This window comes from Diceros bicornis, chromosome 14 (genome assembly GCF_020826845.1).
Source record: "Diceros bicornis minor isolate mBicDic1 chromosome 14, mDicBic1.mat.cur, whole genome shotgun sequence".
NCBI lineage: Eukaryota > Metazoa > Chordata > Mammalia > Perissodactyla > Rhinocerotidae > Diceros > Diceros bicornis.
This window is the reverse complement of record NC_080753.1, coordinates 38,843,268-38,915,356: the sequence shown is the minus strand read 5'-3', so window position 1 is coordinate 38,915,356 and position 72,089 is coordinate 38,843,268. Positions and strand designations below refer to the sequence as shown.

The 72,089-nt window shown below is 38.6% G+C and overlaps 3 protein-coding genes and 1 pseudogene across 6 annotated transcripts in view; all 4 read left to right on the top strand.

Moving 5' to 3' along the window:
• The first annotated feature begins 24,238 nt into the window (after window positions 1-24,238).
• Window positions 24,239-25,211, top strand: LOC131413341 (putative olfactory receptor 1F12P). The gene has a single exon (XM_058553896.1). It carries the CDS (start codon window positions 24,273-24,275, stop codon window positions 25,209-25,211), a length of 939 nt encoding a protein of 312 aa, XP_058409879.1. The 5' UTR covers window positions 24,239-24,272.
• A 3,910-nt stretch (window positions 25,212-29,121) lies between these two features.
• LOC131413340 (UPF0729 protein C18orf32-like) lies at window positions 29,122-31,853 on the top strand (annotated as a pseudogene).
• An 11,035-nt stretch (window positions 31,854-42,888) lies between these two features.
• On the top strand, window positions 42,889-50,541 carry ZNF165 (zinc finger protein 165). Of its 4 annotated transcripts, none has more exons than XM_058554985.1 (4): window positions 42,889-42,960; window positions 46,657-47,140; window positions 47,431-47,569; window positions 49,536-50,541. In XM_058554985.1, exons 2-4 carry the CDS (start codon window positions 46,730-46,732, stop codon window positions 50,444-50,446), a joined length of 1,461 nt encoding a protein of 486 aa, XP_058410968.1. In that variant the 5' UTR covers window positions 42,889-42,960; window positions 46,657-46,729; the 3' UTR covers window positions 50,447-50,541. The 4 variants fall into 4 exon arrangements, with proteins under 4 accessions (XP_058410968.1, XP_058410967.1, XP_058410970.1 ...); XM_058554984.1 differs by lacking the exon at window positions 42,889-42,960 and adding an exon at window positions 43,003-43,096; XM_058554987.1 differs by lacking the exon at window positions 42,889-42,960 and adding an exon at window positions 43,122-43,149.
• Window positions 50,542-71,742: 21,201 nt separating this feature from the next.
• LOC131413339 (zinc finger and SCAN domain-containing protein 31-like) overlaps window positions 71,743-72,089 on the top strand; it is a 12,034-nt gene continuing 11,687 nt past the window's right edge. Inside the window, exon 1 of the mRNA XM_058553895.1 lies at window positions 71,743-72,089. This exon is cut by the window's right edge and continues 352 nt beyond it. The gene's annotated coding sequence lies outside the window, so the exon portion shown is untranslated.

The window sequence follows — 72,089 nt, the reverse complement described above, 5'->3', positions numbered from 1 at the left end:
GAAGAAAAAGAAATAAAAGGGATCCAAATTGGAAAGGAAGAAGTGAAACTTTCAGTATTTGCAGATGACATGGTTTTCTATTTAGAAAACTCTAAAGAGCCCACCAAAAAACATTTAGAAATAAATGAATACGGAAAAGTTGCAGGATACAAAATCAGCATACAAAAATCAGGTGCATTTCTATGCCCCAACAATGAAGCACCCAGAAGAGAAATTAAGAATACAATCACACTTACAACTGCAACAAAAATAATAAAATACTTAGGAATAAACTTAACCAAAGAGGTGAAAGATCTGTACACTGAAAAACATAAAGCATTGTTGAAAGAAATTGAAGAAGACACAAAGAAATGGAAAGATATTCTGTGCTCTTGGGTTGGAAGAATTAACATACTTAAAATGTCCATACTTACTAAAGCAATCTATAGATTCAATGTAATCTCTATCAAAGTTCCCACAAGATTTTTCACAGAAATAAAACAAAGAATCCTAAAATTTATATGGAACAACAAAAGACCCCGAATAGCCAAAGGAACCTGAAACAAAAGAACAAGCTGGAGGTATCACACTCCCTGATTTCAAAATATACTGCAAACTATAGTAACCAAAACAGCAGGAATACTGGCACAAAAACAGACACACAGATCAATGGAACAGAATTGAGAGCCCAGAAATGAAACTACGTATCTACGGACAGCTAATTTTCAACAAGGGAGCCAAGAAGATACAATGGAGAAAAGAAAGTCTCTCCAATAAATGGTGTTGGGAAAACTGGTCAGCCACATGCAAAACAATAAAAGTAGACCACCTTGCATCATACGCAAAAAATAAAGACTTGAATGTAAGACCTGAAACCATGAAACTTCTAGAAGAAAACATAGACAGTATACTCTTCGACATCAGTCTTAGCAACATATTTTCAAGTATCATTTCTGACTGGGCAAGGGAAGCAATAGAAAAAAATAAACAAATGGGACTACATCAAACTAAAAAGCTTCTGCACAGCAAAGGAAACCATTAACAAAATGAAAAGACAACCTAACAATTGGGAAAAGATATTTGCAAATCATATATCTGACGAGGGGTTAATATGCAAAATATATAAAGAATTCATACATCTCAACAACAAAAAAACTAACAACCCAATTTAAAAATGGGCAAAAGATGTGAACAGATATTTCTCCCAAGAACGTATACAGATGGCCAACAAGCACATGAAAAGATGTTCAACATCATTAATTATTAGGGAAATGCAAATCAAAACTACAATGAGATATCACCTCAATCCCATCAGAATTGCTATAATTAACAAGACAGGAAACAAGAAGTGTTGGAGAGGATGTGGAGAGAAGGGAACACTCATACACTGCTGGTGGGAATGCAAACTGATACAGCCACTATGGAAAACAGTACGGAGATTCCTCAAAAAATTAAGACTAGAACTACTATGTGATCCAGCTATTCCACTGCTGGGTATTTATCCAAAGAACACGAAAACACCAATGCATAAAAATACATGCACCCCTGTATTCATTGCAGCGTTATTCACAATAGCCAATACTTGGAAGCAACCTAGGTGCCCATCAAGGGATGAATGGATAAAGATGATGTGGTATACATACATAATGGAATACTACTCAGCCATAAGAAATGATGAAATCCAGCCATTTGTGACCACATGGATGGACCTTTAGGGTATTATGCTAAGCGAAATAAGTCAGAGGTAAATAGTCAAATATCGTACGATCTCACTCATAAGTAGAAGATAAAAACAACAACAAAAAATCACATAGAGATAGAGATTGGATTGGTGGTGATCAGAGGGGAAACAGGGAGGGAGGAGGTTGAAAGAGATGACTAGGCACACGTGCGTGGTGATGGATTGAATTAGTCTCTGGGTGGGGAACGTGATGTAATATATACAGAAATTGAAATATAATGATGTACACCTGAAATAAATAAATAAGTAAAAAGTTTTTAAAAAGATACGGTGTATATATATATATATGCAATGGAATACTACTCCGCCTTAAAAAAAGACAAAATTCTCCCATTTGCAACAACATGGATGGACCTTGAGGGTATGATGTTAAGTGAATAAGCCAGAAAGAGAAAGACAAATACTACATGATTTCACTTATGTGGAAGATATCAAATACATGGATAAAGAGAACAGATTAGTGATTATCAGAGGGAAGGGAGTTAGGGGGTGGGTGAAAGGGGTAAGGGACACATATGTATGGTGATGGACCATAATTAGACTACTGAGGGTGAACACTATGAAGTCTATTGAGAAATTGATAAATAATAATGTAACCTGAAATTACTCAATGTTATAAACCATAAAGATCTCAATAAAGTTACTGTAAAAAAATTACCTGGAGACAGAAGAAAATGAAAATACAACATACCAACTCTTATGGGATGCAGCAAATGTGGTCATAAGAGGGAAATTGATAGCAATACAGGCCCACCTCAACTAACGAGAAAAATCTTAAATAAATAATCTTAAACTACACCTAACAGAACTAGAAAAAGAAGAACAAACAAATCCCAAAGTCACTAGAAGGAGGGAAATAATAAAAATCAGAGCAGAGATAAGTGAAATAGAGACTAAAAAAACAGTAGAAAGGACCAACAAAACTTAGAGCTGGTTCTTTGAGAAGATAAACAAAATTGACATACCCTTAGCCAGACTCACTAAGAAAAAAAGAGAGAAGGTTTAAATAAATAAAATCAGAAATGAAAGAGGAGAAGTTACAATGGATACCACAGAAATGCAAAGGATTTTAAGAGAATATATTGAAAAACTAAATGTAAACAAATTGAATAACCTAGAAGAAAGGGATAAATTCTTAGACTCATACAACCTCCCAAAACTGAATCAAGGAGAAATAGACATTCTGAATAGACCAATCACAAGTAAAGAGATTGAATCAGTGATCAAAAACCTTCCAAAAAACAGAAGTCCAGGACAAGATGGTTTCTCTGGAGAGTTCTACCAATTCAAAGAAGATTTAATACCTATCCTTCTCAAACTATTCCAAAAAATTGAAGACAGAACACTGCATAACTCATTCTATGAGGCCAACATTACCCTGATATCAAAACAATGCAAGGACAACACAAAAAGGAAAATTATAGGCCAATATCAGTGATTAACAGGGATGCAAAAATCCTCAACAAAATATTGACAAACTGAATACAGCAATACTTTAAAAGGATTATAAACCATGATCAAGTGGGATTTATACCAGGGATGCAGGGATGGTTCAACATCCACTAATCAATCGTTGTGATACACCACATTAACAAAATGAGAAATAAAAATCACATGATCATCTCAATAGATGCAGAGAAAACGTTTGACAAGATCCAACATCCATTCATGCTAAAAACTCTCAATAAAATGGGTATAGAAGGAAAGTTCCTCAACATAAAAAAGGCCATATATGACAAACCCACAGCAAACATCATAATTAATGGTGAAAAACTGAAAGCCATCCCTCTGAGAACAGGAATAAGACAAGGGTGCCCACTCTCACCACTCTTATTCAACATAGTACTGGAGGTTTGGGCCAGAGCAATTAGGCAAGAAAAAGAAATACAATGTTTCCAGATTGGAAAGGAAGAAGTGAAACTCTCACTGTTTGCAGATGACATGACTCTTTATATAGAAAACCCTAAAGAATCCATCAGAAAACTATTAGAAATAAGCCACAACTACAGCAAATTTGCAGGTACAGCATGAACTTACAAAAAATCTAGTTGCACTTCAATACACTAATAATGAACTAGCAGAAAGAGAATTCAAGAATACAACCCCATTTATAATTGCAATAAAAAGAGGAAAATATCTAGGAATAAATTCAACCAAAGAGGTGAAATACCTATATGCTGAAAACTGTAAGACATTATTGAAAGAAATCAAAGAAAGCACAAAGAAATGGAAAGATATCCCATGCTCATGGATTGGAAGAATAAATATAGCTAAAATGTCCATATTACCTAAAGAAATCTGCAGATTCAATGCAATCTCAATCAGAATGCCAATGACATTCTCCATGGAAATAAAACAAAGAATCCTAAAATTTATGTGGAACAACAAAAAACCTCAAATAGCCAAAGCAATCCTGAGAAAAAAGAACAAAGCTGAAGGCATCACAAATCCTGGATTCAAAATATACTACAAAGCTATAGTAATAAAAACAGCATGGTACTGGCACAAAAACAGGCATACAGATCAGTGGAACAAAATTGAGAGCCCAGAAATAAAATCGCACATCTATGGACAGCTAATCTTTGACAAAGGAGCCAAAAACATACAATGGAGAAAGGAAAGTCTCTCCAATAAAGTGATGTTGGGAAAACTGGACAGCCACACACAAAAGAATGAAAGTAGACCATTATCTTACACCATACACAAAAATTAACTCAAAATGAATTAAAGATTTGAATGAAACCATAAACTCCTAGAAGAAAATATAGGCAATACACTCTTTGACATCAGTCTTACCAGCATCTTTTCGAATACCATGTCTACTCAGGCAAGGGAAACAAATAATAAACAAGTCAGACTACATCAGACTAAAAAGCTTCTGCAAAGCAAAGGAAACCATGAACAGAATGAAAAGACAACCCACCAACTGCAAGAAAATATTTACAAATCATATATCCAACAAGGGGTTAATTTCCAAAATATATAAAGAACTCATACAACTCAACACCAAAAAAACAAACAAACCAATAAAAAATGGGCAGAGGATAGAAACAGACATTTTTCTAAAGAAGATATACAGATGGCTAACAGGCACATCAGAAGATGTTCAACATCACTAATTACTGGGGAAATGCAAATCAAAAGTACAATTAGATACAACCTTACACCTGTCAGAATGGCTATAATTACCAAAACAAAAAAATAAGAAATGTTGGAGAGGATAGTGGAGAAAAGGGAACCCTTATCGTGGGAATGTAAACTGGTGCAGCCACTATGGAAAACAGTATGGAGATTTCTCAAAAAATTAAAAATAAAAATACCATATGATCCAGCTATCCCACTACTGGATGTTTATCCAAAAAACTTGAAATCAGCAATTTAAAGAGATTTTTGCACCCGCTATGTTCACTGCAGCATTATTCACAATAGCTAAGATGTAGAAGCAACACAGGTGCCCATCAACTAATGAACGGATAAAGAAGATGTGGTCTATATATACAATGGAATACTACTCAGCCATAAAAAAACAAAAATCATCCCACTTGCAACAATATGGGTTGACCTTGAGGGTCCATTTATTATGTTAAGCGAAATAAGCTGACAGAGAATGACAAAGACTGTATGATTTCACTCATATGTGGAAGATAAACAAACACACGGACAAAAAGAACTGTTACCAGGTGGGAAGGGGGTGGGGGGGTGGGTGAAAGTGGTAAAGAGGCACATATGTATGGTGATTGATAAAAATTAGACTACTGGTGGTGAGCACGATGCAGTTTATACAGAAACTGATAAATAATAATGTACCCCTGAAATTATACAATGTCATAAACCATTATGACCTCAATAAAATAACTGAAAAGAAATTCTTTTAATTTTAGCCATTTTGGGACCACTCTATACTTCTTAAGTAATTAAATTACGAAAATTAATAACATCTTGAAATTAAAAACTATAAACACAAAACTTACAATTACACTGAGGAAATCTTTGAACAGCAAGCTGATTAAAACATTAAGAAAAGTTGATTACCACCTTTTAGTAATCATTAGTCTCTACCTAGTAAGAGTGAGAGCTTATTAAAAGAAATAAAAAGATATTCCATTATTACATAGAAAAAGCATAACTTTGGGCTCTGATAATCTAGGTTCACATCTTGGTCTCATCACTTAGAATCTGTGTCACTTCAAGTAAGAATTTAACCTCCCTGTTCTGGAGTGGGCTCAGCTGTATAATAAGTATAATATTGTCCCTTGGTGTTGTGGTAAATAAATAAGAAAAAGAATGTAAAAATGCATTATAAATTGTAAAGCATTGTGTAAATGCAAAGAACTACTAGCATTTCTGGCTAAAGTCATACCTTTTCTTCAGTCCATTTATTCAGATCAACTTCAGTCATGCCATGCTATTGGCTACTTCTATCTTGAAATGGTCCTCGTGTAGCTTTTATAAACTGTTTAGCCTTGATATTCTCATGTCAGTGACCATTACTTTTCTGATTTTTCTGAAACCCAAAGTCTTTTGCTTTTAATTCTCTTTTTACACATTTTCTCTTTAAAATCAACTGCAACTGAACCACCAAATAGATAATTGCCAAAGGATATCAAGCTCTGAACCCTCTCTCCAAGTATAATCCTACACGTCCATTGCTGCTCCTAATTCATATATATTTACAAATAATATGGTTCAATAAATTCACTGTTTCCCTCTCCCTCAAAGGGAGGATTATCCTCTACCCAAGGCAGCTGTACTAGTTTCTTATGATTGCCATAACAAAGCAGCACCAACTGGGAACTTAAAACAACAAAAATTTATTCCTCACTGTTCTAGAGGTGTTGTCAAGGTGTTGTCAAGGCCACGCTCTCTCTGGAGGTTCTAAGGGAGAACATGTGTTCTATGCCTTTCTTTTAGCTTTTGGTTTTGCTAGCAATCATTGGTGTTCCTTGGCTTGTAGACTCATCATTGTTGTTTCAATCGTTGCCTCTGTCATATCATGGTGATCTCCCTGTGTGTCTGTGTCTCTGTTTCTGTTTTGCTTTCTTATAAGGACACCAGCCATATTGGATTAGGGCTCGCCTTAATCAAGAACGGCCTCATCTTAATTTGAATACACCTGCAAAGACTCTATTTTCAAATAAGGTTACATTCATAGATAACAGGTATTAGGACATGAACATACCTTTTGGGGGAGACAATTTAACCCTTAACAGGCATTTTTCCTCTTGGCTTCTCCATTTCTAACAAAGGAATCAACTGATCTCTCAGTCACCAAGACTGGAATCCTTAACGATACTATGGATATCTTTCCCTTAATAATTCCCCTATAGTTACTTATCATATGTCCTGTCATACGCTGCCTTGAATTCCATAAACTGTCTCTTAATCTGATTTTAAATCCAAATTTAAGTCAGAATTCATGATGTAAGACACAGGTTCCCATGTATTAATTGTGTGACTGCAGGAAATCCCTCTACCCTCTCTGGACTGATTTTTCATCCAGAAATTGAGGGGATTTACTAGAGCATCTCTCAAGATTCTTTCCAACTTAAAAAGTTATAACTTCTGCCAAGTGTATTTATTTATTCCTCACCTACCAGGTTGAATTACTTGTGTAATCGATGCAATTAAAAAATTAAAAAGACTTCCAAAAATCGAAACAGAACAAATTCTCATTAAAAGGAACAAATCTGAATCAGTCTTCCTGGCTCCTTCTTATTATTATCCTCCCCACTTTGATGCTATACCTCTTCACAGATCAATCTTTGGAAAACATTTCTCTTACCTTGCCACTCTCCTGGATAAAGATGAGCAATGTTCCCCATTGTCTAAGACACAGATCAGAGAACTATGGCCCATTGGAACTCAACCACGCTCATTTGTTTATGTACTGTCTATGTCCACTTTGTTGCTACAAAGGCAGGGTTGAGGAGTTGTGGCAGAGACTATATGGCCTGCAAAGCCCAAGATATTTACAAAAAGTTTGCTGATCACTGGCCTAAAAGATGAAATCCAAAGTCCTAATCCTGTCTTCTTTAGCCTTTCACAATATGGCTCTTAAGTTTCCTCCCTATATGAATCCTCTACCTCTAGCAACACATACCCTGAGCTCAGACCTTTTCTTCTGCTTGGTAAGATCTCTCCACTATTCTCCACCTAGACAGAGATTCACATCCTTCAAGGTTCAGCTCAAGTCCTACCATTATTTGGAAGCCTTCCCAAACCAATCCATTTGTTATCATGCTCCTCTGAGCTCAAACACTATGGCCTGCAGCATTCATTTGGCAACTAATCATGCATCATCTTTCTTAGTTTCTTATATCCTCATTTAACTCTTTTACAACTTATTTAACCTCCTTTCTTTTTATTTTTCATTTGCCAATTAAATTGTAAAGCTCCTTGAGGTATGGCATATATTTATTTCTTTATATTTCCCATAGTATCCAGCAGACACAGGCTCTCAAACAGTATTTGTTTAATAGCATGTGGTTTAATAATCTCTTGACAAGTATAAGTGGATGTAGAATTGGAGGCCATCTTCATCCTTAATCCTTTATCAGTTCATGCTGCACAAAAAGGAAACCCTTGCCACCTGACATTTTCCAGCTCCAACAATATAGCACTACTTTACAATCTTATGTTGCTTGATTGTTTATGTGGGGTGCATTTGCACTTACTTTTTTTAAATCTAGTGGGAGTGGTCAGCTGAACAGTATATATAAACGCCAGATTCAGGGCCTCCAGCTATACCAATTAAAGATTTAATTTAAACATCTCCTCTTCCATCATTGTGCTCATTAGCCGTGAAAATTCAATTCCCTGACCTTCCACAACAAACTTCAAGCTCCTCCCTCCCACTTGCTGTCTCAGTTAATCAAACTCTCTCTCTAAATCATCCAATAGAACCACCATCTTCTCCCTACTTTCTGGATGCTGCTCTCAAACCCAGTTCAGCAGCTATCCTGGCAGAATTGTCAGCAACTGCTCCAGTATCAGAAGTTCCAAGATCTAATCCTTGGTGTGGGTCTCAGGCCAAAGTCACTGATGGCAAGGCTTCCAGAGGCACTAGCAAAGGGCTCATCAAATTGCCTAAACTATTGTTTTAAGACCTTCTGTCCGGAAAAGCTCCACTTCAAATTACATTCCTGTTTCTAAGTATTATCTTCCTTCGTATTTACTATTAGAAGTCCCTCTTGTTTGGAAGGAAAGTGGAGATCCAGTCTTGCTGTCCTCCTTGATTCTAAAACCACTTACAAAATGGCTCATGGAATATAGAATCTAGATTTCTGGAATATTCCTTCATGCACTATTGTTGGCAAAAAATACCATTGTTAATATCGAAAAACCACAAAAATAGTTATAGAATTTAAAAGCAGCTTAAGCTTATTTACTGTAAATGTAGTGTGGCTATAACAAAGGGGTAAGATGAGAGGGAACATAAAGTTAGAAAAAAACAATTGACTCACCCAAAAAGTGGTACCTGTTACCCAAGTACAATACAAAACTACTCTAGATAGTCTTCCAATTGCAAGAAGGGTAAAAATCACAGATGGAGAGAATGGACTGGAATTGCTGAACCAACATAAAACCCAGCAAGAGTTTTTAAAAAATAAGAAAGAAAAAAAAATACATCATTAATATTTGATAAATTGAATAAGAATATGGGAGAGGGAAAAATACTATTCTAGCAATAAGCAGTAGTTTCTAATAAACAGCAATCACAACACAACCTTACCAGAGTACAAATATACACAGTAAGAATATGACATACTAACTAGACCTGGTTCCAGGACCCTGGCTGCATGGCAAATCATGACCATTACCAGCAAAAACAACTAGAACAAAAGAATATCTGCACCGGGCAAAGGGAAAATGATGGATAAATGTGTGTTGCAGGAGAAATGTGATTATCTGACCCAGAATACCACTTGATGGTACTTTAGCTGAGAAATCTGAAGAAACATGACACTGGACTAGCATTTTCAACCAAATACCACTCAGGGAAATGGAGGCTTCTATAACACTTCTATTTTACTTCCCCACGTCCATCATTGGATATAATGAGCTGAGAAGTTTAGGGATCATTTTCCTTTTTTATTTGCAGGAACTTAGACAGCAAAGGTGCCCACCAACCTCAGGGTTGCCTTTGACTTCTTCAAGCACATCTTGGCCAGAACTGGCCTTGCTAGTGCATGGAGGCAGCCATTAAATGACCCAATAAGACAGCCTTTTAGTTCCTGTTAGGGATCCTCTTTAAAAGGGCAAAATATGTGCTTTGAAGAGAACAGCTAAAAACCTTGGACATTGTATACATAATAAACATAAGAACACCCTGAAAGGTGGAGAAAAGCAGCAGACAGGCTAGAGATCTCAGGACCCAAGGAACAACACTGTGGTGAGTTCCCTGAGTTTTCCTTTTCCCTCTTATATGACAGGACTGGGTGCTGGAGAAGCCAGCATCGTGGAAACACCAATGGGCAGAGACCAAAAAAGGGACCAAGAAAGACCTTCTCTCCCTAGCTAAAGGACGAAGAAGGGAGCAGCTAGAAAAGCAAAAAACTTTTAGACACCAACCACTGTGCCCCAGGAAAATCTTTGGCCCCATTCCCACTCCTGCCAACTCCACGCCTATGTGGAGATTCACAAATTTCACCACCATCCAGCATCATGAGGCCATGTCTCCCCACTTGCCACCCAGTGAAAGCTATATGGGGAGTAGTAAGGAGGCACCCATGCCCTTCCCAGCCAATGTGGTATTAGCAGAGGCCTAGTGGGAATCCAGAACTCCTGCCTTCACCCAGCAGTAATGAGGACTACCTTCCCCCTTTACCCCATCAATGAGATCAAGTGGGGAACCTCGACTTCAACCCTTACCTGGCAGTAACAAGGCAGCACCTCCCTTTCCCATTCCGAAGTGGTATCCAGGAGACCTACTAAAACAGAAGATTTAAATAAGATTCAGAGCCTCATAGTATAACACCCAAAATGTCCAGGTTTTAATTAACAATCATTTATCATGCCAAAAACCAGCAAAATCTCAACTTGAATTTGAAAAGACAATTAACAGACATCAGTGCAGAGATGGCACAGATGTTAGACAAGGATTATCTAACAAGATAATTATCCAGTAAAGATTTTAAAGCAACCCTAATAAAAATGCTTCAACAAGCAATTGCAAACATGTTTAAAACAAATGAAAAAATAGAAAATCTCAGCAAAGAAATAAAATATATAAAGAAGAACCCAATGGAGATTTTAAAGCTGAAAAACACAGTAAGCAAAATTTAGAAAAAATAAATAAAACTCAATGAATGGGCTCAACAGCAGAATGAATGGAACAAAAAAGAATCAATGAACCTGGAGATAGAACAATAGAAATTATCCAATTTGAACAACAGACAAAAAAATAGATTGGGAAGAAAATGAACAGAGCCTCAGGGATCTGTGGAACCATAACAAAAGATCTAACAATGATGGCATCAGAATCCCAGAAAGAAAGGAGAAAGAGGGCAGGAATAAAAAAATTATTGGAACAAATAACAGCTTAAAATTTCCCAAATTTGGGGCCAGCCCCAGTGGCCTAGTGGTTTAGTTCAGCACACTCTGCTTCAGCGGCCTGGGTTTGATCCCTGGGCACGGACCTACACGACTCATCTGTCAGTGGCCATTCCATAGTTATGGCTCACATACAAAAAAGGAAGATTGGCAGTGAATCTTAGCTCAGGGTGAATCTCCCTTGTCAAAAAAAAAAATTTACCAAATTTGGCAAAGGATATAAACTTACAGATTCAAGAAGCTGACAGAATACCAAACATGATCACTACTCAGAAATTCGTACCAGACGCATCAGAGTCAAACTTCTAAAACTAAAGACAAAGAAAAAGTCTTAAAAGCAGCAAGAGAAAAATGACATTTTACCTATAGGGGAAAAACAGCTTGAATGACAACAGATTTCTTATCAGAAACCATGGAGACACAAAGGAAATGGCACATTTTTAAAATGCTTAAAGAAAGGAACTGTCAGCTTAGAATGTTGTATCTAGCAAAAATATCCTTCAGGCAGAAACCAAAACAATGAGAGCATGTCAAAGAGACACTGGAGATTTAAATATAAAATGTAAAACTATAAACTTTTAGAAAACGTAGGAGAAAGTCTTCAGGATCTAAAGCTTAGAGAAGAGCTTAATACACCAAAAGCATGATCCACTAAAAACAAAAACAACTAACAATTAGGATTTATCAAAATAAAAAACATTTGCTCTGTGAAAGACCCTGTTAAGAAGATAATAAGACAAGCTACAAACTTGGAGAAAATATTTTTATGCTACCTATCTTACAAAATACTCAATCTAAAATGTATAAAGAACTCTCAAAACTCAATAACAAGGAAACAAACAACTCAAAAAACATAGGCAAAACATTTGAGCATTCAACTCAACAAAGCAAATATACAGATGGCAAATAAGCACATGAAAAGATGTTCAGCATTACTAACCATCAGGGAAATGCAAATTAAGACCATGAAGAGACATCACCACCCACCTACTAGAACAGCTAAAATGAAAAAATAGGAACAATACCAAGTTGGCAAGATTGTGGAAAAACTGGATAATTCCTATATTGCTAGTGGGAATATAAAATGATATAGCCACTCTGTAAAAGAGTTTTGTTGTTTCTTAAAAAACCAAACATACACCTGCCATACCACCCAGTAAACATACTCTTGGGCATTTATGACAGAGGAATGAAAATTTATTCCACATAATCACCTTTGCACAATTATTCATAGCAGCTTTATTTGTAATAGCCGAAAACTGGAAACCACCAAAACGTTCTAAACAAATGAAGGTACATCCATACTATGGAATATCACTTGGCAACAAAAAAGAACAAACTATCGATACACACAATATCTTAGATGAATCTCAAGGGTATTATGCTGAATGAAAAAAAGCCAATCTTAATAGGTTACATACAATATGATTCTACTTATATAGCACCCATGAATGACAAAATTATAGAAATGGAGAACAAATTAATGGTGGCCAGGAGTTAGGGATGGTGTGGGGGAGGGGAGAGGAGAGAGTAGGTGCAACTGTAAAGAGAGACTTGTGTGGTGATGAGATAATTCCATATCTTGATTGTGATGGCTACAAGAATCTACATATGTGAGAAAATGACATAAAAAATATACATACATTTCACCAATGTCAGTTTCCTAGTTTTGATATTGTATTACAGTTATATAACATGTAGCCATTGGGTGAAAATTGGGGGAAGGTACCCAAGACCACTCTGTACCATCTTTGGACCTTCCTGTTAATCTGTAATGACTTCAAAATGAAAAGAAAAAAAAACCGTACTTGAATACAACAAGAACTAGAGAACGAGAAAGAGAAGAAGAGACAGAGACACAGAGTGAAACAAGAAAGGCCGAGGGAGAGAAAGAGAAAGCTGTCAAAATGGCTACGAGGTTCTCGTTCAAGATCATGGCATAGGAGGCTCCTGAATTCCCCTCCTCCCATGGACACACTGAACATACAGCTACATACAGAAGAATTCCCTCTGAAAGAAATCCGGAAACTAGCTGAGTGACTCCTACACATCAGGTAAACAAGAAAAATCTCGTATCAAAATGAATAGGAGAGGCTTGGACACAATCTCGCCATAAACCCCACCAGTGATGTGGCGACACACAATCAGGAGGGAACTCACAACTCCCAGTTTCTCCCTGAGGAGCAAAGCGTTTGTACCCCACATCTGGTGCCCCAACTTTTAAGACTTTCACCTGAGAGATGGGCCCCCAAAACATATAGCTCTGAGGCTAAGTGTATGTCCAAGAGACCCCCAAGGCTGTAACGAACTAAGAAACAGTTCTCAACAGGGTCACCCGGACTCACTCTGGGTGTCTCTCCAGGGCACAGCACAGGGGCAGCACACTGAAACACCCAGTTTTTTCCTGAAAGAGGCCTATTTGCTTATTTTAAAAGCTAAGGCTTCTAATTTAACACACATCTAGGGGCAGATTGCAATCCTCTCCAGAGATGGGAAGGCGGTAAGCACCATCTTTGTACTCTCCCTCGGCCTCACTCCAAGTCTCCGGTATCTCCCAGAAGGGAGCTTGTGTACATGTCTCGTGCCTTGGTTTTTTCAGCTGCCACCAGGGTACACCTCTTGATCACCCATTTCAGGTAGCCAGCAAGATTTACCTACATGGGACACACAAGACTGTAACAAACAGAGAAACAGTACTTCACTGGCTATCCCCACAGGACACAGCACATAGGTAGCAGACTGAAACACTCAGTTATCCTGTGAAAGAAGCCTATTTGCAGATCTTAAAAGCTGCATCCCGAGGGGCAGGATTCTAATTTAGCACACAGGTAAGGGCCAACCGTAATCTTCTCCAGAGACCCGGGAAGCTGTTGGGCCCCATTTTCCTGCTTTCCCTCTGCCCCACCACAGGTCACCGGTGTCTCTGTGAAAGGAGATTGTGCACGCGTCTGGCACCCACCTTTTGCGACTGCTGGCCAGGGAACACATTCTTTGATAGCCTGGCTCTGGTTACCAGTAGGGCTTGTGTTCATGGGTTCAATGGGATGGCAGCAAACAAAGAGACAGTTCTTAACTGGCTATTCCTCCAGGACTCAATGCAGAGGAAGCAGACAGAAACACTCATCTCCAGTCTTCCTCTGAAAGAGGTATGTTTACATACTTTAAAAGCTGCTGCCTGTTGGTCCAGGTTCCAATCAGCCTACATCTAGGTGTTAACTGAGATCTTCCCCTTTGGGACACTGATAGGTCTTGGCAAACCCTCAAATACCAGGAGACACTAAGAACAAAGTAGAGTATAAATGTCCCACAATTCTTTTTTTTTTTTATAATTTTATTTATTTTTCCCCCCCAAAGCCCCAGTAAATAGTTGTATGTCATAGCTGCACATCCTTCTAGTTGCTGTATGTGGGACACAGCCTCAGCATGGCTGGAGAAGCGGTGCATCGGTGCGCGCCCGAGATCCGAACCCGGGCCGCCAGCAGCGGAGCGCGTGCACTTAACCACTAAGCCACGGGGTCGGCCCTGTCCCACAATTCTTGACAAGTTACACCACTGCCTGAGAGAGAGAGAGGTTGAAAGACAGAGAGACAGGCAGAGAGATGGAGACAGAAAAAAGATCTCCTGTAAGCTACTATATTTTCAGGGTATTTTTGTTATAGCAGCTTAGCCTTTAATTTAACTAAAAGAATTTTTCTCTCACCTCTCTGGATTTTCCTCCCAATCTCATTTAGAGTCTTATCATCCTCTACTACCAATCATTAAATGTTCAAGTGCCTCAAACCTTGGTCTTAAGTCCTCTTCTTTCCTTAAAATCTCGCCCCATGTGATTTCCTCCATTCTTATGGCTACAAATGTCTTTGATGTTTAATAACTCCAAAGTTCATAGTTATGATCAAGATTATTTGTATAGCCCCCCGGATTTTTTGTCTTAGCCCAGGTTTCCCATAAAACAGAGCTTGAAACAAAGGCTTATATACAAGTACCTAATGCAGAATGTGATACAGCATCAGGAGTAAAAGAAAGTGAGCAGAACAGGGAAGAAAAGTGGTTTGTCGAGGATACGTTATCAAGTTTGTCACCAGTAGGGAGTAACTGGGTGCTCAGTCACATGTGTCCTCCGAAATGTAACCATGGGCCCTCCAGGACCCGTTCAACTGACCCCACTAAGAGTGGTTTTTCAGGAACTGAGACCCCTTTTCCAGTTCAGCTGGCTAGCACCACCAACCTATCAACTAGGCCTGCACAACTGCTCAACAAGTGACCTTTTTGACATCAAGGAACTAAAAACTCCACCCTGAGATCGTGGTAACAGCCACCATTTTGTGAACGTGCATCCTATGAAGAGTCATGAGGCTTGACTATACTTATGCAGATCATCAATTACCTCACTTCTCCTCATCTCCAATCATCTATTCCCACACTTCAGACCACCCCCTATCCCATAAATATCCCTGAATCCCCATTTTCAAGGAGGCAGATCTGAGATTGACTCTCCCACCTCCTCGCTTGGCTGCCTTGTGATTAAATCCTTTCTCTTTGCAAAGTCATCATCTTGGTGATTGGCATAATCGTGCAGCAGGCAAAACAAACCTGGGTTGGCAACAAGAATATGTGTTAGGAGGCATCTCAACAGATATCTATCCCAGGAAAAGGAAGGAGAAATAATTTACCCATAGGTTCACACTCCCCATTGGTCAACTTTTCACTCCATGGACTATCAACTGCCCCACACTTCCAGATTGTGAATGCGTGACCGCTAAGCGGTTTCCTTATCCCTTACCATGGTGTTGTAGCATTAGAGGAACCTTAGGGCAAGCAGAGGCCCAAGCTGGGGCATTGTCAAGTTGCACCTAAATAAAAATAGAACTCACAGAACTAACCACTGCAGCAGCGGTTGAAATAAGAAAAATATGAGGCCCAATGATCTGAAGTAGTTCTCCAGAGGTTCCTGAAACAGTCAACCCCTGGAAACAAGATCCCTTTTTTGGGCTGGCCCAGTGGCATAGTGGTTAAGTTTGTGCACTCCGCTTTGGCAGCCCAGGGTTCGCAAGTTCAGATCCCAGGCTCGGACCTATATAACACTCATCAAGCCATGCTGTGGTGGTGTCCCACATACAAAATAGAGGAAGATGGGCACAGATATTAGCTCAGCAACAATCTTCCTCAAGCAAAAAGAGGAAGATTGGCAACAGATATTTGCTCAGGGCCAATCTTCCTCGCCAAAAATAAATCCCTTTTTGTCCAAACAAACACAGAGTCCCCTGCAAGGTGGCTGCCAGCATAATCTTTATAAAATCTTAATGGAAGAGATTTAGTGAAAATGCTACAATCTCACTGCTGCAGCTGTTCAGAAGCTGTTTACCAAAAATAGATTTCATTTATTCTCAGCTATCATCTGTGTTGTTTGCCTAGAATGGTGGTCCAGACATTTATCCTCAAGAGAACTGTGTCTTTACTTGCCTTACTCGTGTAGGATCATTGTTGCTGTAATTCCACATTCATACCCAGGGTTCCATATATACTCCTTCTTTTTGTTATGTGTAGCAGCAAACCTAGATCTGCACGATTATCAAGGTCAGTTATCCCCCACCACTATAGTAACACCTTTCTTTGCCTGCTCATCCACTGGCATGAGGATCCCAGAGTGGCCAGGTGGTAGTCAACCCTTCAAATTTGGTGAAACCCTTACTGTGTTCCCTGACGGAAACATTCTCTTCTTTAGAATCAAATCTAGCAGACCTAAAGTTACGGGGGTGGGAAACACAAATTCCAAAAGCAAACCATTTGGAGAAATGGTAAAAGACATCATTCCTATTTCCATCCTTGACTGATTACAAAAACAGCTATAATTTTGCCGTTCTCCCCAAATCCATGTTTTTTGCAATGTAACTTTGAAGCTCCTCCCATCAAGAGGCAGAGTCTTTCCCCACCTTTTGAAACTAGGTTGGTCTTATGACTTGTATTGGACAATAGAATGAAGTAGAAGTGATGTTGTGCCAGTTTTAAGCCTAGACCTCAAGAGTCCTTTCATGTTTCTACTCTTTCTCTCAGAAATCTGCCTCCATGATATAAAGAACCCAGGCCATCCTACTGGAGGGTGAGAGACCACACTGAGCAGACAGGAGCCATTCCAGCTATAAGCCCTAGACCAATAAGCCCCAAAGGGACCCCGTAGCTATCTTCAGGCATTTGAGTGAGTCCAGCCAAGACCAGAAGAGCTACCCAGATGAGCTTAGCCCAAATTGCTGACTCACATAATTGTGAGATAAATAAATGATTGGTGTTTTAAGCCACAGTTTTAGAGTAGGTTGTTATATAGAAAAAGCTAACCAATACATACCCTTTGGCATCTGGACACATACGTTATGGCAGTGGGGACACACTACCATACGTTGGTCATTTTCTCCGTGCATATGCAATATCCCAGAGTATAGCAGTCTTAAATTTCTTGGTGTTATCCCCAAGCTGACACATTAGCTGAGGCTTTAAGAGGCCATTCCACTGTTTATATTAGGCTGAGTCCTTTGTGAGGATGGAGTATATGGTAAGAGCAGTGAATCTTGACCAGATGCCCATTATCTCACCTCCTTTGCCACAAAATGGGTCCTTTTATCTCAGACTTCATTGATAGATCAAGCATTTTTAAGCCCAAGGGTGTGTTGCTGACAAAATGCTGAGGCAGGAAAGACAGATCCTATATTTAGCGAGTAAGTCAGCGCATGCCTGAAAAGGTTATTTGTTATTGGTACAATGTTTGATATTTGTTGTTTTGGGGCCTCTTGAAAGGTGGAGGGAGGGGAATGTGTTACAATCCTTCCTGGAAGCCTCTGAACACCTTCCAGATCTTTTAATTCCTTGAATTTCCCTGGAGAATTGTCTGCCACGTACATTATCTCTAGGGTTGCAATTGGGAAACCCACCAGGGGATGAAGCAATTATTACTGGCATTGAGGGAGCTTGTCAAGATTGGTTTCCCAGGGACTACAAAAACGCTGTAAATGTCATGGTGGGGGAGTCCTGTGGTCACTCCAGTTCTCACTACACCAGGTATACCCTCCCCAAGAATTATCCCATCCCTCATTCTTGTACATCCTTGGAAAAGGGAACATTCTTCCTTTCTTATTTTTCCTATTACCATTGAGTGAGACTTGGAAGCTAAAGTCTCTTCCCAGAAGGTTCCTGATACAAGCATCTGGTAAGTGCAATGAAAAGTGAGCAGGTTTGAGAAAAAAGGAGAAAGCATGTCTTTACTTAGATTTGTGAAACAAGTTCAGGTTCTACTTAAGGTCACCAGGCATTGTCTAACATATAGTAGATGCCTAATAACCGTTTGTGGAATGAATGGATGAATTGATTAATTAATGGGAGCATACCCTGGGAATATGTGAAATCCTAGACGGAGTAGTGGCTTAGTGAAAAGTGGGCTGGATTTCAAATCAAGAAATCTTAATTCAGATTCTGGCTCTGATAAACTCAGTGTCTATATAATGAGAATATGTTACCTATATTATAGAGTTGTTATGAGGATTAATAAACTATGAAAACATTTAGTGTGGTATAGAGTACTTGATACTGGTAAGTCTTCTCTTTATATTTTTTCTATCTTGATGAAAAATTTATTATTTTGACATAGTTATAGAATTTACTTAGCTGATTTCATATACTTTTCATTGTTTTATCATGTTTACAAGAGTGAAAACATTTTATCTAATGGCAATTGAGAGGGAGATATAATGTCTTTATTGTTATCACCACTGCCACCACACACATGCACTGATGAAATCAATAAATGTCTGTGATTATGCATCCAAAGTATTTTCACATGTCTATAACCCCTTCGTTATGTCTCCTACAAATTATTGAAAAGCCCTTTCTCCTCCCTCCAGGGTATTTGTTTTCTGAAATAGTCTCTTTATACATTTTTTGTAAATAAATGTTTCAATAGATCAGTTCTTTAACAGAATCATACAAAGAGCTTAGGATAACAGTTAATAATAGGTTTGGGTGAAAAATGAAAGAATACTAGAAAAAAAATATAGCGGCAGTTGAAAATATACCTGCAGGCAAATAAGGCCTGAAAGGCCAATGGGTATGAACTTGGCCCAAGCTATGAACAAAAAAGAAGGAACCTGTGTCTTCAAAACTGAGTTTAGGAAGAATCCAGTTTGGTAGGGCAGGAAAATCAAAGGTGCAAAGGTAGAAGGGAAAATAAATATGAGAAAATGCCTTTAGATAGTCAAAGCAATGAAGAAATGAGTCCCAGTTGAAGGAGAACACTATGTGACTCTCTACTTTTTTCCGCAAATCAACTTTATTCTTCCTTCTCTGCAGGCGGGTTTCCTCTGTTACTCATTCCACACAGCATAAAGTGGTAAGTGTTCAAATTCTAAATTTTCATATCTCCTCTGTCCAAGAATTAACCCCACTTCACCTGGCCATTCCCCACCCCTAAAGATCCCTGAGTGAAAGGGCAGAGACTTTGATGTAAGAAGAAAGAAGACTATAGGAGGTTTCTCTTGGAGGTTTCTCTTTAAGCAGAAGTTAAGGATCTACACACTAGACGTAATTATTGTCAAGGTAGAGAGGCGTTCTACAGCTTATGTGCAAAGTGGAGAAAGGCACTGGCGCTTTTGATTCCAGAGAACCCATGGCCACCTTGGCATTAGCAGCATTAGCAGCTCTGAGAGCATCAGTGCCCTGATAAGGCATCACTTTGGTAAAAGCGGGCACTGGCAGAACAGTAGTGATGAGCAACCTAGATCAGAAGGGAAAGAAAGTGAAAGATTCCAACCACCAGGGAGAGAGCAGAGAGCCCATGTGAGGATTTCCTGGGAACTCTAAATAGAAATTATGGCAAATGATAAAAGCAGAGATTTCTAGTATGCCAATGTGAGATGCAGAGGTGGGGGAGAGTGCAGCAAGAAGAAATGTCCCATACAGGACTTTTAATATTTTTATTTCTTCTGCTTCCTGCAAAGTGCATAGCCTGCCCTCCCCTCCATATGTGTCTGCTTTATATTCCATAGTGAAAATACTGTCTCTTGCAGTCTCCATAGCTGTTCCAGAACATTTATTCAACTAACATTTTTGAGTGCAGAATCTGGGCGGAGTAACATGATGCAATTCTAACCTGTGTTTCCTGAAACCACATCTGTCTGTTGGCCCCAGAGTGGTAATAAATAGCAGGCTGTTATTTTATTTACTATTACAATCCCTGCAGTCTGTGGAAAGTTGCTTTAATTATTTCTGAGAATTCCCAGGAAGTTCTCACATGAGATGTGTATTCTCTGGAGTCCAAAGTGCCAATGCCTTTCTCCACTTTGCATGTACATGTATAGAATGCCTCTCCCTTCCATTCAGTTTCACATTTTTATTATTCAATCATGGAAAAAGCAGTCCAACAGAGTCCTCCATTTCCTTTAGTTTCTGTCACCAGACTCTCCATCCCTTTGGCTAAGACACAGAACAATGGGGCTGGGTGGAGAACCAATAATAGAATCAGAGATAGTGTTGTCTTGCATGCCCTGGCATGCAGCTCATTCCACCCAAAAACTCAGTCTGTCTTCATAGGCAAATATAAATCATTGTTTATAAAACTGGGTTTTCCTACACAAAGATGGATAAGATTCAGTCCATGTGCTCTTCAAAGTATCCTACAAGCAAGGAAGAGTCATGAAAACACATATACAATTATTGATATATAGATGCAGATATAGATCATCTCAAATTCTATATAGCCTAGGATAAAAGTCACTATAAAATATACATTGAAGGCACATATTTCTATCTGATATTAAAAAAAATCTTCCTGAGTCTTTAATAAGTATGTTCATTTATTCATTTATTCAACAAATACATATTGATTACCTCCTGTATGTCAGACACCATTCTACACATATAGTGGCTTTAAAAAAAAGATAAATTTCCTGCTCTTATGGCCCTTATATTTTATTGATGTAGATTAGAAAATAAATGTTATTTTTTAAGAAACAAGAAAATTCCAGATAGTGGTGAGTGATATGAAGACAAAAAGCAGGGCAATGCAATAGAGAATGTCTTGAGGGAAGCTTTAGATGAGGTGGTCAGAGAACTTCAAAATGAGAAAAGGTACATAGACATAAAGTTCCAGTGTGTGTCAGGAAATTCTAAAGGTGGGAAATTGATCATAGGAAAAGATGAGACAAGAGAGGTAAGAAAGGGATGATGAAGAACCTTGCACACCATGATAAGGAATTTGGAATTTGAGTTGAAGGCAATTGAAAACCATTGAAAGTTTTTAAGAAAGGAAGTGGAGAAATTCTTATTTTAGAAGGATAATTCTTTAGGAAATATGAAAGAAGGATTGAAAGGGGGAAGACTATTGGAAGCAAGACCAATTTGAAGTTTATTGTAAGTATCCAGATGAGAGATGGTGATAGTCTGACATAGACAGTATAATTAGGAATGAAGAAAAGCAGCATGGGTGTGAGAAAAGTCAGAATCAACAGGGCTCAGTCATGAAGTGGATGAGTCAAGGATAACTCTGAAGTTTATGGCTTTGATTTAAAAGTCTTTGAGGGTAGAGACCACGTATCTCTTATTCACCACTATTTCCCAATGCCTAAAACAGTGCCTTGGTTGTGGTAGATATTAAAAATATATCTGTTTAATAATAGTATTCTAACTCCCTTAGGGGCTTAGTGATTGATTGGATGTATAGGTAAAGGAGAGGGAAAATCCTGGGCTCACTCCCAAGTTTTCTCTTCTTGAACAATTGGATAAATTATGGTGCTGTGGGTACGTGAAGGGAGGAATAGTCTTTGAGCAGTGACGAGAATATGATGGATTCAGTTTGGGAAGTATTAGATATAAGGTGTCTATGACATCCAAGTAGAGATATCCAGAGAGCATTAGGAATATGAGTCTGAAGATGAGACAGAATTGCACTAGAGAAATAAATTTGGGAGAGATTGGCATACAGATAGTATTAAAGCCATGGGAGTGAATAGAATCATACAGGAATATGTGTAGGATGAAAAAAAAAGAAGGCTTAAGAAAAAAACCAGAGAAATGCCAACATTTAAGGGGCAGTCAAAGGAAGGGGATTCTGCCAAGGCAACCGAAAAGGAAGGGCCAGACAGATAGGAGGAAATATGAAAAAAAATCCAAGGATAAAAAGAGTTTCTCAGGGGGAGAATTCTAGGAGATCTAAAAACATAAGAAGAAAGAAGTGCCCACTAGGTTTTGCAAGAAATTTTGAAAGAGAAATTCAATGGGGTGGTTGGAGCAGTAGATAGATTGGCCTAAGATGAGAAATAAGTAGGATGTGAGGAAGTCAGTTCTGTGAGGGCTTGTGCAGGGGAGGAGAGAGTCAGGGAAGTAGCCAGAGGTAGACATGGATCTGGAAAGGGAAGCCAAAAGTGAAAGAGACTTAAGCTGAAAGTATGGGTCTAATAGAGCAAGAAAACATTCAAGTTATAGAAAAGAGCAGGTGAGGTTCCAGAGAAGTGGGAAAGTGTAGGACCATATGCAGAGGTTAACCTTTTCAGGGAACGATATTTCTTCTGTTGTAACAAAAGGGAAGGAAGGATGAGTGGAGATGCAGATAAGTTTTCTGCATTGATGACAGGAATTTAGCCACATATCCACCTGATAGTGGTTTCTATTTTCTCTGTGAAAATACAAAAAGTGATGAGAAGGGGCATGCTGGAGTGAGAGCTTTGAGAAGAGAAGAAAAGATTTAAAACAGCCACTGGAGACTGGGAAAGAAATCTGACTTATCCCTTTCTGGCTTTGTCAACAATAGCTTGCATTTATTGAGTAATCATTACTTGCTAAGAGTTTTGTATACATTAACTCATTTCATTTTCACAACAATCTTTAAGGTAGGTACTATTATTATATATGAGGAAACTAAGATTTAGAGAAGTTAAGTGACTTGGTCACCCAGCGTGCACGTAATGGGGTCTGGTTTCAACGTGGGCCAACTCCAGAGCCCACACTCTCCAGGATCTTTTCTATCTCTTATAGAGTCCTCTATTCTTCTAAAACTATCTCATCTGTGTATACGAAACTTTGTCTTTTTAATTATTTTCCATGATAATATTTTCCCTCCACAACCTGATTCCAAGTTTCAAGAACTCTGTCTTCTATCATTTTGTGTTTTCTACAACTCTAAGAAATGCACAACCCAAAGTAATAATGATACCTTATAAACCTGAACCCCTTTTTTGTAGTTATGGTTAAAATACTACAAAGCAATTGAGAGGAAACCTTCTAAATTTGCCCCCCTATTTTGACATAACTTTTTCTCTGTGTTATTCTTTACTCTTAACTACTTGTATTATATAACTACATGTATTCTAGAACTTTTTAACTTAATTGTAAGTATTTTCCTATGTTATTCACAATCTTCATATAAACTATTTTTTTGGAGGCTTAACCTCATACTTTTCAAGCACGTTAATATGTTTTTCTTTTGAGTCTTAAAAAGATAAGATAGTTTATCTTATGAATCCTAAATGGTAGATGTCTGACTGGTTTCAAAGCAGGATGATTCACACCATGTTGGACAAGCATTTGGAAAAAATTTCCTCATTTAAATCTCAATGTTTGGCATAGAGTCATTTAGTTTGTCAAACTCATGGATGTGTTCCAGCACACAGCTGACAGTCAGGTAGTCACACACAATGCAGAATGTGCAAAAGTTGATATCAACATCACAAGTACGAAAAGAATCTCTACCTATTGTGGGGAGATGTATAGAGATCCCTTGGATATCCTGGATGAGGCGAGGTTCCAGCAAGGGAGGATAAATGAAAAGACAGTTGATGAAATGGAAAGACATACCCAAGGTCCAGTGCGGCTTGGGAGAGAGTATGAGAGAGGAGGTAGGATGGTCTAAAGAGAAAATATTTAGTAAATGGGACTAGATTAGGTGAGTATATTAAAAATACTAAGGAAAAATTTTTCTGTTAAAAATATTTCATCCTTTGGGTCTTCATGCAGATATATCCAAGCAATGGAAAAAGAAAACCAAACCAGTGTCTCTGAATTTCTCCTCCTGGGCTTCTCGAGTTGGCCAGGGCAGCAAGCACTCCTTTTTGCGCTTTTCCTGTGTCTTTACTTAACAGGTCTGTTTGGAAACTTACTCATCTTGCTGGCCATCAGCTCAGACCATCATCTCCACACACCTATGTATTTCTTTCTTGCCAATCTTTCCTTTGTAGACCTCTGCCTTCCTTCAGCTACAGTTCCCAAGATACTACTGGACATCCAAACACAGACTCAGTCCATCTCTTATCCTGGCTGCCTGGCTCAGATGTATTTCTGTATGATGTTTGCCAACATGGACAATTTCCTTCTCACAGTGATGGCATATGACCGTTATGTGGCCATCTGTCACCCTTTGCATTACTCCACCATTATGACCCAGTGCCTCTGTGCCTCTCTGGTGGCTGTACCTTGGGTCATTGCCGTTTTGAACCCCCTCTTGCACACCCTTATGATGTCGCGTCTGCACTTCTGCTCTAACAATGTCATCCACCATTTCTTCTGTGATATCAACTCTCTCCTCCCTCTATCTTGTTCTGACACTAGTCTTAATCAGTTCTTGGTTCTGGCTGTGGTAGGGCTGATCTTTGTGGTACCTTCAGGGTGTATCCTGGTGTCCTACAGCCTCATCATCTCTGCTGTGATGAAAATCCCTTCTGCCCAAGGAAAACTCAAGGCTTTCTCCACCTGCGGATTTCACCTTGCCCTGGTCATTCTTTTCTATGGAGCAATCACAGGGGTCTATATGAGCCCCTCATCCAACCATTCAACTGAAAAAGACTCGGCTGCATCAGTGATTTTCATGGTGGCAGCCCCTGTGTTGAATCCCTTCATTTACAGTCTAAGGAACAATGAGCTACAGGGGGCTTTAAAGAAGGCTCTAGGCCATAGCAAAATCTCCCAGTGATTCGTACTGGTGGAAAGGAGTTCAACAGGAGGCAAATTCTAGTGAGATCATCATTTTCATTCTCATCAGCAGTTATTAAATACCTAATTAAACTTGAAAATGACCTAAGTATGCTACAAACTCTAAGAATGACATAGTCACAGGTCTTATTCATTCTGGCTCCCTAAAATATTATTGATGTGGGCAAATATTTACTTATGAAGTCCTTGAAAATCACAATAAAAATATGAAACCAACATTCAAATGCATCATTAAGACCTCATATATGGCTCAGATTAATAAAAGAATATACTATGGGGAGTGCAGAATAGAGCATTTCCCCAGGACTGTCCTCCTAGAATAGACAGGAGTAGATAACCACATTGTCATGCATGAAAAACAGTAGAGAACAAAATTACAATGTAACAAAAGGTTCAAGTCAGAACTGCAATGTGAGGTCAAAGAGAGAAGATATTCATGAGGGTTTAAGAAGTCAAGTAAAGCTTCAAGGAAAAGACTGCACTTAATCTGGGCCTTAGACATGGATGAGTTTTACATAGGAATGATGAGAACATTCAAAACTCGTTAGAAAGCCTTGTAAGTAAGAAGGAGCATGGTGTTTATGAGTAAATGTATTGAGTAAATTAATCTGAATGGAGTGAAGGGTCCATATTAGAAATTGATGAGAATGAGAGATGGATTATTACTTCTCACCCTTATGTTTTATTTTTATTCATGTTTTATGATTATATTATATGAATTTCCTATAACCTATCTTTATTCCATCATGTAAAAAGCAGGATTTATACCTATGTCTATGTGTATATCTATATAAATCTTCATAGTGGTCTGCAAAGAATTGCCTGGGAGGCTATTAATTATCATTGTAAAATTTAAAAATTTGTGTTGTTGTTTACTCTGGAACATACATAGAGTTGCCTATATGAGAAGCAGACCACATTAGCAATGGAAAGCATATATATGCCTTTGTAACTTTTGATTTGGAACATATATCTGATTTAACAGACTGTTTTCTGTGTCCACAGTGTCTCCCAGAGTCCTGCAAAGTGCATTTTTTCCATATGCCATATGTCCCATATTTTAAGTCATACCATCCAAAATATCTCTTCAAAGTTAGTTTAAAAAATTGTTCAATCATTTTCATGTGATGTGATAACTGACAGGCAGAAATAAAGATAAGATAGAGATGGTTTAAAAAAATGTTCAATCATTTTCATGTGATGTGATAACTGACAGGCAGAAATAAAGAAAAGATAGAGATGAGATAAAGATAGAGATTTTTAAAAAGACATCCTGCTATAAATATTTTTTATTTGTTTTTTGTTTATTTATGATGAGAAGATCTTCTACAAATTACCTGTGTGGTTTTTCCTCTTCTCTGATGAGAGAGAGATCAGAAAAATTTGCTGGAGCACGTAAGGACGAGTATAAATAACATTGGGTGGAAGAGAGAAGCAATGGCAAAAATGGACCAATCAGATCTCGATTCCCTATCTCTTAAAAGATCTTTGTATGCATCAGAATCTTAGTTGCAAAGAAACAGCTATCAATTCTGCTTAATTAAGCAGAAATAGAATTTAATGAGAGAATATTGGGTAGTTCATAAAATTACTAGAAAGGCTGAAGAACTGGACTCAGAAACTCACAACCAGACAGCCAATACAACACACGTAATCATCCTATGAGTTGACCAAAGTCACTGTCATTAAATACTGGACGTTGCAGCTTGACCCACTGATACCGTATGCCATGAACACTGGATACCTATGCTAGCCTGCTGCCACTGCTGACCCAAAACTGGACATTTCTGTCACTGCCACCACCACCAGAAAGATTTTCCACTGCTTCTAGTTTTTGTATCACCTATCCTTGATTCAAATTGCAGACAGACTGTATCTGATTGGTCATACATGGAATACATGCCCTTTCCCCAAGTACAAAGAAAACTGAGAAAGAGAGTATTTCAAATTTTCCCCTGTTCTGAGCACCACGCTATGACTCCCAAATTCCCTTTCAACACTGACAGGTTTATTCCCCTAGTTGCTGGGAGTGTTGCTGGCTGATAGCCCTCTCTGACAGCCCTCACTGTCAGTCCTCTCCAGAAATTGCCCTCAGATGAAAAGAACAGCCTGGTCCAAGGTAATGACCCCTCCCTGGGGGCAAGCTGCATCCAATGACTGGTCTCTTGAGGGAATATAAAGACTTTATGCACTCAACCCAACTCAGGACAGGACATCTCTGAAGGGCCATCTTTGTTCCATGTGAGCAGCCGAGCTTTTTGTGATTACATCACAGCCCAACTTCTTCCACCCAATGCTGCTGACTCCATTCTCTCCAGGTGTTAACCACAAGGTCACTACCTCCAAACTTCTGCATGCCAATCTGTACCCTGGAGTATGCTCCTCTTGGAAGCCAAACTGTGACACCACCTATAATGAAATAGTTGAGACAATATTCTCTGAATATAATTCCACTAAAAATTAGTTACATATTCAGAAACAGAAAGTCCTCCACCTGAAATGTTTTTAATTCTCTCTTAGGTAACTATTGATTCAAGGAGGAAATATAAATATTTGAGAATATCTAGAAAATTATATAATCAAAACATTACATAGAAAGCATAGGAACTACAGCAGTGTGCAAAGGAGAATTCTTAGCCATAAACATTTAAACAAAACTTAAAAAATCTAATTAAGGGTCCAACTGAAAAGTGAGAAAAAGACAACAAAATAAACTGAAGGACTGTAACAGAAATGGAGATAAATGCAGAAAGTATGAATCAGAAAACAAACAAAAACAAACAAAAACAAAACAATAAAACAAAAAATAAATCCAAGAGAAGGATATTTAAAAAACACTTAGTAAAATTGAGAAACTACTACCTAAACTAATTAACAAAAAGAGAAGAGAACATAAATAAAGATAAACAAGAGGAAATATCTACAGAAACAGAAAAATTTGAAAAAACATAAGACTAAAGTATTTTAATTAAATCTATGCAAATAAATTTGGAAATCTAAACAAAATGAGTAATTTTCTAGGAAAATATATTTATTAAAACTGACCTTAAAAGAGTTATAAAATCTGAATAGATTGATTTCCATAAAACTAATAAAATTTTCATAAGAACTAACACCCAAAAAGAACCAAACCTGAAGTTTCATAGGGGATTTCTACTAAACCTTAAATGATTTTCTGAGCTTAGAAAAACTTCCAAAATGTATTCAAAATGAGCATAATATTGATATCAAAATGTGGCAGGGATTAAACAAAATTGAACTAGACAATCTGACTCATGAATTCCGATGTAAGAAAATACAAATAAAGGGGCCAGCCCGGTGGCATAGTGATTAAGCTCGTGTGCTCTGCTTCGGTGGCCCGGGGTTTGTGGGTTCAGATCCCGGGCATGGACCTACATGTCGCTCATCAAGCCATGTTGTGGCAGTGTCCCACAGACAAAATAGAGAAGATTGGCACAGCTATTAGCGACAATCTTCCTCAAGCAAAAAGAGGAAGATTGACAGCAGATGTTAGCTCAGGGCCAAACTTCCTCACCAAAAAAAATAATAATAATAGGGGCCAGCCCAGTGGTGTAGCAGTTAAGTTCGTGCCCTCCACTTTGGTGGCCCAGGGTTCGCAGGTTCGAACCAGGGTGCGAACCAATGCACCATTTGTCAAGCCATGCTGTGGTAGCATCCCATATAAAGTAGAGGAAGATGCGCATGGATGTTAGCTCAGGGCCAATCTTCCTCAGCAAAAAGAGGAGGATTGGCAATGGATGCTAGCTAAGGGCTAATCTTCCTCACAAAAACAAATAATAATAATAAATACAAATAAAATAGCAGCAAAAAGAATCCAGCAGCACTTCAAAAGAATAATACTTTATGAACATATGAGCTTTATTCCAACAATGCAAGAATGGTTTAATATTAAGATATCTGTCAATATAACTTATCATAATACCAAAAAGGTAAACAGAAACAATCTTAAGAACTGTCCAAGATAAATATGAAGAAAATTTTAAACCACTACTGAAGGCAACAAATGAAGAACTGAATAAAAGATACAACTCCATAAAGATGGTCAATTCTCCCAAAAGTAATTTATAAATTTAATGTGGTGCCAAAATTTACCAACAGTTTTTTTAATCTAGAAACAGATACTAAAAGTTTTCAAGGAGAAAATATACTAACAAACAGATCACTAAGGGTAACTACATCTATCGTATATTAAAACCTTGCACAGCCTCAATAATTGTGTAGCACTGGCATTTGGCAAAACGACCAAATCAATATAACAGAATAGAAACACATCAATCATAGACAGGAGTTGAGTATTAAAAAAAAGAAGACAAATGATAAAAAAGGTAATGTACTACTTAATAAAGGATGTAGGGAATCTACTTTTAAAAAAATTGGATTCATTAGTCATACCTTTCACCATGACAAATAATAAACGAAACAAAGACTTCAGTGTAAAAACATGAAACAATAAATTTACAATGATAAAACATTAGAGAATTCCTTTATATTCAAAATCCAGAAATCATAAAAGAAAAAATTATATAGTCAACTACATATGTTTTTAAAAAAAACAAAAAATAATAAAAACTTCTACGTGGCAAAGACACCAAAAGGTATATCAAAAGAAAAATGCAAAATATTTGCAATTTATATTAAAGACAAAGGGCTAAAGTAAAGAACCTCTAGAAATAGATAAGAAAAAAACTAACACAATAGAAAAATGGCAAAAAATACTAGTAGATAATTCAAAGAAAATAAAATGCAAATGATTCCTAAACACATATTCAATATCACTTATAAAAAGGAAAACAAATTAAAATTACAGTGAAATATCTATAAGATTTTTATAAGAAATCATGAATTTCATGATACTCTCTGTTACTGAGACATTGGTAAACAGGCATATCATATATTATCATCAGAGTGTAAATTGGTACAATTCCTTTATTGTAAAATTGGCAGATGGTTAGATAGATAGATAAATAGATAGACAGATTCTAAATATAAATGCATATATCCTTTGACTCAGCAATTCCACTTTTGAAAATTTGCCCTTCAGATATAATTTAATATGTATGGTATTCATGTGTATAAGAATCTGTATTGCAGCATTATTTTGAATAGCCAAGGTAAAACCCACATGTTCCTCAGCAACAAGGATTAGTTTGGAACATTACGGTACTTCCGTACAATGGAGTACTCTGCAATTACAATAAAAAATGGAGAAGCTCTTTTTACACTGACACAGAAATAAACCCAGGATATAATTGGGGGAGAGGGGAAGCAGGGTGAAAAGCAGTATATAGCATGCTACCTTTTGGATAAAACAAAAATATATCATTACATTTGTTTGTATGTGCATAAAATATCACTAGAAAGATATTCATCAAGCTAGTAATAGTGGTTACCTGTGACAAAGATTGGGAATTGAGTGGAAGAGGGGCAAAGGTAAAAGGGAAAATTTTACCATATGCCTTCTCATTTTTGAACCATGTAAATATATTTACTTATACAAAAATAATTGTTTAATTCAAAAGAAAATATCTTTTATAATAGCAACCAAAAATCAAGGTACCTAGAAATAAATATGACAAAACAGCATCCATAAGCTTTTTATGGGGAAAACTATAAAACTTCATCAAAAACCATTAAATAAGGCGTAATAAATGAAAAATCGTGTTTATGGATAGCAATAACCAATATCAAAAAGGTGTCTATTCTGCTCAAATTATCTATAATTTCAATGTAACTCCATCCAAAATCCAAATAGAGTTTTTCATTGAACCTGCCAAGCTAATTTTAAAATGTAAGAGGAGAAGCAAAGGACCAAGAATAGCCAAGAAAATGTTCAGGAAGAGTAACAGAGCTGTGTGGGAGCTACATAACATCAAGATACATGGTATTGACTCTGGGATAGGCAAATAGACCCTGGAACAATACAGACAGACACAAAACAGACGTGCACATACATAAAAAGCTTGCAAATCAGTAGGAAACTTACATACGTTATCCCATAATTGCTATTGGGTCAATCCATGTGTAAAATATATAAAATTGTATCTCTATCGCTTACCCCACACACGCAAAAAAATCTGTCCAGATAGGTTTAGGACTTAAATGTGAAAATCAAAATTTATAACTTTTGGGGGCCACTTGGGTTTGTTGGTCACGGGTAATTGGAGCTGTGAGAGCAGGCTGGAGGCCTGGGGTTTCAGGGCGAGGATAGGCTGTGACCTCAGAGCTCCCCAAGGAGCTTTGAGCTGCTTCATTGGCTCCAGCCCCTGCCTCGCTGACCGAGCTCAGGCGGGTGAGCGCTTCTCCTTCTGCTCTTGGCACCTAGCGGCCCACCTGCGCTTATTACACAATTGAAAAACTGAAGTTTGAGACTGTAGTGGCCAGTCCTCGTATCATCATTCCAATTCTGCTCTAGATCTACAAAAAATTCCTGGAGCTACACACGTACCCTGTGATTTCCCCCTCTGTTAGTGGTGTATGGCCTAGAAAAGCAAGACAAAAATCCATTGATGAAAACAAAAGCAAAGTAGGCTATAAGGGTGCAGACATAAATCTATTACCAACAAAAGGACCAACGGAAATCTCCAATAAAATGAAAGACTGAAGGGATTTTACCACAGGATCTCATTGTTTTCAAAATGAACCTGACAATGTGAAGTGCTTTCTTTGTAATTGTCTCTGGCTTTTTTCTCTGAGACCAGAATTTAGGATAGATAGTTTAGATACTTACCTGATACCAATTAGGAAATACGTGGTATTTGCATTTAAAAGGTAGTTATATTTAATGACCTCATTCCTGAGTTCTTTTTCCATTAAAGTCACTTTCATTCCTATTATTGCAGTTTTAATAGTATGAATAAATAGAATGTTTGTGCCAGTAGACACTCTGTTACTAAATCAGTACTTAGAAATCCTTGGACCTCTAGCATTCATTCACATGAATTTGACTGCTCTTTGCTCTAATTTTTTTGGGCTCTTCTTTTGAATGGAGTATAATTTTACTGTGAAACAGTGAAGTGAGGCTGTGCAGTGAAATAAAAGAGAGTTTTTGAAGCTGATAATGACTTGAAACATAAAGTTATAATTACTGTAAACACAATGGAGCAGTTTATGTATTAGAGTAATAATTACTATTTATTGCTCTGCAGAAGACAGTAAAGACAGGGAAATAGGGGAAACTTCTTTGAAAAATGGAACATCTTTTACGTAAATGGATAATGTATATTATAAAATTCTAATCTGTTGTATTCCTTTTATTCTTAAAAATCTATTAAATATTCAGTTTAAAGAAACTTTTGGGGGAAAATATACAGGAGAATATCTTTGTAAAAGCAGTCTACAGAGATTGCTGGGAAGAGGGTGCCATAGGAAGACTCTGAACTCGCCTCCTCCCATGGACACAACAAACGTACAACTGTCCTAGGAATAATTACCCCTGAGAAAGAACCAGAAACTGGATAAAAAGAACCCCTACAACAAGGGACAGCACTGACTGAAGTGGAAGAGGCAGAAATACCTTTCTGGAGAGGAAAAACCACATTCCAGCCACAGTGCCTCACACCTGGAGCAACCTTAAGCCACATAGGGGATCTGTCCCACCTTCCAACACCTGAAACAACTGTGTGCTGCCATGCCTGGGGCTGGTCCCACCCAGCTGTACTCCTGAGAGAGGGGGCAACAGCCTTGTAGGCTGGAAGCCTACAGCAATTGTGAGCCCTTGAGCTTAGCAACCAGCCAGACTGGAGGCCTATTCACTTAACAGGAAAACTGCAGCAGTCATGTACTATTAGATCTTGCAGACAACTGTGCTGGCACTCCCTCCACCCAATAAAGTGACTAAAGGGACCACAGAAGCTGCATGCAGCTGAGCCTTACAACCAGCCAGCGAGGGGCACACTCTAGACTTCCCGTGCACCTGCAGTAAGAGCAACCCTGCCACAACAGAATGACACATGCAGCCCACACCGGGGACACTCCTAGAACATTTGGAACTGGTGATGAGAGGGAAGCACACTGTTGGGGGTCACAAGGCATGTCTTACATAAGGCCACTTCTCCAGAATCAGGAGACGTAGATAGATATAAGATAGAGAAATAGGCAAAATGAGGAGACAAAAGATTGTGTTCCAAATAAGAGAATGGGACAAATCCTCATAAAAAGAACTAAATGAAACAGAGATAAACAATCTACCTGATTGTTATATATATGCTATACATAACAATGTTATATATATGCTATATAAACTAGTAGTCACAAGGATGCTCATTGATCTTGGGAGAAGACTAGATGAACACAGGGAGAACATCAACAAAAAAATTGGGAAATGTAAAAAAGAACCAGTCAGAACTGAAGAATACAATGATGGAAATGAAAAATTCACAAAAGGGCATCAATAGCACAGATGATATAGAAGAACGGATCAGTGAGCTGGATGAAAGACTAGAGGAAGTCACTTACGCTGAACAGATAAAAGAAAGAATAATTAAAAAGAATGAGGACAGCCTAAGGGACCTCTGGGGCAACATCAAGCACACTAACATCCATGTTTTAGGTGTCCCAAAAGGAAAATAGAGAGACAAAGGTGCAGAGAATCTATCTGAAGAAATAATAGCTGAAAACTTTCCTAAATTAAGCAAGGAAACAGACTTCCAGGTATAGGAAGTACAGAGAGCACCAAACAAGATGAACCCAAAGAGGCCCACACCAAGACATATTATAATTAAAATGTCAAGAATTAAATTTAAAGAAAGAATCCTAAAAGCTGCAAGAGAAAGGCAACAAGTTACATACAAAGGAAATCCCATAAGGCTATCAGCTGATTTCTCAGCAGAAACCTTATGGTCTAGAAGGGAGTGGCATGATATATTTAAAGTGCTGAAAGGAAAAAACCTACAGCCAAGAATATTCTATCTGGCAAGGTTATCATTCAGAATGGAAGGAGAGATAAAGAGTTTTCCAGACAAGCAAAAACTAAATCAGTTTATCACCAAAAAACCAGCCTTATGAGAAATGTTACAGGGTTTTATTTAAGTGGAAAAGAAAAGACCACAAATAGGAATAAGAAAATTATCAAAAAAATCACTGGTAAAGGGAAATATACAGTAAAGGTAGCAGATCAACCACCTATGAAGCTAATATGAAGGTTAAAAGACAAAAGATAATTTTAATAAATTTAATAAATTATCTATTTCCATAATTAAAGGTTAAGAGATACACACACATTAAAAAGAGGTTAAATACGATATCAAACACATAAAATGTGGCAGGAGGGGAGTAAAAGAGAAGAGCTTTTAGCAAGAGGTCAAACTTGAGAGACCCTCAATTTAATATAGATTGCTATTTACATAGGTTAATATATATGAACTTCGTGGTAATCACAAACCAGAAACCTATCATAAATACACAAAAAATTAAGAGAAAAGACCTAAACAGAATCTTAAAAAAAGCTGTTAAACCACAAGAGAAGAGAGCAAGAGAAGAAGAAAGGAACAGAGAAGAGCTACTAAAACACCCAGAAAAAAAGTAACAAAGTGGCAATAAGTACATACTTATCAATACCTACTTTACATGTCAATGGACTAAATGCTCCAATTAAAAGACATAGGGTGGATGATTGGATAAAAAAACAAGACCCATATATATACTGCATACGAGAAACACAATTTAGAGTGTCTAAGACACTCACAAACTCACAGCACAGAGTGCTAAAGATGCTCAGAAAATGAAAATGAAGGGATGGAAAAAGTAACTCCATGCAAATGGCAATGAAAAGAAACCTGGGGTAGCAATTATATTAGACATAATGGACTTTAAAACAAAAACTGTAACAAGAGACAAAGAAGGGCACTACATAATGACCAAGGGAACAATCCAACAAGAGGATGTAACACTTGTAAATATCTATGCACCCAACATAGGAGCATCTAAATATATAAAACAATTATTAACAGACAAAAAAGGAGAAATAGACAGCAAGACAATAACAGTAGGGAAATTTAACACTCCACTTACACCAATAGACAGATCATCCAAACAGAAGATCAATAAGGAAACATTGGCCTTAAATGACACATTAGACCAGATGGACTTAGTAGGTATATACAGACCATTCCATCCAAAAACCACATTCTTTTCAAATGCACATGAATCACTCTCCAGGATAGATCACATATTAGGCCACAAACAAGTCTCAATAAATTTAAGAAGATTGAAATAATACCAAGCATCTTTTCTGACCACAATAGTATGAAACTGGGAATCAACCATAAAAAAAAATGGGAAAAGCCACGAACATGTGGAGACAAAACAAATGCTACTGAACAACTATTGGGTCAATGAAGAAATCAAAGGAAAAATCAAAAAATACCTGGAGACAAATGAAAATGAAAATGAAAATACAGCATGCCAAAATTTGTATGAGATACAGCCAAAGTGGTACCAAGAGGGAAGTTTATACCAATACGGGCCAACCTCAACAAACAAGAAAAATCTCAAATAAACAAGGTAACAGTGCAACTGAAGGAACTGGAAAAAGAAGAACAAAGTCCAAAGTCAGCAGAAGGAGAGAAATAATAAAAATCAGAGCAGAAATAAATGAAATAGAAACCAAAAAAAAAAAAAAAAAACAGTAGAAAGGATCAATGAAACTAAGAGCTGGCTCTTAGAGAAAATGAACAAAATTGACGAAGCTTTAGCCAGACTCACCAAAAAAAAAGAGACAAGCCTCAAATAAATAAAATTAATAATGAAAGAGGAGAAATTACAACAGATACCACAGAAATACAAAGGATTATAAGAGAATATTATGAAAAGCTATACACCAACAAATTGGATAACCTAGATGAAATGGATAAATTCTTAGCATCATAAAATCAGCCAAAACTGATCAAGAAGAAATAGAGATTCTGAAGAGACCATTGACAAGTAAAGAGATTGAAACAGTAATCAAAAACCTTCCAAAAACAAAAGTCCAGGACCAGACGGCTTCTCTGGAGAATTCTACCAAACATCCAAAGAAGATTTAATACCTATCCTTCTCAACTATTCCAAAAAATTGAAGAAGACAGAATGCTTCCTAACTCATTCTATGAGGGCAACATTACCCTGACACCAAAACCATGCAAGGACAACACAAAAAGGAAAACTACAGACCAGTTTCCCTGATGAACAGGGATGCAAAAATCCTCAATACAATATTAGCAAACTGAATACAGCAATACATTAAAATGATCATACACCATGATCAAGTGGGATTTATACCAGGGATGCAGGGATGGTTCAACATCCACAAATCCATCAATGTGATACATCACATTAACAAAATGAGAAATAAAAATCACATGATCATCTCAATAGCTGCAGAGAAAGCATTTGACAAGATCCAACACCGATTTATGATAAAAACTCTCAATAAAACGGGTATAGAAGGAAAGTACCTCAACATAATAAAGGCCATATATGACAAACCCACAGCCAATATCATACTCAACGCAGAAAAACTGAAAGCCATCCCTCTGACAACAAGAACAAGACAAGGGTGCCCATCCTTGCCACTCGTATTCAACATGGTACAGAAGGTTTTGGCCAGAGCAATTAGGCAAGAAAAAAAAATAAAAGGGATCCAAATTGGAAAGGAAGAAGTGAAACTTTCACTTTTTGCAGATCACATGATTATATACACAGAAAACTCTAAACAATCCACTGGAAAACTATTAGAAATAATCAGCAACTACAGAAAAGTTGCAGGGTACAAAATCAACTTACAAAACAACTTACAAAAATTGGTTGCATTTGTATACTCTAATAACGAACTAGCAGAAAGAGAACTCAAGAATACAATCCCATTTACAATCACAACAAAAAGAAGAAAATATCTAGGAATAAATTTAACCAAGGAGATGAAAGACCTATACACTGAAATCAGTAAGACATTATTGAAAGAAATCAAAGAAGACATAAAGAAATGGAAAGATATTCTATGCACATGGATTGGAAGAATAAATATAGCTAAAATGTTCATATTACCTAAAGCAATCTACAGATTCAATGCAATCCCAATCAGAATCTCAATGACATTCTTCATGGAACTAGAACAAAGAATCCTAAAATTTATGTGGAACAACAAAAGACCCCGAATAGCCAAAGGAATCCTGAGAAAAAAAGAACAAAGCTGGAGGCATCACAATCCCTGACTTCAAAATAAACTACAAAGCTATAGTAATCAAAATAACATGGTACTGGCACAAAAACAGACACAGAGATCAATGGAACAGAATTGAAAGCCCACAAATAAAGCCACACATCTGTGGACAGCTAATCTTTGACAAAGGAGCCAAGAACAGACAATTGGAGAAAGGAAAGTCTCTTCAATAAATGGTGTTGGGAAAACTGGAGAGCCACATGCAAAGGAATGAAAGTAGACCATTATCTTACACCACACCAGAATTAACTCAAAATGGATTAAAAACTTGAAGGTAAGATCTGAAACCATAAACTCTTAGAAGAAAATATAGGCAGTACGCACTTTTACATCAGTCTTAGCAGCATCTTTTCAAATACCATGTCTACTCAGGCAAGGGAAACAAAAGAAACAATAAACAAATGGGACTACATCAGACTACAGAGCTTCTGCAAGGCAAAGGAAACCATGAACAAAACAAAAAAACAACCCACCAACTGCGAGAAAATATTTGCAAATCATATATCCAACAAAGGGTTAACCTCCAAAGTATATAAAGAACTCATACAACTCAACAACAAAAAACAAACAACCCAATAAAAAAAATAGGCAGAGGATACAAACAGACATTTTTCCAAAGATACACAGATGGCCAAAAGGCACATGAAAAGATGTTCAACACCACTAATCATTAGGGAAATGCAAATCAAAACTACGATGAGATATCACCTTACACCTGTGAGAATGGGTTTAATTACCCAGGCAAAAAATAACAGATGTTGGAGAGGATGTGGAGAAAAGGGAACCCTCATGCGCTGCTGGTGAATATGCAAACTGGTGCAGCCACTACGGAAAACAGTATGGAGATTTCTCAAAAAACTAAAAATAGAAATACCGTATGATCCAGCTATCCCACTACTGGCTATTTATCCAAAGAACTTGAATTGACAATTCAAAGAGACTTATGCACCCCTATGTTCATTGCAGCATTATTCACAATAGCCAAGATGTAGAAGCAACCCAAGTGCCCATCAAGTGATGAATGGATAAAGAAGATGTGGTGTACATATATACAATGAAATACTACTCAGCCATAAAAAAGACAAAATTGTCCCTTTTGCAACCACATGGATGGAGGTTATGATACCTTGAGGGTATGATGTTAAGTGAAATAAGCCAGACAGAGAAAGACAAACATCACATGATTTCACTCATATGTGGAAGACAAACAAACACATGGACAAAGAGAAAAGATTAGTGGTTACCAGAGGGGAAGGATGCTGGCGAGTGGATGAAATGGGTAAAGGGCACATATATATGGTGGCATAAAAATTAGACTATTGATGGTGAGCACGATGCAGTCTATAGAGAAACTGATAAATAATAATGTACACTTGTAATTTCACAATGTTATAAACCATTATGATCACAATAAAACATTTTTTTAAAAAAAACATACCATTTCAAATTGAGTGCAATTGCAGCCAGGCCTACATATCACAACAGATCCCTCCAAGACCTCTTAATTTCCAGCATCCACAAATTGTTGTGCAAAAGGGGGACTCTGACAGTTGCCATCATGACAACAGAGCACAGAGATTCTTGGTCATTTCCTTAGGATTTGTTTGATTCTGCAATCAAGGGCTAATTGAGAGGTGTGGTCCTCTTCTCCAAGAGTGTCGCAGATCCCAGGCTTCACCTTCACTCAGACATTTACTGTTTCTTCAAGACACTCAGTTGTGATAGAGGCTGGACTTCTGCACTGATCTTTTTTTAAAAATAACTTAAGCTTTTTTATCAATTTCAGGCTACATACAAAGAAAAGAAATGGGACCTACGGACATTTTTGGCATTTGATTATTTACAGTTATTTTAAGTAATTGTTTCACATTTATGCATTCAACAAATATTTACTCAGCATCTACTCTGTGACAGATGCAGGGTCAGGCAGTTGGTCATAGAAGTGTGAGGAGAAATACTCTGTTCCTTCGTAGAGCTTACCAGCTAGTAGAGGATACAGACTTTAATCAAATAACACATTAATCATGTATCATTACAAACTGAAGTAAGCATTCTGAGGGTAAGTCACACAATTCTTTGAGAATATTCATTCAACCAATGTTCACTAAACGCATCTTATGTGCTAAGTACATCACAGTCTGACATACCAGCTATGTGATCTTGGACAATTTACTTAACCTTTCTTAGCCGCCACTTACTCATCTGTAAAATGTAATAGTGTCTACCTCATATGGTCTTTATGATAGCTAAATGATTATTATATGTAAAGCAATTAACATAGTGCTAGCATATGATAAATGCTCATCCACTCAAGTACAATCATAGGCTGCTCCTGGGGAATAGAAACGACAACATGTGTGCTATAACTTTGCTGCACAGCCACTACCAAGCACTGGGGATACAAAAATGGATACAATGTGACCATGTTCTAGAGAAATTTAGTGGGATGGGGGGAAGCAGCCAATTTGAGAGATCATTTCTAGTATAGTATAGTATAGAAAAATGAATGAATAGATTCAGAACTTACGTCAAAGCAAAACTTTAAAACTTTTGGTACAATATATATCTTTCTGTCCCTTGGGTAGGGAAGAATTTCTTTTAAAAGAACACAGAAAATGCTAATTGTAAAAGAAAATATTAATAATTTTGTCCATATTCAAATTAAGAACTTCTGTTCATCAAAAAAAAAACATAAGGAAAGTGAAAAGAAAGTGCTATAAATTGTCAGAAAATATTTACAACACATAAAATCAACAAAAAATAGTACCTAGAATATATATATATACTCATGTAAATCATTAAGAAAAGTTTAAAGAAACTAATAGAAAAATGAGCAAAAGGTATTAATAAGTTTTTCATTGGAGAGGAAAAATATAATTCCAATAAATATTAAGAGATGTCCAGTCTCACTACTAATCAGAGAAAGACATATAAAGACAATATTTTACACCCATTCAATTGGCAAAAAACAAGTCTGTCAAACTAATTTTGAAGAAAGTATGCACAAACAGGACTGCTTAAACATGGATAGTGAGAGTATAAATTAGACAATCACTTTGGAAAATAGTTTTATTTTCCAACGTTTGACGCTCATACCCTACACCCAGCAATTCTACTTCTGAGAGAAACCCTTAGCCATATACAAGATTCATAGAAGCACTGCTTGTAATTTTTTTTAAATGGAAATACTCTAAATACCCATGCATTTGACAAATGTTTATTAAGAGTATATTTCAGGGGCCGGCCCCGCGGCTTAGTAGTTAAGCGTGCGTGCTCCGCTGCTGGCGGCCTGGGGTTCGGATCCCGGCGGGCACCGACGCACCGCTTCTCTGACCATGTTGAGGCTGTGTCCCACATACAGCAACTAGAAGGATGCGCAACAATGACATACAACTATCTACTGGGGCTTTGCAGAAAAAAAAAAAAGGAGGAGGATTGGCAATAGATGTTAGCTCAGAGGCGGTCTTCCTCAGCAAAAAGAGGAAGATTAGCATGATTGTTAGCTCAGGGCTGATCTTCCTCACAAAAAAAAAAAAAGAGTATATTTCATGATAGGCCTTATTCTAGATGTTTGTATATAGTCGTGAACAAAACAGATAAGAACCATTACCTCGAATATCTTATATTCCAGCATATGACCAAACGACATAATAAATAAAGTTACGTAGCATGTTAGAAGATGCTGTAGAAAAAGTAGAGCAGGGAAGAGGGATGGGAGTGGGCAAGATATGTCTAATTGAGGAGGTATGACTTGAGCAAAGATTTGAAGAAAGTGAGAAATTTAGCCCATACTTGGGGCAAAGAAAACAGCTAGAACTAGGGTCCTAAGCAACAATATGCCTGTAATACATACAGGAAGAACAAGGAGGCCCATTGGGGATGATGATAAAATGGAGAGCTACTGAAATGTTTTAAGGTTTAAAAGGCTAGTGTGGGAGTTGAAAAATAATTTTCCCTCTACCCTTCTGAGTTCTTAGCTGAAATTCCTGTAGTAAAAGACAGATTAACAAACCTCAACAACAACAACAACAACAAAGATTAACCAGAGAAAAACAAACAGAAGTTTATTAACATGTATACCTCATGTACATATGGGAGATACCCAGGGAAAAAAATGAATAACTACAGACGTGGCTTTAGAATTCTCATCTTAATAGGGAAAGGGTTGGGGGAATGTAGGCCTCCTAGGCAAAAGTGAATGATTTTTAGGAAAGATGAATGGGCCCTCAGAAGAATAGATGGGAGGTCTGACAGTTTATGAGAAAATTTGTCTGGGTGTGGTATCTCCTTTCCTGTGATATGAGTCAATCTTGACTGGTTGATGAAACTCAAGAAGAAGGGATTTACGACAGTTGTTTTCCTTTTGGAGGATCTGTCTTTAGGCATATAAGGTGAGTTCAGAGAAAGCCTCTCTCTGCATTTGATGTTTTTCAAGTGCCTACAGCTCAAAATAACCAATATATCAAAGCAGCATATTTTGAGGAGGCATAGTCTTCTACCCTTCAGTAGCATGATAGAACTTATGCTTCAACAGTATCACTCCGGCTGCTCTATTGAGAATAGACTGTGGGGGACTCAGGTAGAAGCAGAGAGACCACTTAAGAGGTTATTGCAATAATCCGGAAGAGAGCTAATAGTGTATCGGCCCATCTTTAGAAGAATGGATGAATGCAATGTGATATTCACAAGTGGAATATTATAGAGTAATGACAGCTAATTTTAACTCAACAATATGGATAAACCTTAGTAACGTCGTTGAGTGAAAAGAAGCAAATATCAGATTACCTATGACATGATGCCTTTTAGATTAAAAACAACTAAAGCCATTTATTGGTTTGGCCATACATATGTATCTAATAGAACTATCTTTTTAAAAAGTAAGAGAACGATAAACACACAATTTGTAATAATAGTAACCTCAGATGAGAAGAGGTACGGAGAGCGACTAGAGAAAGAGTAGTAATAAATGTAAGTTACTGTCAATGTTCTAGTTCTTATAGATTGGGAAATAGAATGAAGATTGTTCACATTTTATGGCCATGCATAGACGTCTTGAGCCAGGGTTATGATTAATCCCATTTTGTATATCAGCTTTTCATCAGGGTTGGGGGCTGAATCAAGGGTTCGGAAAAAGGCTTCCTGGAAGTCCAGACCGGCTTTGCAAAGGTGAAGTTTGAGCTGCGTCCCTGTTGCCTAGGCTTCAATTTCACTGCCCCAGACTGAAGTTGAGAACGAGGCTGCACAAGCGCAGTAGAGCCACGTTTACCACTACGAAGTGGAGAAAAGACAACTCCTCCTTCACGCTCTGAAAATTTCAGGACCTCAGCAAAGACGCCTGGGAAATGGAGTCTAAGCGCTGAGGAAACTCGAAGGCTTCTGGGAATTGTAGTCCAAAGCCAGTTCGTCTTCTTCTGCGCAGACTCAAAAGTCTCTGTGGAAGGAAACCCTGAGAGGTGGTGCAGCGCCGTCCTTCCACCGGAAGTGTCCGATCGGAACCAGCCCTGTAGGAGAGGTGAGTCCGGGTTTGGGGACCCAGGCGTCTGACCCTTTGTCTCCTCCAAACACCCAGTCCCTACGGTGTTCTCTTCGGGATTGTAGCAAGCCTGTGGCGACCTGGACCCCGGACCTCAGAGGAATCCCGAGGAAAGGTGGAACTAGGTTCAGCGTTGGGAGGGCGTTTGCGCCCTCTTATTTCGAGAGGGTAGGGTGGTTTCCATAGTTACCCCCGCCGCGCATTACGTCAGCGTTGAGGGCATAGAGGGCGTGGTTCCGGGGGCAGAAGGCAGTCGTGCTGGCGGAGATCGGGAGTCACTGGTTAAGAGGAGTGACCTGACCCAGTCTGGCGACACGGGAAAGGGTGGCATCTTTTTCGGATCGGCTGCTTTCTGCCAGAAGGCACTGTCCCAGAGTCCGCCCCCCACGCCTGTTACTCAGAGGAGGAGTAACCGCCTTTTCGTAGAAAAAGTGAGAACAGCCCCGGCCTCCTCATGAAATTTATTCACACTTTAGTATTTCCTGTGTGCCGAGAATGCAGTGAAACCGATACTGAGCCCCTGCCCTCGTTCTAGAACGAGAGACAGACCCCAAAGCAGGCAGTTGTAAGGCGGTTGGAAGTGCCTCCGTGTGAGAAACCAGGTGCTTTGGGAGCCTTCCCCAACACGCGCTTTAAATCCCCTGCTCTGCCCTGTGGCGTCTGTTAGATGGCCCCTAACTTTCCTACCTCCACCAACAAAACTCTTACCCGGTCCGCCTTCTATCCATGCATACACACCAGAGACCTACTAATCCATCAGGAACCGTGCTCTTCACCAAACCTCCACCTTTCCGAACATAGCTAATTACTCCTTCCTCTCTGTTCTAATGGCGTTTGTTTACATATCTGCTTAGCTATTTTTGTAACTCTCCCCCAACATAATGATTGTAAAGCACTAGATGCTCAATAAATGTTTATTAGCTTGAAGTTAGTAAGACATTTTAAAACCAGCTTTAGGGGGAATATATCAAATCCTTGAGGACTAGATAACTCTGTCTAGAGTTGTGGACTGTTTTAAGTGGATGAGAAGTGAAGAAACACCTGGAGACGCGACTTTAAGCTATGTGAGGAGATAACATATATTGCAGAACCAGCCACTTAGCATGTAATTGAAATTTAAGCGAACTATGGAGTGTGTAGGTCCATCTTCCTATGCTAAATGAGATAATGCCCATAAAGTATTAGGACACAACCAGGTAAGGGCTTAACACATCTAGGAAACATAGCAAGGAGTAAAATTAAACCTCTATCAAAAGAATGTCCCAGTAAACTGTGAAGGATTGAGACTCTCTGATTGATATATCCTAGCACTAGCACCCTTTCTCCCCCATCTCATTGCTAAATTTTGTTCTTACTTATACCCAAACTCTGTTTTCCAAGGTTCAATCTGATCCTGTGATCTTCGTTTCATAATCTTGGAGAATTAATCCCTATATTTATCTTCAACTGCCCTTTCCATAGATCTTGTCTAAATCTATATTTCCATTCCTGGCTCCTTTCCATTAAAATGTCATGATATCCGTTGGAAATGTTTTTCCAAGTGGATGTCTCATTATCATTTTAAATACAGAATATCCAAAACACAAAGCATCTCAAACTTTCCTAATTTCTACTTTTATTTATTTTATTCAAATCAACAATTGTGAGAACTTAAGAATAAATAGTAATAATGCATGGTTCTTAACCTCATGGAGCTCAGTCAGTTGATGAAGAAAAACAGCCAAACAACTAAAAATAAGACAAGGTGGTATGTGTTGTATTCACAGATATTATGTGTTAGCAACTCAGAGTAGAGTTGATGAATTCCTTATCAGAGGTAGTGGAATTCTTAGTCACTCCAGTTATTACACTCTGCAAGCTGGTCTCACCATCACTCTGCTGTTCATTCCCACTTTCCCAGCTCTTCTTCTGTCCCTTTCTTTTTGCCCTTCAGAGTCTTTCCCATCCTTTATTGTCTAGTGTAAGCCCCACTACCTCTAGGAGATATTTGCTACCACTTGCACACATACACATGCATTCTCTCCCTACCTCAGAACTGTTTGGATGTTGTGTCTCTACCATACAACCTGTGTAGTACCTCAGCATTCAACATTTATGAAGCACTTTAAACATGTGTGTCATGTGAAACGTGTGTTATTTAAAGGAAATCCATGTTTGTTTTATGTCATTTCTGACTATTTTGAAAACTCTTTGCAAACTCAAACACTATCTGTTTAATTCCTTATAGCTGTACCTCAGAATACAGATTTTCCAGGCATACCCTGTACTAACCCAGTTAACATCCCAGGAATCTGTTTCTAACAAAGTTCTCACATAATGATTAGACAATGAGCCCAGCTCCGAACTCTGACTTTCTTGGAAACCACCACCATACAACTTCTAGCCCAGTGCTTTGCTTGTGTTAAGATTCTAAAAGTACATGTCAGTGCAACAGTCAGTAGTCAACTTGGTGAAACGTTTAATAGAAGGACCAGAAAGATTGATATTTGCATTTTGCTGTTGTACTCTAGAGCTTCAGCTCTAAATTCCTTTTATTCAGTTTTTCAGTTCAGAAACCAGACTGACCATTCTCATGTGCTGATAACACTTGAGGAACTGATATTCAGTAACAAGACTCACAGAAGGCTGACAAGCAAGTCATAGTGCTGGTTTATTATATTTTATTTTATTGGTGAGATGACAGGCCTCAATATCCAAACCATGGACTGAGCCATGAAACTAGGAAGGCGGAGAAGCAAATGTTGGGACAAAAGGAAACCTATCTAGGGACTTTTGGGGAAGGAGCTAGTCATACTGACTGAAATTATTAACCTCTGGCTCTCAAGAATTGTTGTCCTATTTTATTATTTAAGAGATTTATAAGTAATCCTAGTTCCAAATTCTGAATAGATAATTATAAGATTCTAAACTTGTGTTTTCCTCACACTGCTATGAGTACAGTGGCCTCTTTATGTTTCTGTCTTTTCATATTGCAGTCCATCCTAGAAATGAACAATGTATTAATCTCCACGAACAGTACTTTTCAGATCATTTTGCTCAAAAACTTGCATTGGCTCCCCAGTGCCTAAAAGATAAACTCTGAATTCATGAACTTGACATTTGAGGCTTTCTACAGTAAGTCCCCAGCCTTTGCCTCTGTAATTTCCTTATACAAACCTGCTGAACTTTTTGCTTTTCCACTTCATGTTCCTACCATTAACCAATTGTTCAAGCTGTTTCCTTGCTTGTAATTTCCTATTTCTCTCTTTTGCACATCCTAGTCAAATCCTATCCATTCTTCAGAAGTTAGTTTTTTAATTAAGCTTTTGCAGCCTACTGTGCTCTTTTCCATCTTCCAACTTTATGAAACACTTCTATCATTTATCTCTTTTGGTCCTTCTTGTCTTTATGACTTAGATATAATTTGATTGCATGTGGCATGTTAACATTTAGTGTTACCTTAAATTTATATTGTCTTATATTTAATGTTTTGAATTTTAATAACTTTATTTTTAATTTAAATTTTAAGCTGCCTTGAGGTAGAAATTACGTAACAGTTGTATACCACAAAGCAGGTATTTCAGTGCTTTTACACATAGTACATGCCCAGTAAATTTTTGTGTAATGGAGAATGACTATTTCTGTATGTAATCTTTCAACTTCCTAGACAGTAATAATAATTTTTTTACCCCTCAGGAGAGTTCTTGAAACTAAATAAGACCCTTCACAAACCAGAAGTGAGTTTTCTGATAATACGTTCTATTCCAAGATGACGACAGAATCAAAGAAAGCTTCAGCTCAGAACCTTCAGGAGGATGAAGGACTTCTGATAGTGAAGATAGAAGAGGAAGATTTTGTCTGGCAGCAGGATTCTTGCTTGCAGAGGAGTGATCTCCTCAGACAAGAGCTCTGCCGGCAGCTTTTCAGGCAGTTCTGCTACCAGGATTCCCCTGGACCCCGCGAGGCACTGAGCCGGCTCCGGGAACTCTGCCATCAGTGGCTCAGGCCAGAAACCCACACCAAGGAGCAGATCCTGGAGCTGCTGGTGCTGGAGCAGTTCCTGACCATCCTGCCTGAGGAGCTCCAGGCCTGGGTGCGTGAACATTACCCAGAGAGTGGAGAGGAGGCAGTGACCATACTGGAGGATTTGGAGAGAGGCTCTGATGAAGCAGTACTCCAGGTACAAAGGGGATGGGATATCTAAGACCATTGGAAGGGATGGAGTCCCACAATGGGAGAAAAGGGCCTGAGATTGAATATCTAGTGAGACTTGCAGGAGCTCTTAATTCAATGTACATTTATGTCTCCTTTCCTCTCTGTTTGGTACTATACTACATTTTACAGTTGAGTCAGACTTAATTCTTCCTTCCCCAGTTTTGTATTCCTACAGGAGGTTCTCTTTGTTTTTGGAAGATGTTTAATTCCAACAGAGATTCTCTCATAAGCCCAAATATACTTTATTTTTCTCAGGTTCCAGTCCATGGACATGGACAAGAAATATTAAGGAGAAAGGTGGCACCTCCTGGACCAGCACTTAATGTCCAGTTCCAGCCAGTGGACACCAAGGCCCTTCCTGATTCTTCAGAACCCCAGCTCCTAATGGACTGTGGTAAGGGGCAGTATTCTGTGCAGTGCATGTCACTAAAGAAGTGGGACAGTGAATCTGCCTTCTCAGACTAGTCTTAGTTGCTGTAGGTGGTCCTTTCCTTTATTACCCAACGAGAAGTAGAGATCTTTTTTTCTGTGTGTCATTGGCCAATTAAAAAAAAGAGAGAGAATTTTATTCCTTATCCAGAATATTTCCATTTTTCCATTTGTTCTTTATCTAGAATATTTCCAAAACGCAGGATGTTTTTATGTTATGAGCAAATTAAAGGAAAAAAAATGAATGAGTTGAAAAAATGTCAGGGAATGAGAAAAGCAAAAGAGGAAGAAGCACATAGACAGAAACAAAACAAGTTAATAGAGAAGTACATGTAATGATAGAGAAAGAGAGAGGCAGATACGTGATGATATAGTCATAAATAGAATATAATTCACAGATACATAGAATAAGACCCATATTATTGCCCTTTTTATTGTACTTTTGGTCTTACAAAGCTCTCTTATGTTTTTATAGAGTTGGCCATACTTCTGGTGATTACTTCCATAGAATACTTATTGCTGTTCTAAAACTCATCTGTTTGAAAAGTTCATGGACTCAGTATCACTTGAGGTGTGAATGGTCCCAAAAATAAGCTCAAGAATAAATTACCATAAATTTTTTTTATTTTTTATTTTTTTTATAATTTTATTTATTTATTTTTTCCCCCAAAGCCCCAGCAGATAGTTGTATGTCATAGCTGTACATGCTTCTAGTTGCTGTACATGTGACGCAGCCTCAGCATGGCTGGAGAAGCGGTGCGTCAGTGCGCGCCCAGGATCCGAACCCGGGCCACCAGCAGCGGAGCGCGCGCACCTAACCGCTAAGCCACGGGGCCGGCCCCATAAATTTTTTTTTAAATACCCAAATTCTGCCTTCAAGTTTGTTCTGGAAACATTTCCATCCACCTCATCTAATATTGTAAATTTTTCCCACCCTAAGACCAGCACTGCCTAACCGCCTTTCCTGCACTAACTTATTCTAGACAAGGGAATCCATATAACAATGAGGGTTGCTTGATTCCAGCACAATATAGAGTCATGAGCACAGTATAGATTCATGAGCTAAAAGGTAGGAATTGTGAGGACTAAATAAATGGTCCTGGAAACCAGGCTAAGGAGTTCAGACATGTTGTGGAAGAAAGCAGATTAAAATTTTCTGAGTAGAGTGTAAGAGGATGACAGGGTTTAATGACAGGCTTTAATGACAATTAGTCTGGTAAGGGTATTTAGGATGGCTAGGAAGAATAGCTCAGAGTCAAAACAGCAAGGAGACTGTTATAGTCATCTAGACAGGAAGTGGTGAGGTTTTTGACTAGGGTGATAGTAACAGAAATGTAAAGAAAGGGATATATATAGGGGACATTTAGGAGAAAGTCTTGACAGAACTTGATTAGCCATGGAAAATGAAGAATAAATGGAAGGATAGATTGGATGGATAGATGGATGGAGGTTTTCTTTTCCACATACACATACCTCAGAGTCATTTATAGCTTTACTTTTCTCCCTGCATCTGTGTCCTCATCTGCTTTCTTTGAGTTGGTGCCTCCCTTTATCCCTCTAAGCCTAACACTAGAAATGTATCATAGACTCAGAGTTCCCAAGATCCTCTGTCATATTGCATAGTTCTTTCTCCTTACTTTGTCTCCCCCTGATTCTTGCTGGTGATGATCCTCTTCCCAGTCTTTTCTACTTTATCTGCTCCTCCTTAGATGTCTGTTTCTTCTTGCTGTGAAACACTGCATACACACTTGCTTTTACCAATTTTTCTTTCTTTTGTGTCCTTGTCCATCACTCCTTTCATTTGAAAAGTCACATTTTTAGAGTGGCCAGATGAAGTACCAATATGTAACTATCTTGGGTGTACCTCAAAATTTTCTTTTCTTCCAGCTCAGCAAACAGGTATTTACCTCTTTCTTTTTTCATTATTTTAGATAATGAGAGTGAAAACAGTGGATCCATGCCGAAGTTGGACATTTATGAAACAATGGAATCGCAGAGAATTATATCAGGAAGAATTTCAGGATTCGTATCAGAAAGATCTGCTGAGTCTCAAGACATCTGTAAGTCTGCAGGCAGGATGAAAAGGCAGTGGGAAAAAGAACCAGGGGAGTCTCGGAGACCATCATCTGCTCAGGATGGAGGTTTTAGTAAAATCCTCACCCACAAAAATACACTTAGAGGTGAAATAATAAGCCATGATGGATGTTCTGAGAGAAGCTTAAATCTGAACTCAAATGAATTTACACACCAGAAATCTTGTAAACACAATATCTATGACCAAAGTTTCAAATGGAATTCAGATTTTATTAAGCATCAAAGAATTTATGCTGGAGAAAAAGTCCACCAATATGGAAAATCTCTGAAGAGCCCAAACCTTATTAAACATGCAGCAATTTTCAGTGGAGAGAAAACCCATCAGTGTAATGAATGTGGGAAAGCTTTCAGACACAGCTCAAAACTTATTAGACATCAGAGAATCCACACTGGAGAGAGACCCTATGAATGTAATGAGTGTGGGAAAGGCTTTGGGGGGAGCTCAGATCTTATTAGACACCAGAGAATTCACACTGGGGAAAGACCTTTTGAATGCAAAGAATGTGGGAGAGCATTCAGCCTGAACTCACATCTTATCCTGCATCAGAGAATTCACACTAGAGAGAAACCCTATGAATGTAGTGAATGTGGGAAAACCTTCAGAGTGAGCTCACACCTTATTCGACACCTGAGAATTCACACTGGAGAGAAACCCTATGAATGCAGTGAGTGTGGAAGAGCCTTCAGTCAGAGCTCACACCTTAGTCAACATCAGAGAATTCACAAGAGAGAAAACCTGTTAATGTAAAGAACTTAAATTCATATGGAAATGCTAAAGAAATAGCAAAACGTGAAAAACATTGAATAAAAAATAAATACTGGGCGAGATGAATGACTAAAAGACCAGCGTCTCTTTTTTTGTCTCTTTCATTCTCCAGCTTGCTGATCTGCATATGGTCTTCACCTCTGTGTGTGTGCTTTCTGTGAGAAGGGGTGTGCCTCTTCCACTGACTGCTAAAGTCAAACCAGAAGAGCAGAATTTGGGGGAGGCTAATAGATAGGTTAGTCTATGGCAATGGAGATAGAAAAAAAGACTCTTTGGGGAAATAACCATGATTACAGTTGGCGGGGGGGGGGGGGGTGGCGAGATGATTCTGGTAAAGAGACTGATCACCAACCCTAGTTAATGATTCTCCACAAGAGGAGGTAAGCTAAGCCCAGGAGTGGAATAGCTTGAGCAATGCACTGCAGAACAGTGCTTTAGGAACATTCCTTTAAAAAATAAAGACACAACAAAGAGAGTCATGACAAACAAGAGGACATGCGCAATAGTGGCATTCCAATATATAGGCCAAAATCTATGTCCAGAGGTCATGCCAGGAAGTAAACATAACCAAAAGAGCATATAAGGCAAGAAGCCAAAATCCAGAGATTCAAATAAGACAGGAGGGGAGTGGAAGTAAATTAGGCAAGAGTTGGAGTTAGAGGTGAGGAAAAGTGTTCAAGTTGAGCTAAACCTCAGAATTTGGAGGAGATAGACTCAGTGGTACAACCAGGATTTTACTGCCACATATGCTGTGGTTTTTTGGCACCTTCCTAGGGTGGGTGCATAGAGACTATAGTTCTGGGGAGCTCTTTTGACAGAAATAGGCATCTCTGGCTACTGATAATTGTGGAAAAGGGCTGAGGGAATTAGTACTACAAATAAAGGTTCTGAAATTTTGTTTCATTGCTGCTGGCTGCTCTTCTCTCCAGAAAAGACTGAGACAGTGTAGAGAGGGTTGGTATCTGAGAGAAGAGTGGAGAGGAATTTGCAACAAGTTTGAGCTCTACCAATGATTTCAAGATATAAAGGTGATTCGTGCTCTACTTCTTGTACCTGTTTGATGAGGCACATTTTTGGTAATGTGAGAAATAAAAACAAATATACAAGCTTAAATATTCCACAGTATACAATGTTTTTAGATGAAAACTCTCTAGCTAGAAACAGAACCTCAATACTAGAAATATGATCTAATGTACAAAGTCTTCCACTAACAAGCTTTATAAAAAATTTGCATTTGTTTTTCAATGACCTTGAACTAGAAATGTCCTGATAGGATCTAAATATCCCAATATTTGTTTTTTTAAGGTAAAATTGAACCCATAGTTTTTTTTTTCAGGCACTATGTTAATGCATCCCATCTCATGATTGTACAAGTGCTATTATTTTTCCCATTTTATAGTTGAGAAAATTGAGCTGTAAAGTATTCCTGCTCAAGAATACATGGAGAGTAAACGGTGGAACCAGAATTTAAACACATATTATTCCAGGGCCCTAGTTCTTAACCCTTAACTTTGATTATGTCACTGATAGTATTACCACAGGATCTAAAATTGGAAAAGACAGTACTGGTACAACACAACTTTAAAGTGGAGGGTAAGGGGGTTCGTTTATCACCCTTTTAGAAGGCTAATTGGCCATACATTTCAAAATCAAGGAGGCACCAGGGAGCCGGTAGGCAGCGCGAGACCACCACCGAGAGCGGCTTCCTAGAGAGGCCTGAAAGCTGCGTGCGCCCCGGGTTGGCAGGCGCCTGCCCGGGGGATTGTGTAGCCGAAGGGGCCGGGCCTCAGCCTAGGGTATTGTCCGCAGTTCCTGTCTCTAACTTCCCTCGGGGCTGCTGTTGAGGTTTAAGAACAGGATTCTGGGGATGTAGGCTGCAGCCACAAGAGGGGGCTGCGACTTTGGACCACCAGATCCGCTCCTCCTCCCACCACCCCAGGAAGAGACACCAAGACAAGGCCCCGGGAGGGGGCGGAGAGAAGACGCTCTTTCTGTCTGTTCTCCCCCCTGCCGCTGTTGTTTCTAGGAAGCTCTGTGTCCCGGAGAGACATTGGCAGAAGAGACCTGTTGGAGGGATGAGATGTATAATCACACACAAGTGCTCAGACCTGTTTATGTTGTTAGTGAACCTCTGGACGCAATTTGATCATTTTGTGATTATGATCAGAAGTCTTATATGTAGATTTATTTGTAGTGGAAAACACTAGCATGCTTGGTTTGGTATTTTAATTTCATTCCATTTGTGGTCAAGCTTCACGTTGTTTCCATATTATAAATTTTATTGTTTGTCTTGCCTAGTTTGTGCTTTCTGTCACACGTGACAAAATTCACCAGAATTGTCAGTTTTCCTTTTGAATTAATATTTTATAGGTTCTTTCAGTGAATTTCAAGATGACTAATCTTCTTTAACCTTAATAAAAGTTTTCAGCAACCTTTTGCATTGCTCTAAGATAATAATGACTTATTTTGCCTTGGAGTGACCCAAAAAAATCACCCCCAAGGGCAATCCCCTTCAAGCAGATACTGCCATATATCCCGAACTGTGAAGTAAGAGTTTATTCAAACTGTTACATATGATGAAAATACAGGCCAAGAGTCTGGGCTACATGGGAAGAACTCCCACAACCAGGAGGTAGCTGTTAGTCAGAACTTTAGGCATTTCTGTTACCAGAAGACACTTGGACCCTCTGAGGCTCTGAACCAACCCTGGGAGCTTTGCCATCAGTGGCTGATGCCACACCAAGGAGCAGACCCTGGAGCTGCTGTGCTGGAGCAGTTCCTTACCATCCTGCCCGAGGACCCACAGGCCTGGATGTCAGAGCATCAGCCAAAGAAGAGGCAGTGATCATGTTGAAGGATTCGGAGAAAGAGCTTGATGAAACAGGACAGCAGGAGTTATTAAATGGGGGCATGTTAGGGAATGAACATCCTAGCCAGAGAGAGAAGCATCCATCCAACGATGGGAGCAAAGTTTCCACTCAACCTGGCTAGATATATTAGTCTCTATGTTTCTCTCTCTCATCCTTTCTGGCTTGCTCCTTACTTCCTCTTGAGGATGGAACAAGACTGTGTGTGCATTCTTTCCCTATTCAATGCCCTGAGTGCTGTTCCCTAAGGTGTTTTTCTAAGGTATTAACTCTGATTCATTCACTGAGCCTTTCACAAATCTGACCACATTTTTATTGTTTCCAGGTTGCAGCCAGTGCATGTGGAATGGGAGTGCACTCAGAATTTCCTCATCAAGCAGCACAGGAGCCACTCACTATTTCTTCCCAGGCCATAAAAACACAGCTTAAATGGAAATATCAAGAATTCTAGGCCATTCATGAGCAAGATGAGTATCAGAATCCATCTTGAGAGAAGGAGAGTGGTTGAAAAGTCTGCCAGCTATCCACTGCCAAGCTGTCCACTGCTATCCTAATGCCAGGTTGAACAGCATTACGAACACCTCAGAGGTAAGAAAAACCATGCTGAATCAGACTGAATATCCATCCTTTCATCCTCGTCCCAGCTTGGGTAGCACCAATAGAGTACATGATGTACAATAACATAATGCTGACCTCCCTGTTATCAGCCTCAGCAGGAAGTTGTACACCAGATTTCCTAGTTACATTTAAAAACCTATTCCAGATTGCTCTCATAAAATTTATCTTTACTTGAACCTATTTATATTTTCATCATGTATAATTTCATGGCCTAACCTCTATGTACATATGGTGCTTGCTCTGTAAAGTAAACTTACTCTTTTGTCTTAAAATTGCCTTTTCTGAATCCCCTGGATCATCTAAAGCATTTTGTACCCTCTTTCCTATTTCCTTTAATAGAAGCTACATCATCTACCTGATCTTTTAGACTCATCTAAACTTAATTTGTTTGGGTTTTTTTCTTTAGTCTCTGTTGCCTTTAAATAAAGGGTCAGAAATGATTTTAAAATATTTCTTAGATCTGTCTTCCTCAGTGTTACATCCTCATTGGATCCGTTCCCTCTAACTTCAGTACATTTGAATCTGTCCTGACCATCAATAAAAACAAATTATTTTTCTCTGTCATTTTCCACATGCCGTCCTCAAACCTTCTGTTTATTTTCATCCTCTTCCACTTTTGACACCCATTTTTATTCTCATAGATCAATCCACTTACCCTCTTGATTGTTGCTTTATTCTGTCTCTTTCCTTGCCCAACTCACCCCCCAATTCTGTACCAATAGTGTGCACCAGGGCCTTTCTGCAACTTACCAGTTATCTCATTACTTGATTACAAACCTTTCTCACAGATATCGTGAACAGGGAAGGTTAGCCGGTCCTTGATAGTTATCTACATGGGCAGACAAAATTAATAGATTTTGACTGAAGAACCACTTATGTTTTCTAAAGTCCACCTTCTCACAGAAAGCCATTGTGGGCTCCCATATGTAAAAATAGCCCAATGTAGTCTTTTCTTCAAAGTGAAATATTTAGGAAAAGGGTTCATGAAAACTTTTACAAATATAGGATACAGTCTCCGTTCACAGTGGCTATAGCCTCGAAAATCCCCAAATACTACTCTGTACTATTTTTTTCCCCTTAATTTGGAGAAACTAGTTGATGAGATTATGCCCCTGAAATATGGAGACCTCTATGATTCAAGAATTCAGATTCGACTGGCCTGGTTTTCCTCTTATTTCTTTGGTGCTCCCTCATCTTCCAAATAACTCTGTAACTGCAACTTCTCACCCCTTGGTCCCTGCCAATCAGCACCTGTTGGAGGGGTTAAGGAATTCTTTTTCATTCCCACCTCTGGCCGTAAACAATATATCTCCTGCGATCATATGGAGGCCAAGATGGCTATCTGATATGGAATGCCTAGGAAGGAAACTACTTCTCACAAACACTGAAAAAGGCAAATTATGAAGATTCATTAAACAATACAATAAAAATTCTTCAGGGGCCGGCCCGGTGGCGCAAGCGGTTAAGTGCGCGCGCTCCGCTGCCCGGGGTACGCTGGTTCGGATCCCGGGCGCGCACCGACGCACTGCTTGGCAGGCCATGCTGTGGCGGCGTCCCATATAAAGTGGAGGAAGATGGGCACAGATGTTAGCCCAGGGCCATCTTCCTCAGCAAAAAAAGAGGAGGATTGGCGGATGTTAGCACAGGGCTGATCTCCTCACAAAAAAAAAAAAAAAAAAAAAAAATTCTTCAGTCACATACCCACAATTAAATTATTATGCCTTGTAAGTGAAAAGGTTGAGGGAGAGTTTTCTCATGAAGAAAAATCTTTAGGTGAAGTAGCAAACATTCCTTCTCTTTGGTGGCCAATGTCACAAGAGGGGAATGTGTTAAAAAAAGGCAGAACAAAAATGTCATTGCAAAGGACCTGCTGTTATTTGTAATAAAAAAATGTCATTCAAGCTTATCATGCCATACTAAATGAAGAGCAGGGGTCAGATCTTTATTATACTGAATTCCATGTAGGTGAAATTTGTATTAGAGTAATGGGATTTCTTTGTAATAAATGCAGAGAAAATTAATGCACAATCACACTTTATCACAAATTATTTTTATGCATGTCACATCTTTTTAATTCAACTTCTAAAATTACTTTGTTACTAAAGTACTGATTTCAGAGGACAAAAAAAGACAAAATTGTCTATAATTTCCATTTTTGTTTCAATAAGGAGTGTTGGCAATTTTTTTTTAAAGCAAATGATCTAAAATAAGCACATTGTGAAAATTCAAATAAAAATACATGTATTGCTTTGGATTTTAGAGTATGATGAGTAGAATCAGAATAATAGGGCTCAGACGTAAGTGCCCCAGGATACAAGAGGTTGTGGAGTATGGGACTAAGTTGTTGGTGGTACAAGAGAAACAAACAGTACAAAATACAAAGCTCTACAAGGTTAGAGCAGAAAATAGAGTTTAGAAAGAATGCATAGGTGGAAAGAGCAATTCTATAGGTGAGATTCAACTCCCCATAGAGATTTAGTTTCTCATCTTCATTTTACAGTGCCATTCCCCACCGCATCCCCAGAGATACACCACTCTCCCTTTACAATCCCTTAGTCCACACACTAGCAAAAGGAAGTGGGACAAGGACTGGGAAGAGTTGTTGGGGCAGAGGAAACAATGTGAAAAACACAGCAATATTGGGAGTGTTGAGTCATCCAGTGCTGCTGGAGATTTAGAGGAAAAAAGATAGTTGGAACAGGCTGTAAAGGCAAGAACTTGGATGGCCAGATTCAGTACTCTGAGGAGCCATTGGTGGGTGGAGTGTAGAATGCTGGAGCTCTAATACTGTGAGGTTTGTGTTTAAAAAAGATGGCTCTGGCTATGAAGCTAAAATAGCTGGGGAATTATCTAGGAATTAACTAAGAATATGCAAAAAGACTTCTATGGAAAAAAATTAATTCTCATAAAAACACTGAAGTTGAACTGAATAAGTGGAGAGACATGCCATGTTCTTAGATGGGAGAAATTCATATTATAAAAATGCCACTACTTATAGTGAGTTGAATTGTGGCCCCCAGAATCTCAGAATGTGGCCTTCTTTGGAATAAGCGTTGTGTGGATGTATTTAAGGTAAGGATTTCAAGACAAGATTATCCTGGGTTAAGGTGAGCCCTAAATCCAAGGCAGAAAAGGATAAGACATGGAGAGACACAGGGGGAAAGCCATGTGAAGACAGGGAGAGATTGGAGTGATGCATCTATAAGCCAAGGAATTCCAAGGATTGCCAGAGCCACCAGAAGCTAGGACAGACATGGAACCGATTCTCCCTCAGAGCCTCCAGAAGGAACCTACTCTGTCAACATCTTGATTTTGGACTTCTGGCCTTCAGAACTGTAGGAGAATATATTTCTGTTGTTTTAAGCCACCCAGTTTGTGGTAATTTGTTACAGCACCCCTTAGAAAACTAATACACTACTCTCCCCTAATTCTAAATCTAATGCCAAACAAAACAGAAAATAAAACAAAAGAGAAGGCAGATGGTTCTGGTTCCTGCCAAGATGACAAACTGGCATAGGCTGTTGGCTCCTTCTGCCCAAATCAACCCTGGAGAAACTATAGAAGCTGAAGGACAACGTGGATTCCAGGAAATAACAGAGAAAGAATTTCTTGGACGGACTAATGTCTATCTTGAATCAGTTGGGGGATGGGGTTCTCTACAGTCTGGGGCAGAAGAAGCAGGATGAATAAAATGTCAGAATGAATAAAAATTTTTTGTTTGTCTTGGTTTTTTAAATAAATTCTGCTTTTGCCTCTCCTTTGGATTGCTTTGGAATAGTTATTGTCTTTTCTTTCTGTATTAGTTTCCTGTTGCTGTCGTAACAAATTACTTCAAACTTAGTGGATTAAAACAACACAAATTTGTTATCACTGGGCTACAATGAAGGTGTCAAAAGGAGTGTGTTCCTTTCTGGAGGTTGTAGAGGTGAATTAATTACCTTAGCGTTTTCAGCATCTAGAGGATGCCCATATTCCCTGGCTCATGGCCCCTTCACTCATCTTCAAAGCCAGCAATAGTGGGTTTAATCCTTCTCACATCATATCACCCTCACCTCCTCTTCTGCCTCCCTCTTCCACATTTATGGATCCTTGTGATTACCTTGGGCCTACCTGGATAAATCCAGGATAATCTCCCTATCTCAAAGTCAACTGATTAACAACCTTAATTCCATCTGCAACCTTAATTCTCCTTTGCAATATAAGGTAACATTCATAACAAAATAAAGAAGAAATACTCATTACTGTTACAGTCCTCATCTCTGCAGCAGTCATGTGGTTGTAGCTAGTATTTATAATTATCTTCTTCCACTGCTCACTCTTTATTCCTTTTGCCCTCAGCAAGCACCTCAGCTAATTGTGCTTCTATGCCCAGCAGGGTGACCCAAACTTTTATTCCTGAAGAGACTGGGCCATCAGTAGTTTTCTTGAATTGTAGTATTCCATTAATTTTAATCACAAACATGGTAGTACTAAGAGAAATTCTAAGATATGTCACATATCCAGACATATTCTTCCTTATCTCCATTATGTAGCAGCAACCCAATTTACCCTTTGTAATCAAGATCAATCACTTAGCCAGTATAGTAACCCCCTTCTTTGCCTGTTTTTTTTTTTTTTTTTTTTTTTTTTTGAGGCATGAGATGTCTAAAGTAGCTAGGTGGCAGTCTCCTCTTCCAATTCAATGGAATCATTGTTGTGTCTCTCGATGGAAGCATTACTCCCTTTGGAACTAAGACATCTAGACCAGCTGAGGTGTTTGCTGAGGGAAAAGGGAATAAGTAGTGGAAGAAGGTAGTTATAAACACATACAGCTACAATCATGTGACCAGTGCCGAGTATTGCACTGGTTATGAGTATTTCTTCCTTATTTTGTTATAAATGTGTTATCTTACATGGCAAAAGGGAATTAAGGTTGCAAATCAGCTAACCTTGAGGTAGGGAGAATATCTTGGATTATCCAGGTGGGTACAATGTAATTACAAGGATCTATAAAAGTGGCAGAGGGAGGCGGAAGGGTAGGTTAGAGTGATATGATATGAGAACTCACTTCACTTCAACCCATGATTTCTGGCTTTGAAGATGGAGAAAGGGGTCCATGAGCCAAGGAATATAGGCAAGATCTAGAAGTTAGAAAAAGCAAAGAAACAAATTTGCCCCTGGTACCTGCAGAAAGGATACAGCCCTTTTGACACCTTCATTGTAACCTAGTGAGATCTGTGTCAGACTTCTAACCTATAGAACTGTAAGATAATAAGTATGTGTTGTTATAAGCCACTAAGTTTGACATAATTTGTTAGGAAATAAATTAGTGATGTGAAACCATAAGAAATCACAAAAAAGAATCATGTGATAATATTAGGTATGGAAACTTTAGTATTGAAAAAAAATAAGAGCTGACATAAATGGTAAAGTGAATGCAGGTAAAAATGAAACAGTGTAGTGATTTGGATGACAACATTAAAGAACTCTCCCAGAAAGCAACAGGAAAGGAGCTAGTAACTATAAAAAGCTGAGAGGCAAGGAGGACAGATTAAAAGAAACAAAAACAGAAAATTGAAGTACCATAAAAGGAAAAAAATAAACTGGAAAGGAGGAAAATTTTGAAGAAATAATGAGAAAGATGAAAGTCCTTAAATTGAACATTCTCAAAATGAAAGGACTCTCTCCAAACAAGAGAGAGATGGAAAAACTCATTCCTAGACACATTATCTTAATTTAGGTTCCTCTGAAAGCACAGCCTGAGACAAGGACTAGTATGCAAATCATTTATTTAGAAGGTGATCCCAATGAGTGAGTAGGGAGAGTGACACAAGAAAGGAGGGAAAGCCAATAGAGTGAATGTCATTGAACTGATTACCACAATGTCAGCTGAAGATCCTGCTAGAGATCCTTTGAGAAACCATATAGAATATACCTCAGAATTGTTCTCTGAAGAACGGGAAGCTGAAGCATTTATCCACTGACTCCTGCCTTCAATTAAGTGTTTCCCCTGGTACATTAACTCCCCTGCATTTTTGAGATGCCCTTGACTATATGGACTGATGTAGCTCCTATGGTTTTGAAGAAATCCCTGAGGCAGTAAAGCTAAGAGAAAGTGCTCAAGGTGGAACCCCATCACTGTGCATGTTATATCTCTAAAATGTTTTATTTAAGCTTCATGGTAACCACAAAGCAACAACTGATAACAGATTCACAAACGATAAAGAGAAGGGAATCAGAGCATACCACAATGAAAGGTCATCACTCCATAAAGGTAGGAAGCAAGAGACGGAAAAAAAATAGTAAAACTACAAAGCAATCAGAAAGCAATTAAGAAGATGGCATTAGTAAGCCTTTACATATCAATAATTATTCTAACTGTAAATGGATTAAATTATCCAATCAAAAGGCACAGAGTAGTTGGATAGATAATAAAAAAAAGACCCAACTATATGCTGCCTGCAAGAGATTCACTTCAGCTTTAAGAACACACATAGACTCAAAGCAAAGGAATGGAAAAACTATCCCATTCAAGCAGAAAATAAAAGAGAGCAGGGGTAGCTATACTTATATCAGACAAAATAGACTTTATGTCAAAAATGGTAACAAGAGACAAAAGAGGTCATTATGTAATAATAATAATATGTAACATCTTAAATATATATGTGCCCAACCTTGGAGCACCTAAATATCTTAAGCAAATACTAACAGATTTGAAGAGAGAAATAGACAAAAACACAAAATAGTAGAGGACTTCAATACCCCACTTTCAGAAATGAATAGATCATCCAGACAGAAAATTGACAAGGAAACATTGGACTTCACCCATACTTTAGACTAAATAGACCTGACAGACATATATAGAACATTCCATCAAAATGCAGCAGTATACACATTCTTTTCAAGAGCACATAGGACATTTACTAGGATAGATCATATGATAGGCCACAAAAAAGTCTTAGCAAATTTAGAAGATTGAAATCATACCAAGTATTTTTTCTGATCACAATGGTCTGAAAGTAGAAATTAAAAGAGGAAAGCTGGAAATTATATAAATATATGGAAACTAAACAAAACACTACTGAACAACCAATGGGTCAAAAAAGAAATAAAAAGGGAAATTTAAAAAATCTTAAAACAAATGAAAATGGAAACACAACATACCAAAAACTATGGGATGCTGCAAACGTAGTTCTTAGAGGGAAGTTTATAGCACTAAATGCATATACTGGGGGGGAAAAAAGCAAAAGAATAAATAATCCAATTTAAAAAGTGAGCAGAGGATCTGAATAGATATTTTTCCAAAGAAGACATACAGATGGTTAACAGGTACATGAAAAAGATGCTCAACATCACTAATCTCAGGGAAATGAAAATCAAAACCACAACAAGATATTACCTCACACGTGTTAGAATGGCTATCATCAAAAGGACAAGAGATAACAAATGTTGGTGAGGATATGGAGAAAAGGGAACTCTTGTGCACTGTTGGTGGGAATGTAAATTGGTACTAAGGAAAACAGTATGGAGGTTCCTCAAAAACTTAAAAATAGAACATGGGGCCAGCCCTGCGGCATAGCGGTTAAGTGCGCTTGCTCCGCTGCTGGGGGCCCGAGTTCGGATCCTGGGTGCACACCGAGGCACCACTTGTCAAGCCATGTTGTGGTGGCATCCCATATAAAGTGGAGGAAGATGGGCACAGATGTTAGCCCAGGGCCAGTCGTCCTCAGCAAAAAGAGGAGGATTGGCATTGATGTTAGCTCAGGGCTGATCCTCCTTACAAAAAAAAAAAAAAAATAGAACATGATTCAGCAGTCCCATTTCTGTGTGTATATCCAAAGGAAATGAAAACAGGATGTCAACGAGATATTTGACGCACTCCCATGTTTGTTGCTCTCCCATGTTTATTGCAGCATTATTCACCATAGCCAAGATATGGAAACAACATAAGTGTCTGTCAATGGATGGACAGATAAAGAAAATGTAGTGTAGATATATATATATAATGGAATATTATTCAGGCATGAGAAAGAAGGAAATCTTGCCATTTGCAACAACATGGATGGACTTTGAGGGCGTTATACTAAGTGAGATAAGTCAGCCAGAGAAAGACAAACACTGTATGATATCACATATATGGAACCTAAAAAAGCTGAACTCATAGAAACAGAGAGTAGAACGGTGGTTACCAGGGGCTGCAGAGTGGGCAAATTGAGGAGATATTGGTCAAAGGGTACAAACTTGCAGTTAAAAGATGAATAAGTTCTGGGGATCTAATACACAGTATTGTGATTATAGTTAACAATACTATATTACATACTTGAAAGTTACTGAGACTAGATCTTAAATGTGCTCACCACAAAAAAGATGAGATAGTTATGTGACATGATGCAGGTGTTAGCTAACACTATGGTGTTAATCATACTGCAATACAGAAGTATCAAATCAGCATTTTGTAAACCTTAAATTCACACAATGTTATATGTCAATGACATCTGAATTTAAAAAAATACAAACACAGAACTATTTTTAAAATGTCAGTATCTTGATGGATTCACCCTGACATGAAACATATTTTTCCAAGTCTCACTATTCATAAATTCATGATTATTAACTTTTAGATTAATAATAATGATAATGATGATGATAATGAAATAGAGTTTTAAATTCATACTGGATTTGGATTTAGGAATTGGATTTAGAAATGATTCCTCCTTTATTCTTTTCATTTCAACTCAAGTTTCTCAGTCTCAAACCCAGCTTCTTACAAACCCAAGTTTTGTTCTCTTTCCTGAAATTAAAAAAAAAAGTCTTAAAATACTATAGCCCATTTCTCCCATCTGAGGCACTGATATTCCACATTTTTAAAAGAAAGAATACTTTGTTGGAAAGACAGTCAAGTTTACGTCTCCTGAATCTGCAAATTTTATAAAGAAAGGCATAATAAGAAACACTATAATATATACTTTTGGGAAAAGGTTTTGATTCATATTCTGGAAACACAATTATAACATGTTTCTTAACTGATATTTGTGAAGTTTTAATATGCATTTTATTCTTATTTATTTCTTTTCTTTATTTTATACATCATACTTTCTTTTGATCTTCCGTTTTGATTTGGCAGTGCCCATGCTCACCCGTACTACATCTTTCTTCTACCAGCACAGGAATGCATATATTCAAAATGCCTTCCACATGTTACCTTCTTTTATCCTCATAATATTCTTGGTAAATAGTAGAGTATTTATTATCCTCATTTTATTGAAGAAATTTCTGGGTATAAAGGAGTTAAATAACTTGTCAGTAGTTACAAGGTTACAAGGTGAAGAAGCAGGATTCTCCAAACCTACAGCTATTCGTCCAGAGACAATGGTTAAACCTTTCAACTACAGGTGTCCAGCATACTGCAAAGAAGATTTATGAGTGTTTGGCTAGAAAAGGCTATTTTAAAAGATCATCTCCATACAAGGGTCTGACATTGGAAAAATTTGCCACATCAGGAGGAAAAGACCTTGAAGCTCTCCACGTGCTCCTTCCTATAGCACCATTTTCCAGAACACATTATTTGTTGAGGGAGGCCTGAATTCTTAATGAAAATGCCTCAATATGTAGCCCATTATTAGAACTTCCTAGCCACATACACAGTCTGATGCTTTAATCAGAGCTGAATTCACCTGGAAACCTCTCCCACATTCATTACATTCTTAGAGTTTCTCTCCTGTGTGGATTCTCTAATACAGAGCAAGGCCAGTGCTTCCACTGGAAGCTTTCTCACATCCTTTACATTTATAGGGCCTCACTCCAGCATGGATTTTCAGGTGACCAACAAGATGAGAGCACTGAATAAAGGCTTTCTTTCTCACATTTATCACAATGATATAATTTCTCCCCAAAGTGGTTCTCTGATATCTAGAAAGGTGGGAATGCTGAATAAAGGCTTTCTCACACTCAGCATAATTATAAGGTTTTTCTCCAGTATGGTTTCTCCTGTGTTTGATAAGATTTGAAGTCCAGATGAAATTTTCTCCCACATTTATCACCTGTTTGTTCGAAGACCTCTCCACACTTGTCTTCCTTGTTAAGTTTCCCCATTGAGTCTGCTAGATGTGCAGGGCTAACTTCAGAAGTGTGTGACCTATGCAGTCACACAGGGCCCTAGCGCTCAGAAGCGTCCTGGGTTCGGAAGGTCCAGAGCTTGTTTTAATACTCTGTCGTCACAATCTTGAAATTCTTAACTTTACCTTTGAACTTGTGTTTTGTAAGTGAAGTAAAATAGGACCATAGAGCATGTGCCTGATGTTATGGGCATAGGGTATGTCTGTGGATATGTCTGTGGTTTCTTGCACCCCCATTCACATCTTGCATTTGTAATATCCTATAAGAACAAAATTCCAGCGGACCCACAATTCATAGGAGTTCAGCAAGACTCAAAGGAAGTATAAAGGGGAGCAGAATAGGCTGCCCCAAAATGTGCTACTTTGGCATGTGGATTATTTTGAGCTGAAGGCAATCAAGACCCAGCAGACTCAGAAAAAACTTTTACCTCCCCCTTAACTGACTAAAAGAATTTAGATAGGGGGCCTGTACCAGGAAGAGAGCTACTGCCAGAGATAACTTTTTTTATCTGAAAGACCTATCTGCATGGCAAGACAAACTTCTAATTACCAAACATCTGCTCTTCATATCATCTGTGAATTACCCTCCTCCCCTGTGAAGCCTCCAGCCCCTATCCCATTCCTTAGCTCAGGATGGCATATAAGCCTCAATTTCCTGACTTGCCCTTGAGTCTCATATCTTTGGGGCTCCCATACATATGAAATTAGTTTTTCTCCTATTAATCTGTCTTATGTCAACCTAATTATTAGACCAGCCAAAGAACCCAGAAGGGAAGAAGGGAAAAGTTTTCCTCCCCTACAAGTACAGGGTAAGCGTGTTATCTCTGCATCTGAGTAAGCTGGGGCTGATAGCCAGGTGAGACCACACTTTCTGCTGGAACCAGAACCTGCTTATAACTCAGAAAGCTTGCAGATGGCAGGGTCTAAGAAACAGGAATGACTAAGGAACCCTACCATATTCTTTATTAATTGTGTTACTTCTCTGTATTAGGCAACACTTATTGAAAATAATGACACAGAAGGAAAGGGAAAGACAGCAACACACTGTTGCTCATCCTTTCAGTCCTTCCTTACTCATCAGCAAGCTAAAGGTAGAGAGTTTTGGTAGAATGTGTGCCTGTCAAGAAGTGATGAGTCAGTTTTGTACAGTGTTTCCACTGATCTAAAATACATATGCACATAGGAGCTACAAAATACGAATCGTGTGTAATTTTGGTGATTCTACATACAAGTTAAATGTTTTTATATTTTCATTTAAAAACTGGCATAGTGTAGTATAAAAATAAACAGTAAAATTCACACTAATAATTTAAAATTTTAATTTTTATTTACTTCAAACGACATTAAATAAATAAAAACACAAAGGCAAGTCAAGGCAGAGCCCTTAGGGGAGAATAAAAAGGTTTTCTATTTTAATATCTTTAACAATATGTTTTCCTTGCTTTTTGAACAAGGGGCCCTACATTTTCATTTTGCACTAGCCCTGCAAATTATGTAGCTGGCACTGCCTAAATGGATGTATTTCTTTAAATATTTGTTTCTTTGGTGCAAACCTCTTATTCTCAGTACTACTTTTGTCACCTGAAATAAACAGACTGCACAGATATAACTTATTTTCTGAGACACCTAGGGGAAAGGGCAAAGGATGATTTAAGTATGTCCCAGGATTATATATCATGAGTTAACCTAAACCAAGCACAGATACCAGGGTCAGTTCAAGGGAGAGAACACTAAAACAGAGAGGTCTAGGAGACAGATAAGAACAGTAGAGCTTCAGTAGTAATTACAGGGAAAATTATAACAGAGCATGAGAGAGTTATAATGGGTATAAAACACTTTTCAAAGATATCATCCTCATTTAACTTCACAACTCATTCCTGTAAGATAGATACTATTTTCATCCCCCTTTTAGAGGGGAAGAGACTGAAGCACATAGAGGATAAGTAACTTCCCTGTGGTGGTTTGAAATATATCCACAAACTCTTTGACACAACTCCATCCAAAAGGTGGAGCCTAATTTCCCTCCGCTTGAGTGTTGGCTGGACCTAGTGACACACTTCTAAAAAATAGAATATGGCCAAACTGACGGTATGAAACTAGGTCATAGAAAGCATCGCAGCATCCTCGGTCTCTCTCTTAGGATCACTTGGGAGAAACCAGCTGCCATGCTGTGAGTGTCACCGGTGCATTCCCTCAACAGCTGGAAGGAAGTTTAAAGGTGCTTAACACAGCATTCCCTCAGCTGCTGGAAGAAAGCTTAAAGGTGCTTAACACTCCCTCAAGATTGTTTTTCAGAGCTATGTCGGGAAGAGATACTAGCTTCAACCAGCCTGAACCAGATTGAGCCCCACTGCAATGGCAGTACCTGCGCAGATGACCTGAGGATGACCAGAAAATGCCCTTTTTCCTCATCTTAACACTATAAGCTCCAGCCTAAGAGAAGCCTAGGGCTTATTAGCATAACATGCCATGTATGTGACAGCATGTTTTCAGACTGCGCCTGCGCCAGCTAATACCCGCATCTGCATGTGATGACAAAACTTCCCTTTTAAATATTCATTCCACTCGAAATAAAAGGACCTGCCTCCCTTTGTTCAGGGAGCACCACAACTTTAGAAGTGATTCTTCATGGTCTCCTATTTCCTGCAAATATACTTTGCTTTGTGTGACGACTCCTGGTGGAGAGTCTGATTTTAACTCACCAGAGAGTGAACTCATTTTGGTTCAGTAGCATGAGGACACTCAGGCAGCCCTTTGAAGAGGTCTCCGTGTTAAGGAACTGAGGCATCCTGCCAATAACCACAAGTGAGCCAACTTGAAAGCAGATCCTCAGCTTTCTTCTGATGACTGCAGCCCAGCCAACATCTTGACTGCTACCTCTCCAGAGACCCTGAACCAGAACATCCCAGCAACAAGCTAGGACCAGAAGAAAATTAGATACAGTTGGGCCAGTGAGGGAAATACACTGGGAATTGGAACTAAAACTTCAGAAAATACATGACAAGTAGTATAACCAAGGGGCACAGAACAGGAGACTTAGGAGCTAGAGATTCATCTATTCCTCAAGTCTAGGAAAGTATATAGCAAGGAGTAAGCAAGGGATAAACTTGGAACCGCAGAAAAGACTTTAGCTCAGCAATGATCTACTTATTCCAATCTTACATTCATGTCTCCTCCTTACCATTCTCAATCATCCTACCCAGATTACAACTCTTCATTCTCACCTGCTGTCCTAGATCATCAGACTCTTTCTCTAAAGCTTCCTAGTGTGGTCACTTCCTCTCCACATTTTGGAGGCTTCTCCCACACACAGGCCTAGAGATCTTTGGGTAAGATGGTCAAAAACTGCTTCAGCACCAGCAGCTCTAGAATCTGCTGCTTGATGTCTGTCTTGGACCTCAGCCACTTACATCAAAGTTCCTAGAGTTGGCTCAGAGATTTGTGGGCCCTAGGCATTTGTTCCTGTCGGGGGAAGAGGGAGAATCTCCCTCTGCCCTTTCCCTTAAGGTTCTTCTGGCTGGCCAAATAATCAACAAGACAGGTTAGCAGGAGAAAATAATACCAAGTTTAATAACATGTATACATGGGAGAAAGCAGGGACACTGCGTTTCTCAACACAATAGCAGAAATTCTCGTCTTAAATATCATTTTCAGCCAATGACAAAGGAGGATTTTGGGGGTGGGGGGAGTCAGTTACAGGAGATTACCACTAAAGCACAGTAAACAAGAGTAAGGTTTATTATGTAGCTCAAGGCCTCACCTTCCACATTGATAAGTTACTAGAAATGAGCTCACCCCCGCCTTTTCCCAATACAGAGAGGGAGATACCTTTACAAATGGAGACTTCCCTTGTAAATGATTGTCTGACAACTCCTCGCAGGGCCATCCAAAGAATGTGGCCAGAGAGACAGAACTTCTGATAAGAGGGGCTTGTTGGTGCCTTTCCTATTGTAACCTCTATCCTAAATTATCTTTTATAGCAGTCATGATAATAACCCCTTCCTAAAACAGATTTTTTGGTTTTAAATTCTTTAGGCAGTTTAGGAGGGGAAACTCAAATATTTTTCCTGAGCTCTCTGAGTCCTTATTGTCTTCAGCTCGAAATAATCTGCATACCAGAGTGGTGCTTCCTGGGGCAGCTTGCCCTGAGCACCATCATTCCTGATAATGGAACTACCTAAAGCACTGGCAAAACTGCTGGTCAACAGCCTTATTCCATTGCTGCCAAGCATCTTTCACTCTAGTTTGGCCCTCTTCTTTTACTAAGAGGATATTTGGCTTTTGGAGACTGTACCTGAGGAGTCAAGGTTGCTAAACCCTTTAACCCCTTAGCCACCTTGATCTTGAATAGAGCTATGTTTCAGGCTGATTCCTCTGAATCTTTTGTGAGAATTCCTAAGGCAGGAAAACCATAACGCTTCCCTGATACAATTGTCATGAAGAGCAGCAAAATTTGCCACCCCAAAATACGCCTCTTTGTCATAAGGATTATTTTTGGCTGATTATTTTTAAGAAACAGCAGACAGAGGAAAAGCTCTGAAAATCAAGTAGAAGTTACCCTTTTGTGAGAGACATTTAGATTTACAAGAGAAATTTCCATTTGTAAGGATGTCTCCCTCTCTGTAGCAGGAAGTGGAGGATGACCAAATCTCTAGAAACTCTTATCAATGGAAAAGGCAGCAACTTAAATCTGCATAATAACCATACCCTTGTTTACCGTGGTTTGCCTGAAAACCTTCCATAACTGGCTCCCTGCCCCCAACATCTTCTTTTGTCTTTAGTTGAAGATGTTATTTAAGGTATATAAATTGGGCCATTCGGGGGAGTTAGCTTTCCTGGGTCTTTCCCAGGAGATAAACAGGTTATTAAACTTTTGTTTTTCTCCTGTTAATCTGTCTCTTACTACAGAGGGTGTCTTAGCCAAGAACCTAGAAAGATAGAGGGAAAATTATTTTTCCTCCCCTACAGTCACATATCCTTGTTTTATCTAAGACTTCATTACAAGACCACAAAATAAAATCTTGTTCTCAATAAGGCTTAGGTAATGCTTTTGTCCAACCTATACAGATGATCCCTTTTCCTGCCACAAGATCCTTAAAGTTCTCAGTGTCTACTATTGTTGGGGCCCAGGGTAGGCCACCCCAAAATATCCCACAATGGCATATTGATTATTTTGAATTAAAGTTATTTGAGAAGCAAAAAGGGCATTCTGACCCTCCTCTGTTCGTCCTGAAAGCAGGAATTAAATCTCCCATGTGAAAGATGCTCTCCCTGCATCCTTATCACCAGAGCTAGGGAATTAAGGGCCAAGAAGCTTGTATAAACAAACTATATTCATTTACTACCTCAAGCCTAAACTCTGTTTAAATTCCTAATTATGTACCTCAAACTTAAGTTTCTTTGTCCTATCATTCCTCACAAATTTGTTGTTTCTCTATGTAAAAAGATATATATACTGCCTGCTTTGTTCACTCTCCAAGCATCATTTCTCTATAATCTCTAATACGAACATATTAAATTGGGGTTTTTCTCCTGTTAAGCTGGTCTTGTGTTAATTTTATTATTAGTCCAGCCATTAGAACACAAGAAAGGTAGAAGGGGAGATTTCCCCCTCCCTGATAAAATCAATCAACCAACTAAAAACATATTTATTAAACATTTACATAGAATCAGCAGATAATACAAAGAAAGAGAAGGCAGATCCTTGCCATCCAGATGCTGATAGTATTCCAGAAATAATAGATACATCTGCCCTAGGGAAAGAAAGCCTGTTTACTGGGTAAGAAAGAGAACAAATTTTAAAAAGAACAAAGCAAATCAAGGAAAGCCAATCAAATGCCAACGAAAGGGGCATCTGTTTTGGAGCAAGTGACTGTAGGGGAAAGAGGGAGAATCTCCCTCTGCCCTTTCCCTTAAGGTTCTTATGGCTGGCCAAATAATCAACAAGACAGGTTAGCAGGAGAAAATAATACCAAGTTTAATAACATGTATACATGGGAGAAACTCAGAAATGAGCAACTCGTCCCTCTGTCTAAGCTGCTTGCTTAAGTATTGCAGCTAAAGGCGAGGAGCGTGTTGGGGGTGGGTAGTGGCCTGGGACTTCAGAGGGCAGGAGGACAATTCTTTTCGGGGTCATCTATTGATAATTTGGTCAGGGAGAGATAGAGTTTTTTGATAAAAGGGGCTTGGTGCCCCTCCCATTGCAACATCTATTTTACATTATCTTTATAGCCATCATGATAGAAGATCTGTTCCAGGAATGAGCCACCATGCCAGATTCTCTAGGCAGTTAGTGGGGGAGGTCAAATATCCTTATTGTCTTCAGCTCGAAATAATCCGCATACCAGAGTGGTGCTTCCTGGGGCAGCTTGCCCTGAGCACCATCATGGCTCAGTAAGGCACAGCGGATTAAGAAGACCTGGAAGAGAGACAGCCAGGGAAGGAGAGGTACTACCTTTCCTTCTCTAACCTGAGCTCCTTCCCATCCAGTGCTCACTCCACACACCTCAACTCTGCGAGAGCCTCAGCACCAGCCTCCCTGGTCTCCGCTCAGTCTAATTTCAGTCTGGTCACAACCACCTTTTCAATATAGCATCTCTGCTCCTACAAAGGTAATCTGCTTTGTCAGTCTGTCTATGTCTGCCTCTTCAACATCTAAGTCATATTCATTTATTCCCCTTTTTAGGTTCTCTGCAAGTCCTTGCTGAGGCAGAAAAATTTCCCTTCTTCCCTTCTAGATTCTTCAGCTGGCCTAATAATTAAATGGACGTAAGAAAGATTAACAGGAGAAAAACAAAAGGTTAATAATATGTATATGTCCTGTATACATGGGAGAAACCCAGGAAAACGGAGTAACTCCCTGAGACAGTGGAAACCATCACCTTCATTACCATTTTCAGCTAAAGACAGAAGATGTCAGGGATGGGGAGTCAGCTATGTGAGGTTACCAGGAAAAGCCTAGTAAACAAGGATAAGATTGTTATGCAGATTTAAGTGTTGCCTTCTCCAATGATAAAGAGTTTCTAGAGCTTGAGTCCTGCCCCTCTTCCTTTCTGAGACACCCTTACAAATGGAGATTTCCCTTCTACATGTAAATGTTTCTTACAATGGGTAACTTCCACCTGGTTTTCAGAGCTTCTCTCATGTCTGTTGTTTCTTAAAAAATAACCAGCTAAAATAATCCTTATACCAAAGAGACATATTTTGGGGTGGCAAATTCTGCTCCCCTACATTCTATAAGTTAGCAAAGCACATCGGTGGTTCCCTGCTTCCCACTCCACCCACCAACTTAAAGAGTCACCAGAATGAAAACTTTCTTTATAAGCTGCAGCCCATCAACTGTTAAATTTTTCCAGAAGACTGTTCTCTACCCGAGGTTCCAATTTTCTTTAAAAAAGTTTTGTGGTGTTTGCCAGGGAACTTTTGAAGCACCTCATTCTCTGTACCTCTCATTCAGCAGTTAAACAGGAACAAATGTATTGCCACTCTATAAGACCCAATGGCAGAATACAGAAATGTAGAGTCTGCAGCCTCATGGAGCTCATTTACCGTCTAGAATGAGGTAATAAGCATTTCTTACCTCGTAAGAAATCAAGTTACTAAGTGATTTTTATTGTAATCCTCATGAAAATATCAAGTTACTAAGTGTTGTGTTGTAACAGCAATGTGGTATTTCCTAATTCATCACAATACTTCTCTGAAGTACTAACATGATCTCCAATTTGTAGAGGAAATGGCTTTAGAAAAGTTTAGCTAATAATCAGAGAACCAGGATTCCAATACAAGTTTACCCAACTCCATACCACAAGCTTCTAAACACTAGCTATTCTGTGTCCTCTGCTGGACTCCTTAGGCCAAGAACCATCTCAATACTTTCCCTCTATTCCTAGTACATACTCTAGCATTGAGCAGCTCCTAGCAACACTACACCTGCTGAGTGGTATTTAAATTCAATTGGATATATTTAAAAGAGCCATGTAGCCGTTTCATTTTTAAATGTCAATGTATACAATAAGCCCGGAAATTGCCATTTTAAGCACTGGTGGT

What these genes read in the sequence shown, in the direction of transcription:
- LOC131413341 (XM_058553896.1), top strand. Translation starts at nt 24,273, where the DNA reads ATGGAAAAAGAAAACCAAACCAGTGTCTCTGAATTTCTCCTCCTGGGC.
- ZNF165 (XM_058554985.1), top strand. Translation starts at nt 46,730, where the DNA reads ATGACGACAGAATCAAAGAAAGCTTCAGCTCAGAACCTTCAGGAGGAT. An exon ending in CTGATGAAGCAGTACTCCAG is followed by an intron (nt 47,141 to 47,430) that starts GTACAAAGGGGA and finishes TATTTTTCTCAG; the next exon opens with GTTCCAGTCCATGGACATGG. An exon ending in CCAGCTCCTAATGGACTGTG is followed by an intron (nt 47,570 to 49,535) that starts GTAAGGGGCAGT and finishes TCATTATTTTAG; the next exon opens with ATAATGAGAGTGAAAACAGT.